The 72,089-nt window shown below is 39.2% G+C and overlaps 2 long non-coding RNA genes across 3 annotated transcripts; one reads left to right on the top strand and one right to left on the bottom strand.

Annotated features, from left to right (window-relative positions):
- Positions 1–19,095: 19,095 nt before the first annotated feature.
- LOC122237749 lies at positions 19,096–46,672 on the bottom strand. The gene is made up of 3 exons (XR_006216373.1): positions 46,429–46,672; positions 40,721–40,785; positions 19,096–19,419 (listed from the first exon to the last, which is right to left on the bottom strand). It is a non-coding gene; the product is annotated as an uncharacterized LOC122237749 (long non-coding RNA).
- LOC122237750 lies at positions 32,145–53,414 on the top strand. 2 transcript variants are annotated; one of them, XR_006216375.1, is made up of 3 exons: positions 32,145–32,222; positions 33,651–33,739; positions 53,257–53,414. It is a non-coding gene; the product is annotated as an uncharacterized LOC122237750 (long non-coding RNA). The 2 variants fall into 2 exon arrangements; XR_006216374.1 differs by having other exon boundaries at positions 32,159–32,318.
- Positions 53,415–72,089: the final 18,675 nt, after the last annotated feature.

Below are 72,089 nucleotides of genomic sequence, written 5' to 3'. Positions count from 1 at the left end.
GTTCTCCGTTTCCCAGCTATCGTACAAAATTTCCGTTCTAAATAAAATCAAGAACGTTGTAAAAGCAAAATCCTAAGCAAGTAACAATGTGGTATATTCACCATGAGAAAAATCATTACAGGGGTAGTTATAGGTGTGCAAATATAGCAAAACTCAGGGAGGCGTTGAACCAACAGCTAAGGATTCAGAAATGTGCTGATATATAACCTCCATATACAACTGGAGGGAGAATGCCAGGTAATTAAATATATCACTCTAGCCCTGAGGGTAGTGAATTAGACTAATAAGCATTTCATTCCACTATTTCTTCTTTGTCTGCCTAACCTTCTTAAGGGCTTCATTTTCTTTTTAATAATCTGGTCTCTGTTTTTAAGTCCCATGAGTGTACTTTGTTAAAATTCAGAAATTGGGGGTGCCTGGGTGGCTCAGTCAGTTAAGTGTCTGACTCTTGATTTCATCCCAAGGTTATGAGATGGGGCCCTGCATTGGTCTCTGCACTGAGCACGGAGCCTGCTTGGGATTCTCTCTCTTCCTCTCCCTTTGCCTCTCTCCAACTTGCATGTGCTCTCCTTCTCAAAAATAAAAATTCAAATTAAAAAAAAATTTTTTTAAAGAATTCAGGTATTGTTTTGGAATTTTTACTTAATTCACATTGGACTAGAATATTGTCAAGTACCCTGGTGCTTATGATGCATTTGGTTTTTTGTTCGTTTGTTTGTTATGGGTTTTTTTCCTAGTATACCCTTTGCAGTACAACTTAATAGTAAGTCCATTAGGAAAAAAAAAATTATTTGCAGATAACATTTTAGCAATTCCTTATGTGAAACTATCAGGGCTTTTTATTTGTTTCTGCTTCCATTGTTAGTAAAATGAGTTGGAGATAACTTTCTAGGCAAAATGTTTGTCCATGACTAATCATGAAATTATTTTACAAATAGAATGAATGTCATTAATGATACTAATGAGGGAGAGCATCTACATGAATTGATTGAAATGTTAAAGTGTTATCAAAATATTATGATCATAGCTATTCGTACTTAGTGCGTGAGTTACCTAGAAGAGTAAGGAAGCTTAGACAAAATTGATCCCAATTATCACTAACCTATCCACATGAACTGATCACATTATTCTACTGCTGGATTATAACAGTGAGTGAAACACTATTGAGCAAGATCACTGGTTAGCCTCTCTGGTTGATTGGATCCTCCAGCTGTACCCCACAGTTGTATGGGGCTAGAGACTATGTTCTGAGTTGGGGTGGGATGGTCACTGTCTGGGATACCAGGTCCGGTAGGGCTTCAAGCTATATTCTGTGACTGGGCTTAGTCATTGACTCAGCTCCCTGCCTGGGCATATCTACAGTCTCTGTTCACCAACTGGGCATGACTATATGCTGGGCTCTGCTGGTGGGTAGGGTAGTTGGTCTCTGAGACTGCTCAGGGTCACTGGTCAACATCCTGGTTATCTGGGGCCAGAAGCTATGCTGAACAGTTGGGTGGGACTGTTGACTTGGCTCTCTTCCCAGGTGGGACATAGGATATGATCCTCAGCTGCTGGGCATCTGTGGCCATGCCTTCCAGTGGGGCAGAACTAAAGGCCATGCTGAACAGTTGTGTTGGACTATAAGTTTGCTTCCCTACTTGGGTAGGCCATAGGATATGCTCCACAGCCAGCAGGGCTCATTGGGTAGGGATCCAAATCAGGCAGAACTACTGAGTCCCTGGCCAGACAAGGCCACCAGCTCAGCTCTATAGAATGGCTGCTGTCTGAGATCTCTGCTTGGGCACTGCTATAAATAGGAACATAGTCCACCAAGATCTCAGCACTGGTTGCTCTAAGCCCTGCTCCCCTTCTCCATCTCTATCTGGTCTGCAACATTGGAGCTCTGAAGTTTCCCCCAGTGATCCCATAAAGTGAGAGCTTAATAAGCTTAATAAGCCTCCCAGGAAGCATCACCCAGCGCTGGGGATGCTGGATGACCACCCTGGGTTCTCTTTTACCAACTGGAGAAACTGTGGGCCCATGAAGGGCATCTTACTTTGGCTTCTTACTGCTCTGTGGCAAGGGTAATGCAGTCAAAGTGGTTGTTACCCTTCTAATACAGTCCTTTTTAGTCTCTGTGGTCCAGGGGATGCCTCAGTTCCACTCTCACATTCTGGGATTAACACAATAGTGTCTTGGCTCTGGATCATTGCTAGTTGATCTTCTTGTGGTGGGGACTGAGTCATGAACAGCCTATGTCACCCGCTTGATAATGTCAACCCACTCAAATTTGATTTTTTTTAAAATATTAATACATACATTAAAGAAACTTAATGAACGCCATGAAGGATAAACTTAAAGAGATCCACACCTAGACAAATCATAATCAAACTTTCAAAAGACAAGAATCTTACAAGCAGCAAGAGAGAAGTGACTCATCCTATACAAGGAATTCTCGCTAAGATTAACAGCTAGTTTGTCATCAGAAACTATGGAGACAAAAGTTGGTAGGATGACTTATTTAAAATGCTGAAAGAAACAAATTCTCCATCGATAATTCTGTATCCAGCAAAATTAATTTTTTTCATGAAGAAGAAATTAAGGCCTTCCTAGATAAACAAAAACTGAGATAATTTTTCTCTAGCAGGTCAGCCCTGTAAAAATATTAAAGTCTCTCAAGTGGAGTTGAAAAGATACTAGAATAAAGAAAAAATAAAATAAAGAAAAAATAAAGAGCATTGGTAAAGGGAAATTACAGGTAAATGTGAGACAGGTTAAATGTATGTTTTTGTCAGCTCTTCTTTTTTTCCCCTCCATAAGATTTATTATTTGTTGGTTGGTTGCTTGGTTTACTGAGAGTGAGAGTACTTGAGCAGGGAAGAGAGGCAGAGGGAGAGAGAGAGAGAGAGAGAGAGAGAGAGAGAGAGAGAGAGAATCTCAAGCAGGCTCCAAAATGCTCTACGCTCAGCATGGAGCTCAACACAGGGCTTGATCTCACAACCACAAGATCATGACTTGAGTTGAAGTTCAGAGTTGGCCATTTAACCGACTGAGCCACCCAGGTGCTCCTCCCTCCATATAATTTAAAAGACAACAGCATACAGCAATAATTATATATTGTGTTGCTAGGCATTTGATGTATAAAGATGTAATATGTACACCAGCAATAACACAAAGGAGGGGGAAAGGTTGGAGCTATATAGGAGCAAAGTTTTTATACACTGTTAAATTAAGTTGTTGAAAATCTGAACGATGGTTCAGAATTGAAACTGACAGTTTCAATTATAATCATCAGGGAAGGGCTAAGAAAATGATTTTTAAAATATAGTAAAAGAAATGACAAAAGAATTAAAATGACACAATAGAAAATATCTATTTAACACAAAAGAACTCAGTAATAGAGCAACAGAGGTTGGGGAAAGGCATGACATAGAAAACAAATGATTAGAATTAGACAGATATGGGTTACATGTCACCTCTGCATCAGCTAGAAATTTCCTTGGAAAAATTTCCTTATACTATGTTCCTCAGTTCCCCATGTCCTATATATAGCATGGAAACAAGAACGTCTACATTACTGCCTTGCTGTGAGAAATAAAGCAAGTGAAATACATAAAATACTGAATTTGACATTTGGTAGATTCTCAGTGATTATTAACAATAATCATTGTAATAGATACCATATAAATTCTGAGAGGTCTTAACTTTCGAAAAGTAAAATGTATGCTCAAATATATTTAAAAAGCAATGGACGCAATATATAGAATATACACAGAAGTACTCTTTACGTTTTAAGTATCAAAATACTAACTTAATCTTGGAAGATTTTATTTTAATAAAGCAGCATAAAAGACCATGCAAAGAAGCATTACCTATATTTCTAAGGTGTCACTTTATTAGAAGTGGACTTTTGTTAGATAAGAATATATTGAGACTAAATGTGTAAAGGTGTGTACCACGTGCATTCAATATTTTTAGAAAACAAGCACGATATGCTTCAAACGATTTTGAGTTGAGTGAAAAACAATACTGAAAAAATCACTCTGCTATTTAAAGCATATGAAACAAAACAACCATTTTTTTGGGACTTGATCTTGCTGGTTTACATGCTAAAAAGAAGTACTTCTCATGGTTCTTTCACGTGAGATAAAGTTAGCAAAAAATCTGGCGAAGCAAGGATACGCATAAGTTGAGATATTTGAACAGTTTTGCTGGCATATGTCAGAATCTTAAAAAAAAATGTTGGGGAGGCTAGAGTTGTCTTGGAATTAAAGGCAACCATGAAATAGGAAAAGAGTATTGGGTTGGGCATCAAGGAACAAACAGGGACCACATCCTGGACCCTGTACACTCTCAAGCCAGAAGATCTTGACAAGTTAACTCTTCTGTTTCTTAATTTCTTCCTTTCTAAAGAGTGAGGGTTTTTTTTTGGTGGGCTGTGTGATCCTTCTCCATTCTAATATTGTATGGTTCTGTGTAATATTTCCTCTTCTGGAAGAAAAATGCCAAGGCTCTACACAGGCTTTTTCTCTTTGAGTATTATTAACAAGGAAGACATGAATTCCAGAGTTTGGGTCAATTTTTCCTTAATGAGTGACTAGCAATTCTATGCTGCTTCTCTCTCCAGCTTGTTTTTTTCTTCTTTGCTGTTACGATTCTTCCTATTATTTAAAAAAATGCAACTAGAATTCATGCTATGATCCTCTTATTATACCTAAAGTCAGAGGGGTATTCCAAACATATGGCAACTAGCATAGCACAGGCATGAAACAATCAACAGCTACGGATGCTGGCCATACAGACATGTATTAGCCCTGCATAAAACTAGGAGAGGAACTTGATCGATTTATTTTTTTGCTCTTCTCAAATTTTTATTTAAATTCTAGTTAGTAAACATACAGTGCAATATTGGCTTCAGGAGTAGAATTCAGTGATTTATCACTTAAAAACTCTACCCAGTGCTCATCATAAAAAGTGCCCTCCTTAGTACCCATCACCCATCTAACCTATCTCCCACCCACCTCTCTCCATCAACCCTTAAAACTTGATCAATTTAGATAAGGTTTACAAATATTTGTGTTCTTCAATCTGTGTGTATATATACACATGTATTAATGTGGGATCATATTGACTTCAAAATGCATTTAGTTTATAAATTGAATTATCCTTAGTTATGTCTAAGACGCTTAAAGAGATAAATAAAGGAATAATATTCACTAACACTGAACAAAAAGGTATTCACTAGAAAAGGAGATAGATGAAATAAAAAGAAGTAGATATGGGAAAATTAGAAAATTTGGGAATTGAAAAATCATCATTGAAAAAAATTTAAATATGTATTAGAGAAGATAAACTCGAAACGGGAAACAAAAAGTGAATTGGTGAATTGGCGTTCATAAGAATTTCACCTATAATGCATCAAAAAGAGATGACAGGTGCAAAAGGTGCAAAAAGGTGCACCTATAATGCGTGCAAAAAATATGACAGGAGTTAGGAGTGAAGGAGGATAGGCAAGAAACTCTAACCTAAACCTAATGGCAGATCCAGAAGAGAATGTAGAGAGTAGAAAAAAACCACAATGTTTAACAAGACAAAAGACATTTTCACAGCTAAAGGGAGACATGAGTCCCCCAATCAAAAGTACTGTAGGATTACAGAGCAAGAATAATAATTTAAAAAAAAAGACAAATAAAAATATATCTAGTCTTAGATTTTTCTTACCAAAGCTACAGAACATCAAGGGAACAGGGGTAGAGGAAGGGAAGACAGAGATTTTAAAAAGTGCCAGAGGGGAAAGCAAGATTAATTACAAAAATTTGACAGGCAGATTGACAACAGACTTTTCATGAACAACTATAGATCCTGGAAGGCAAAGAAGAAATATCTTCAACATGATGAAGAGAAAATTACTCTCAATATTGAATTTTATATCTAACCTCATAGTATTCAACAGCAAGAGCAAAATAAGGACATATTCAGACATGCAAAGAGAATTTACCTGCCAAGTACCTTTATAAAAGGAAATAATGAAGGAGACGATCTATTAAAAAAAATAAATCTGACCCAGAACAGGGATCAAAATTGAACCAGGGAAGACTGAGTTCATAAAATAGGCCAGTGAATTTAATTTTTGAATTCTCACTTTTTGTATTAAAAAGAAAAACAATAGAAAACAATATCACATGTTAGCAAGTGTTAAACGAACAGTTAAAGTGTCCTCATAGATATACAAAAATGCAAAATTATTTTTAGTATGCGTTTTTGAAATGGAAGGTATTCACCAAAAGAATAGAAATGCAATCTATGATTTACAAACCATAAAAGGGAAAGACAAATATATAAAAGTATTTATTATGCAACAGAAAACAATAAAGGAAATGAAAAAGAAGAGAAGGGATGATCAACAGAAAATTTGAAGATGGTAGAAAATATTCCAATAGAAACATTTTTCTCCTAAAGTCAGTATCAGTCCTTAAAAGCAGATATTCCATGTAAAACACTAACCAGAAGCCTATCCTCCTTTGTTTTAAGGGCTAAAAAAATATGAATAGTACAGTTCAATTAAAAATTCTCAGTGGCGCCTGGGTGGCTCAGTCGGTTAAGCGTCCGACTTCAGCTCAGGTCATCATCTCGCTGTTTGTGGGTTTGAGCCCCACGTCGGGCTCTGTGCTGACAGCTCAGAGCCTGGAGCCTGTTTCGGATTCTGTGTCTCCCTCTCCCTCTGCTCCTCCCCCACTCGTGCTCTGTCACTCTCTCTCTCAAAAATAAATAAACATTAAAAAAAGTTTAAAAAAAAATTCTCACCCAGTTTCAATTTTCTAAAATGAAACTATGACAAAGTAAAAAAAGCTTATTTGTATAAGTAACAAATTATAATGATAGGTGATGAAATGCTTAAAACATTGCTTCCTGATGATCAGTTAATATGATTGTTAGCACACAGTTGCTTTATATCCAATGGCATGATCTCCCTCATTGCCAGGAACTCTGAGTCACATTTCCTCTTTGTGGACATTGGTGCACTTATCAAAATGTCCCCAAATAATTCTGAAATTCTATTCATTGCATTTAGAATATAACACAAGAGTTTTCTCATACGTCAATTTGTTGAAAATGTTAGTATTGGACTGGATGTAAACATAATTTCTTCATACATAAACAGCAGCCAGAAGGCATAGTATTGCAAAATAGGAATGGTTTAAGAAGGCATTGTTAAGGAAATTGTTCTAGAAAAACATTGATACGAAAGATGTTCTGTGGAGTATAATTAAAACAAATTATAATCATTAAACATACCAATTAAAAGACAGAGACTATCAGAATGGATAAATAAAACAAAATCTAGTTATATAACGCAGAAAAGACACACCTAAAACAACCACACAGATGGTTGGAAATAACAGGATAGAGAAGACTTACGTATTAGATAGGATTCTGCTATGAGTGACAGAAAAGCCAAAACGATAGTGACCAACCAAGTTCGAAGTTTGTCTCTCCCATAAATGGAGTCTGGAAGCCAGTTTTTAGGGCTGGCAAGACAGCTTCACTCCATGGAATTTCAGCAACCCAAACTCCTTGGTCTTCACAACTCTACCATTCTTAGGCTGGAGCCCTTGATTTTTGGTTCAATATGGTAGGAACTACATTCTAGGTGGCAGGACTGAATTAGGGATGAAAAAATAAAAGGAATGTGCCAGCCATCTTGAAGAATGCTCTTCGTTCATTTCACCTTCAAACTGAAAATTACCGCCATCATCACAGTGCAGAAGAGGCAACTGAGGCACAGAAAGATGAAATGAGTTGCCCAAGTCATCACATGACCAGTAAGTGGTGCAGGCAGAACTGGACCCTAGAGGGTCTGTTCTTATACACCACACCATATTGATAAATAGCTTAACTTCTCTAGACCTGTATTTCTCCATCTGTAATATCAAAAAGATGGTCTGGATCTTTGTGGGCCAAATAAGGTCTACAAGTGGGTTTTGTTTGATGTAATTGCTTTTTTATTGTTGGTGGTGGTTTTTTGTTTTTGTCTTTTGTTTTTTGGGTCTTTTTGCAATTAGAATGTCTTTAGGTAGATTACACATCACCCAGTCATCCAAGACCCTACCACCTCCCCCTTGTTTTTCTCTTATATTAGCTTTTCACTTTATTTCCCTTCTGGCACCAGAAGACGTTTAGGCTGGGAACCCCTAGATAAGATGCTTCTCCTTTCAGCTCTGCAGGGCTACTGTCAAGGAAGGAAAACAATCTTCTGAGGGATGTTCACCAAAATTATCCAGGGTTCATTTGATTCAGGAGTACGTCATCGAAATAACTCAAATAACCAGAAACTTCATTAAAATGGAACGAGATAAGCAAGGTGTAAGCAGTTTGAATATCCTTTGCTAAATTTATGTATACTAAATATGTGTGGCAAACTCCAAACTCGAGAGATTAATGCAACACGCTAATCCTAGTTTTCAAGTCCTACTCATCACAATATAGGAGATCCAGGACAGAACTATTTAGTAAATAGTCCATCTAGTTGGGGGTTCTTTTTTCAAATTTTTATTGAAAGTCAATAAATTTTTAAAAGCAGTTTTAGGTTCACAGCAACATTGAGGGGAAGGTAGAGATTTCCAATATACCCTCTGCCCCCACACAAGTAAAGCTTCCCCATTACCCACATTCCCCACCAGAGCGGTACATTTGTGACAACTGATGAACTCACATTGACATCATTATCACCCGAAGTCCATACTTGACATTACGGTTCACTCTTGACTCCACTTAGTTCTATATCCATCTCCTGTTTCATCGCCTCAATTTCCTGTCCCTGACCTAACCCATCTGAATCTGTTCCCCAGTCAAGGTTACGCTGGCCCAGTTGGTTACCTGTTTCAATATCAATAGGCTAATGGAGGGGAATTCTCAACATCTCTAGCTGCGATAGTTGTGGTTGAGTGGGGCTTTAAAATCTAAACCCACTGCTTCATGTACCAGATCATGGTTCATGTTTCATTGTTTTAATACTGGCTGCTTTTCTCTTTTCCAGTGGCTATGGCACTCTGCTTCAGGAGCTGTTTGAGTGTCGCTTTTGTGTGTCTGTGTGGTGGCTTAGCTATCAAGTGTGACAAAAGGAAAAAGGAGCAAAGGAGTGAGAGCATCTTTATAGTGACAAATGTTAAGTCTACACTGGCAAAGGGGGAAGTGAAAATGAAAGAAGGCCGCTGGAAAAGAACATATTGGGAACACATGCTCTGGGAAGTACATGTTACTTCCCAAAAAACCATTCAAATATTTGTGTTCTGTGTCTTGGAAATTCAGTTATGGGTGAGAGCATTGGAAGCTAAGCTCCCACAAGAAAAAATTATTTTAATTGATGCTACATTTGCTTTCAATAGGAATGTTGCAGTTGATTAATCCATGAATCAATAAAATGCTAAGGATGAAACTCACGTTGGAAAGAAATTAATTAGCAGACTTCAGATAGTTTAAAAATTAAACCATGATAAGGAAGGAGGTTGTCACTTCTCATTAAGCCTTTTCACAATTAAAAAAAAAAAGCCTCTGTTTTTGGAGACAAGAATGTGCTGCTAGAATTCAATGCTTCATCAAGAGATGGGACATGAAAGAAAGCAGGCAAAAAGATAAAAGAAATGAAAAGAAATGAATGTTTTGTCTTGTTTAATCTTCCCCAAGTAGAGTCATATAATGATGGATGGTTCAATTTATTTAGCATGCTGCAAAACAGCAGAAGGCAGGTGACCTCGATGGATATTTGCATATTTAGAAACCTTTGGTCCATTACATAAATAACTCATCATCAAATATTTATTTCTTGTGAGAAAATGTGAATTGTGTATATGATATGAAAGAGAGAATACCAACATAGAAGGAAGTATAACATGTTCTAAGACTTTTCCATGATAAAAACTTCTATATATAAGGTACATGTGTAATCAAAGCACATGTATCTGGATAATAGTCTACGATATGAATAAGTGTTTCTCATACATCCCCAATCTGTTCTTAAGGCACCGTCTTGGGGTACCTGATCCTTCCCCATTCAAACTAGATTGATATTTCCCTCGCCACAGGGTAGATTCTACCAGCTGAACAAAGATCACAAGGGAGTCATTTCTGTGATTTTTGAATAATCTACAGTCTCTTGAAATTTACGGCAGAGGCACTAGTTTGAAAGAAAAGATGTTTTGAGAATCAAAGTGAAGCCCTGAAGGATTCAAGACATAAAGTTTATGTCATAAAAAAATGCATCTGGGAGAATAGATAAAGGCCAGGGTAACCTTGTCCTCTGAATTCTATAAACTAGTGGGGGAGGAGTTGCCAGGGGAAAGAGGAAAGCTACTTCAGTGTGTCCCTGTTAAGGATCTTGTGTCTTACCTCTCACCTGAGGTCCAGAAGCAAGTGAGCCTCTCAAAAATTTATGCAAATCGCAGGTCTGTCATTCCAATTACACATAATATGCACTGGGAGTCTCAGATTCATTAAATCCTCATTTTTATGAGGATGCAGCTTTGGAGAATTGAAAGCAAAGGTTTGGAATCTGTACCTGGCCTTGCAGGTAAAGAAAAGACACCTTTGCTCCCCATCACTGGGGAACAGGCCAATGAAAATGGCCACAAAACACAGTCGGGCAGAGACACCTAAAGCAGTCTGATAGAGTCCTTCTGCTTTCCACTGTGGCACAGGAAGACACAGAAGTTTTCCTCGTGTAGTCAAGAGCGATAAGGGCATGGCCTTGGCTGCTGAAGGCCCTGAACCCCTGGAGATGTGACAGGTGAGACAGCAAGGGTACTGAAGTAATCCACAGAGACCGCCAACCATAAGCTGCTCAGGGCATCACCTATGAACTTGGGTTCTCTTTCCCAAGGTGTAATAGGTGTCTGCAAAGAAAGGTTCCATAATCATCTCATTCCTTTGGGTCACAAATGGGGTTAGAGGAGGGGTATGGAACAGAATAGAATGTGGCATGTAAGAGGATTTCTTTTTCCCATAATTCTAGGCATGCAAGCTTACAACATTCATTCAGGACACCTACGACCTCCAGAAAGTACAGGACAACAAAACAAGCAATTCAAGGTACCTGCTAGTTTGGTGAGGGGAAAAATACATTTATACGTGTAGTTGATTCTTTTTTTTTTTAATTTTTTTTAACGTTTATTTATTTTTGAGACAGAGAGAGACAGAGCATGAACGGCGGAGGGTCAGAGAGAGGGAGACACAGAATCTGAAACAGGCTTCAGGCTCTGAGCTGTCAGCACAGAGCCCGACGCGGGGCTCGAACTCACAGACCGCGAGATCATGACCTGAGCCAAAGTTGGCCGCTTAACCGACTGAGCCACCCAGGCGCCCTTGATTCTTATTATTCAGGGTGATTATGTTCTATAAAGTCACCATGAACACTGAATTAGCAAATACTGAACCATTACTTCTTGGGGAAATACGGGCTAAGTTCCTATATGCCTCTGGTCATAACACTTTCATCAGTCGATTAACACATAAACTTGCTTTATGTATGTTTCTGTTTAAAGACATTATTCAATATACGTTGTTACTTCAATAATCACAGCCAATAGCACTATAACTCTGCCTGAGGGAAGCTCATCTAACACAAGTATTTTCTCCAAGAGGCACATCACAGGCTTCTCCCTAGCATAGGAACACTAGACAGTATTTCAGCACTGTGCTTGGGGGCCACTTTAAACAGCAAAATCACCAACAAAAAGAAAAGACAAAATGTGCAAAAAAACAAAACAAAACAAGAAAAAAACAACTAAACTAAATACACCATGAAAAGGACATTTGTTTTCAGTGCGAGAGCTGGAACACGAAGGCAGAATGTCACCTTGTTCAACCTCAGCTGGGAACGTCTGTGTCAGGCAACTCAAAGTTTTCATCACTCTGCACATATCTGGAAAGCCTGAAAGTGCTGGGAGCCCTGGCTTGGAGGTTACAACAAATTTCAGGGAGAAGACAAGTGTGCAAGCAGGGTTTCTGCAAATAATGAGGACTGACCGCATTTAAGACGCATGGGTATTAAGATGTTAGTGGGTGCAAACCTGGGAGGCAATCTTCGCTTCATTGATGAGAGTGCACTGTTGAAAGCTCTTTTCATTCCTATTTGTACTCAGAATTAGGAAAGCTCCAAATGCTTGCAGGAATCCACACATCTTCTATCAGGGTATATTGCAGATGGTTCCCAGGAAACCAGCTCTGAACGGGTGATTTGCAGCCGGTTTACTGGGAAGTGTTCCTGGGATCAACCCCTGTAGGGAAATGAAGGCAGTGGATTTGAGTACAAGGGGACACTGAAGTGACTGAAATGAAGTCACAGTGAATCACGGCAGGGGTGGGGCTGAAGCTCAAATGACCTCAGAGTTGCCCCCACATTAAGGCCGAGGAGCTGGGCTTTCGTAACTCCCCCAATGGCAAGTCACTAGACGCAGGCTGTCCCTCAGAAGGCACAGTGACTTTACGTGCGATGATGATCTTCAACAGATGACAATTCCCAAAAAAGACCAAGCTGCATGAAGTCACCATGATCATTCCCAGGAGCTGGAGGGATGGGTTCCCCGTCATGGAAAGAGAATATAGGCAGCGCGTACCTCCCTATCACCCCCTAAACTGTGCCAAGCACAAGAGGGTGTTTCCAATGATGTATCTGGGGACAGCCTCAATGAGGTTTTAAAAAGGCATGGAACTAACTGTAGTGGCAGAATGACGGACCCCAAAGATGTCCACTCCCCATCCTCAGAACTTGGGACTGTGTTGCTTTACATGGCAAAAGAAGCTGTGCACACAGGATTACAGTTAAGGACCTTGAGGTGAAGTGGTTTTCTTGAATTATGCAGGTATATCCAATGCATCCATATGAATTCTTAAGAGCAGAGAAACTTCACAGGCTGCACATATGCAGAGATATAACAATATGAGAAGCACTCCATCTGTTCTTGCTGACATTGAGGATGGAAGAAGGGGGCCACGAGCCAAGGAACGTGGGCAGGCTTCTAGAAGGTGGAAAAGCCAAAGAAATGGATTTCCATCTAGAGCCTCTAGACACGACTCAGCCCCGAATTTTAGCCTAGAAGACGCACGTTGGACTTTTGACCTATAGAACTATGAGAGAGTGTATGTGCATTGTTTAAGCCACCAAGTGTGCGGTGATTTGTTACAGCAGCAATAGAGAGCTAATTCACTACCTATCAATATAGTGACAGTGGCTCCACATACGGAGAGAAAAGGGAGGCATCTGAGTGTTCCAAGCGACTGACTGAATCTGCAAGGATTTCCCAGCCAGCGGCGGAAGCCATTACAACAGCTTCAACTACTGTTGATCACTTTCCAGGTGATGTCTTCTTTTTTTCTTCACTGTTTTATCTCAGTGTATGCCTCTGGAGCCATTTGTTTCCTTTATGTTTTCACTCCTTGAATTGCTCACTACTGAACCTCACAACTGCACAATTGTACACAATTATAAATTAATCCTGTAGCCCCGAAATTCTGTGTGATTCACAACCAGGCAGCTTGGCCCAGCCTAACAGCTGTGCCTTCAGGAAGGCGAGAAAACCAAAACATCTTTTCTGTCACTCTTCATGCCCGTTCATCTCCCCTGAGAGGGAACATTTCCCCAAGTCCACTGGTAAAATACAAGCAAGCGTGCAATTCCATTACTTACCCAGGAACATGCCTACCTACTCTGGGTCTGACCTTGAACTTGGTGAAGGAGGGAAAATGGTGAACAAGAAAGATTCAGTCCTCACCTCAGAGAACTTGGAGTTTGGTGAGGAGTATAGCAAGAGTTCATTTTAATGCAGTGTATTTATGTTCATTGATAGAGAAATACAGGCTCCTGTATGACTATATGGAAGAAACAGTGTTAGACGGTCAGGGAACGCTTCTCTGGAGAATTGGCTCTGAAACTGAGACCTGAAGAATGTATAGAAATTAGCTAGACAGATGGATTTAAGAACAAAGCATGCTCCAGATCAACAGAACGTGGACACTGCAGAGGCAACGGCGAAAATCACTGCCATTTACTGTACGTTTGCAATATGTGTGGTCTTACGCTGAAGTGCTTTACATACATGATTTCATTTCATCATCAGAACAACCCAGTGAGGTATTATCAATCGCATTTTCCAGATAGAAAAACTAAGGAACATTGAGTTTATAGATCTTGCCCGAAACAATGTTGGTAGTAAGTAGTTGAAAATAGACTTGCATCCAAAAAGTCTGGCCCTAGAATTCCTACAATTCCCTTAGAACCCTGCACCGTCTCTTGCTCAGTCCCAAGCAAGCGATCCAGTGACTCATTCCAGGAACTGAAAGAAGTTCCAGATGCTTGGAGCTAAGGTGACAGGGGCAGGCATTTAGATTTAGGAGCAGCAGAAAATGAAGTTGAACTTAGTATTTACCACCAGATCATAACGTATATGCCCAATATGCAAGATTTCATCAGTTTTGGATAAGGGTTCGGAAGCTGTGGGATTCCGTGAAAAGGGCATAGTCTTTGGTGTCAAACAGACCAAGTCCCAATTCTCCCACTTCTACTTCTACGCTGAGCAATTTAGGTTCCTTAAACTCCCTGTACATTTCCCCCTATGCTCCCATCTGTGACTTGGAGCTTATAATAGATACATGAAGGAGTTGTGAGGACTGCATGGTGTAAAGTACATAAGTGTCTGGCATATAGTGAGGAGGTACTTAAATGTTCAGTATTTCCCCTTCCTCATCCCTACGGGAAGGAGCAGAGCAGACTGTCTAAATACCTCTGAACGGTTCAGCCAACAAAGAGCGAGAAGTTGAACAAAAATGGATCCTGACCCACAAATTTTAAATTGCACTTGATTTGGGTCCAAACCTCATATTTTGTTGAACCAAACTGTAAACACCAAGGACAGTGTGGTATGGAGGCAGGCCAGTGGAGCAGAAATCAGAAATGTCAGTGTTTGTGTTCTCTCCACCACAAGTGACTATGGTGCCCCCTTCTCTGAGCCTCAGCCTCCTCCGCTGAAACAAGAGCAGGTGGCTCTTGGTGGCCTCTGTGTACCATTCGGCCTGAGCTTCGAGCTCCCTCAGTGCTTCGAGCATCTGAGCAGGAACAGGACTAGAAAGTCAAATTGATCTCTGAAGTAGGCCAGGATTCCCAGGTTAAACAAACAAACAAAAGTTGTGTATGGATGGATGGATGGATGGATGGATAGATGATAGATAGAAAGATAGATAGATAGATGATGATAGATAGATAGATAGATAGATAGATGATAGATAGATAGATGATAGAGATAGAGATCTTAAATACCTTAACAAAAAAGGGGTATATAACAAATATCTTCTTGGGAGATGCAGAGAAGCAATGTAGGAAGGATATAAAATGCTGGGGTTCTGATGTAAGACAGACACACATTCTAATTTTCTCTCTGTTGTTTGCTGAATCTGTCACCCAAAGTAAATAATTACCTCTTTAACTTTGTCTCTTCATCTGTAAAATGGAAATGATAACCTTCTTTCATAGACTTGTATTCAAATTAAAGGGTGTTTACAGCTTCAGTTCACTTTTCATCCTCCATGAGAAAAATAAAAATCGACTCAGCCCATCGCTCCACGGAAAGTTAAATACCCCTTCGTTTTTGCTCCCACTACACGGGGTGTACACAATGCCTCATCAAAGCATTTATTTTTCGAGCCACCTCCTATGTGAGCGCTGTCCTCTGTATTGGGCTTCTTGAGGACAGAGACTGTCATATTCACATGTATGTCTAAAGAGGAGCACTCAGATTGGCACTCAGCATGTGGTGATTTTTCAATGAATGTTGGTTATTCAAATAAATAAAATGAAAATTAAAACAATGAAATTGCACGTTTTGTCCACACTAGATGCTGAAGATTTTTAAGAGATATATACACTTAATGCAGGCAAGTGCACATGAGCTGAATCAACCTTTCTTGAAATCAACTAAGTAATACATCTCAAGAGTCTTAAACCTCTGTACCCTTTGATCCAGTAATTCTACCCTGAGGGCTCCAACCAGTGGAGATACTAGGCTATTGGCCAGGTAGAAGGCAATGGATGGGGAAAAGAGACTAAGTAAATAACCAAAGTATGAATAGCACCATTTCTGAGTGGTAGAGGGATTAAAAGTGATTTTAATTCTCCATTTGATACATTGCTGTATTTTCCAACGCTTAATGGTCATGTAAAACTCTTATAGGAGGATTATAATGTACTTTTATAGTTCTAAGAGACATTTTTACAAATTTAAATATATAACCCTAAATATATTAAAAAGATGTTCATCTTCCTCAAATACATAAGCTGCTTTTATTTACCCTGATACTCAACATAGCGCCTTGCATCTTGTAGATACCCTACAAGTTCATTACACATATATATGATTTTACATGAGTGTATCTACTTGGGGCCTTAATTAATCTATCTTCACTCTCTAAATTTAGAAGTGTCACTTGTATTTTTCTTCTGGTCACTTAATTGCCAGAGACATGCAAGTGTCAGCAGATCTATCGTTCTCCAAAACAGGTTAATGCTCCAGTTAAATGCTGTCCAGATAGTTTTTATTAAAAAGTAGCACAGTTCTCCCCATGAGGTTTCAGCATCACATGCCAGGAGGAACAGAAAAGCTAACTAGGTTGCAAGGATTTGTTGGAGGTTCTGATCATTGCTGTGTTATTGCTGAGGTAGACACAAATGAAGTGCTTAAGTAAAACGTCATTATTGTGGCCCTTCTCTCTTAATGGAGTTCTTTGAGACCAAAACATCTGGCTATAGTTCTTTTCTTTGTTTAAAAAAAAAAAGGCCAGCGTTGGGGTGCCTGGGTGGCTCATTCGGTTGAGGGGCCAACTCTTGTTTTCAGCTCAGGTCATGATCTCACAGTTTGTGAGTTTAAGCCCCACGTTGAGCTCCACGCTGACAACGCAAAGCCTGTTTAGGATTCTCTCCCTCTCTCTCTGTCCCTCCCCCACTCATACTCTCTTTCTCCCTCTCTCTCAAAATAAATAAACTTAAAAAAAAAGACCAGTGTTTACTTGGCCAAAATTTTTACTGGGTAAAGATGCCAGTCTCTCAATAGAATTGGCCATCATTGCATATTTTTCAATAGTCATGTTGTAAAACTTTTCCTGTGTCATCTCAAGACCTCCTCCTGGAGTTTATTACATCAAATACCCAAATTCTTATATTTCCATAAGACTTTGACTATATTCTTATCCCCCTCAGACCCCAATATGATAAAAATCATTCCTGCTCCATTATTCTTTTGGGCTGATTCTGCTTCTCTCATTTCCTAAAGTGTCAATGTCTTAAAACAGGTAGCTCACACTTGGCTGGAAAAATTTCGCACACTTCCTCCAGTCCCCCAGCTTACTCCAACTTCTGATTTCTACTCTTGCTTTCTACTCTGATGAAATTATGTTCTTGAAAATCTCCCATGAATTCTTGCTACCAAAGCCGCGGCTCCTTTCCATTCTTCAACTTCCTCACCTTCTCTGTTTTCTGTTGTTTGTTCTATCTTATTAAAAATCACTTCTTTTCACTTCAATGCTTGGCAGGGTAGGATGTCAATGACCAAGGAACTGGGATTTTGCCCATGCCCCCAGTTCTTTATCAGTATCAAGCAATAGTTTGAAAGTGCATTTAACTTTGTAAAATGTTCACACAAGTTAAACGTAAGTATGTTTTTACTGAAATATGGAAAATGAAACACGTGCAGGAAAGTCTGTCTTTATACCCTGTCCTCCACACCAACTCATCCCATTCCTCCTCATGTAAATAACCTGGTGAATCTCTTCCAGTGCTTTTTCTGTGTATCCAAATCGATATATGGGTATGTAAACAGAAATAGACATCGTATAAACATAAACGATACACACATAGTTTTTGCCAACAAATGAGCTCATGTGTGTATTTTTTCTGAAACCCGTCTGTTGCTTTAAAAGTAAAAGGAAGAGATACTAAGGGTGGGAAGGAGAGTAGCATAAAGAGTAGGGAGACACAAAGGTGGACAGATGGCTTGCCTTTAGGCTTAAAATATCTCATGAATACACAGGCATATTTCATGTCCATGACACATAAAGCTTCTTAAATTTAGCAACGCAAGATTAAGAGCAGAATCTTGGATTTTGATTTCGTTTTTAACAGTCGTTTTGTTGCTAATGTTGAGAATGAAACCACAGAGAGCTTAATTTGAGGGCCATCAATAAAATTCAATTTCAGTTTTTATTAGGAACTTGGGAAAGAAGGAATTATTTCTACATGACTTAATTTTAATAGTTGGTTTTGGTTTTCAAAAGGTATGAGGTTGAAAGTAGTTACAGTCAAGGAATAGAAAGAGAGCAGCTTAATTTGAGTGTTGTTTTGTTTTTTTGTTTTTTTTTTTTTCACATTCTGGCTACACTGAGCAAGGTGATTGGATTACACGGTCTAGTCAGATGCTGTAAATATCTTTACATGAGGTAAGCCTTTCCCTAGCACAGTGGTAACATGCCTTAAACAAAGTATTAAAAGCTTTGAACAAGATGGCATCTGAGTATAATGAGGTTTACTAGTTTTCTAGAAAAATGAAACACCTTTTGAAGTGACTTTTAGAAGATGAAGAAAGATTTGTACTACACAGAAGAGGCTTTCAGTGTTTGGGTTAAAAAGAACTCCGGTTCAAAAGACTTCAGGGGATTTTTCTATGAACTAAATGGTTAGAGATTGGTATCTCGTCACGCACCCTGTTGAAAAAGGAAAAGGTTATAGAAGGGCAGATATTAGAAAGGGCAAGGGAATTTCAAACAAGAATAAGCAACATTCTATTATTGCAGATATAGTCATTGCCAAAGAACTGGAGGTATCATTAATCATGTTACATTGAAAGAAATGAGCAATTGATTTGGAGATGATTGGTAGCTATCACCTGTAAAGACTAGAAAAGAGAGATTTAAATAAAACACTTTACGATAAAGATCCAAAAGTGAAAAATACCTTAGAATTGAGGGACACTCAAGGAAGAGATAAAGAATGCATTAATACATGTTTATTGAGAGGTTGAGGACTTTGGTAAGGGCTTGAAGACTTTCGACAGCCTAACCTTCAGATGCATGCAGTGAAAAGATTACTTAAGCAAGATAGCATTGATTGATATTTTTCTCACACTTATTCCTATTAATGGGGCTAAAAGACAGTAGTAATTAATAACCTCAAGATTGATAATTCTCATTTTAATCATTGATGTTGGTCATCACACATACTGGGAGCATTAAAGAAACGTGGCAAACATTTACTTTGAGTTTTAATGATGGGCTGTTTGCAAGGTTTTACAAGGCAAATGCTTGGGGGCTATTTATCTCTTCTCAGGTAAGGCCCCAGCTGCTGCATGAATACTAACACGAATTCTCAAAATGAACCGGTGGACTTTCCACAGGTGTGGTTACCTAAAGAAGAAATATGACACATACTCATTTTCTTTGAAATAAAAAGACAACATTTTTAAAACCAAGAAGCCTTACACTACCTAATCACTTATCACTGTCCAATTAAAATGCAATTCAGAAAACATTTTGAATAAATTAAAATACCTAAGTGCAAACAGACACCTCTTGAAACCTGGGATCCTACACGTATATTGTCCCATCCACTCTCATCCAAGATTCTTACTATATCAGTCTAGGGCTTCATGCTGGTGAGCGTGTGCTTACATATTCTTCCAGGAGATTTCAATATGGATGCATCTCATCACCACAACCAAATGAAAACTACTCTTTCAATGCTTCAGTAAAGGGTAATTGAAAAGAAATCAAAAGGCCTCAGTGTATGATCATGGTGCAGTTCACACACTTACCATCTATACTGATTTTTGTTTAGCCTTCTACAACCAGAAGCTCTCTTTCCAGGGGCAACCTCTTCCTCCCACTTTGTTCGCCCTGAATCCTATTATTTCTTTATTCCTCTCCTCTTGGCCACAGGAGTGGTCACATGACCCAGCCCTGTCCAAGCGTTTATCCTATTCCTCTGGCCAAAGTGACTCAAAATGGGGCAGAGAAAGTACTCTCCAGGATTTTCTGCCCCATCCGCTAAGACAGGCAAGTGTTCCTTTTTCCACTGCGGATGTTAAGCTGGTAGAATGTGTCCAACCTGCTATGTGATTGCTTAAATTCTTTGGCTTATTTTCTTCACCTATAGAATTGAAACAATGGCATCCACCATGTCTGTACACGAAAGCATTGAGACATAACATTTAAGCTCACATACATCCCTCCAAAATAAATATTTAATTCAGACAGTAAGTCATCCGAACTAATTATTTAGTATTATATAAAAATGTCTTAATTTCTTAATCCTTAAGGAGTTATTCCATTGTCATGTAAATAGTGCTCATCAGCAAACAAAGCAAAAACCTCAATCTATTTATAAACCAATAATTAATAACAATGAATAATTCATTCTTCAGCCACTGAATAGTTTAATCACGTTATTAGTTATATCTTAATAGCCCTTTCCTCCAATATTAAAATTATATTTTAAAACTTCTAATTTCCTGGTACAATGTGTATCAGTCACTCTCAAATTTATAAATCACCTGGTAATCATATAAAATGCAGATTAGGATTCAACAGGTCAGGGTGGGGCCTGAGATATGGTATCTCTTTTTTTTTCTGGCTTTATTGAGCTATAATTCATATATAACATTGTGTAACTTTAAGGTGAACAATGTAATATGATACACGTATATACTGTGGAATGATTACCACGACAGGGTTAGTTAACATCTTCATCACATAATTCACATAATTACCTTTGTGTGTAATTGTGTGTATGTGTGTGCATGTGTGTGGTGGTTAGAACACCCAGGGCACCTGGGTGGCTCAGTCAGTTAAGCTTCCAGCTTCGGCTCAGGTCATGATCTCGCAGTCCACGAGTTCAAACTCCTGCATCGGGCTCCCTGCTGTCAGTGTGGAGCCTGCTTCAAATCCTCGGTCCCCCTCTCTCTCTGCCCCTTCTCCACATGTGCTCTCTTTTTCCCTCTCTCAAAAAATAAATAGACATTAAAAAAATAAGATTTACTCTTTTCAAGGGAGGCAACCCATAAAAGACTCTTAAATACAGAGAACAAACTGAGGGTTGCTGGAGGGGAGGCGGCAGGGGGGATGGGCTAGATGGGCGATGGCCATCAAGAAGGGTATTTGTTGGGATGAACACTGGGTGTTACATGTAAGTGATGAATCACTAAGTTGTAGTCCTGAAACTGATACTACATATATGTTAACTAACTTGAATTTAAATAAATAAATTAAATAAATAAATAATTGATTTACTGTCAACACTTTTTTTTTTTTTTTTTTTGGTTAATATACAGTGTAGTATTAGTTTCAGGTGTATAATATAGTGATTCAGCACGTCCATGCAACACCTGGTGCTCATCACAAGTGCCCTCCTTAACCCACATCACTGATTTCACCCATCCCCCCACCCACTTCCCCTCTGATAACCATCAGTTTGTTCCCTCTAGTTAAGAGTCTGTTTCTTAGTTTGCACCCCCCTCTCTTTTCTTCCCCTTTGCTCATTTGTTTCGTTTCTTAAATTCCACATCTGAGTGAAATCAGATGGTATTTGTCTTGTCATTAGTTTTGAGCAATTTGGTTATGATGGGCTTTGATGTGGTTTTCTTTGTTTCTTCTGCTTGGAGTTTTTGAGATTCTTGGATCTGTGCTTCTATAATTTTCATCAAATATGGGAAGTTTTCATCCACAGTTTATTCAAATGATTTTTTTCTGATTTTTTTCTGTTTTCTTTTTTTTTAATTTAAATCCAAGTTAGTTAACAATACTTTTTGAGTATATAATAGCATTTTTAACTGTTGTCACCATGCAGTACATTAGATTCCCAGAACTTATTCATCTTCTAATTGGAAGTCTGTGCCCTTTGATCAACATCTCCCCATTACCCCTACCCCCCAGCCCCAGCAATCAGTGTTCCGCTCTCTCTCCCCTTCTATGAATTTGACATTTTTAGGTTCTACATGAAAGCGAGATCACACAGTACTTGTCCTTCTCTGTCTGACTTATTTCATATATGCATATAACACAACATCTTTATCCATTCACCCATTGATAGACACGTAGGTCGTTTCCGTGTCTTGGCTATTGTGAGTGACGCTGCAGTGACTATGGGGTTGCAGACATCTCTTCAAGATAGTGATTTCATTTCCTTCAGGTATATTCTCAGATGTGCAATTGCTAGATCATGTGGTGGGCCTCTTTTTACATTTTTGAGGAACCTCCATACTAATTTCCATAGTAGCTATAGCAATTTACACTCTCATCAACAGTGCACAAGGGCTCCCTATTCTCCACATTCTCCCCCAGTTCTTGTTATCTCTTGTCTTTTTGATAATAGATATCCAAACAGGTAGGAGGGGGATGTCTCAGTTTGATTTGCACTTCCCTCATGATTAGTGATGTCAAGCACCTTTTCATGTACCCGTTGGTGATTTTCATGCCTCCTTTGGAAAAAATGTCTATTCAGGCCCTCTGCCCATTTTTCAATCAGATTATTTTGGGTTTTTGCTATTGAGTTGTATAAGCTCATTATATATTTTGTACATTAACTCCTCATCAGATAGGTGGTTTACAAGTATTTCCAACAAACTCTAGATGACAGGTGTATATCTGGGCTGCAGACCAGCTTCGAGCATCAAGGAGCTAGAACAAAACCCTCAGATCAATATAAATACAAATTAAATTAGTTTAGTTGGGAGTTGAAGATTGAAGACATAGCCTTATTTTTCTTATTAAAAAAAATGTGATTATGACAAATGGTTCTCTGGGCTTTTGTCTCCTCATCTTAGATGAAAATATTGAAATTTGTTATACAAAAAAACATAAGCATACAGTGGGTACTTAAGAAATTATTGATTGACTGACATTGGAAAATACCATAGAATCACATCTTGGGATTTTTAAGGACTTACTATTCTAAGTGAAAAGGTTGGGCATTATTTATTAGGTAATTATTGTAGAGCTTCCAGATTTATATTCAGTCTTCATTTTCACATAATAGTCAATTTGACAAATATATATATATATATATAAGATCCTGTCATTTTCTTTCTTTTTTTTTTTTTAATTTTTTTTTTTAACATTTATTTATTTTTGAGACAGAGAGAGACAGAGAATGAACAGGGGAGGGGCAGAGAGAGAGGGAGACACAGAATCTGAAACAGGCTCCAGGCTCTGAGCTGTCAGCACAGAGCCCAACGCGGGGCTCGAACTCACGGACCATGAGATCATGACCTGAGCCGAAGTCGGATGCTTAACCAACCAAGCCACCCAGGTGCCCCAATCCTGTCATTTTCAATGAAGAATTGAGCCTATAATTAAATGTTGTTCACAGTTCAGTGACCTAGGGTTCATACTGAAAAGACAAGTTAAAATGGTAGGTAAACAATGAAACACATTTCTGACCAAGCGACTTCATGAAAATATACACTGGAATATGATTGTCAGTTAAGGTGGCTTTTTAAAGGCAGCCTGCATTAGAATAGGGTGTGCATTTCCTTCCCATGCCTTGCAGTGCTGGTGCAGAATAGTAAACATATCATTTTAATATAAAATAGACATCCTGGTTCAAAAGTTGCAGCATAGAGTTGACTCTTTAAGCCAGAAGACATTGAAATATACTGAGAGGCAACATTTCACCAAGAAATGCACAAAGTTCATCAAATTTCAGTCATGAAATTTCAGCTAAGAATATTCCTTCTTAGCATAAAAGATTTTGACATTCTCTGTTTAACAGATTTTAAAGTGAGAGTAATTTAGTGTATCTCAGATAATATTAGAGTAATCGATGGATCGGGTTTCCTTGTTCCAAGGTAGAATACCAAGTATTCAGTTGAGTTGTTGATGATGGATTGATTTGACCCAGACTTAAGGATATCCCTAAAAAAACAAAATAATAAGATCAACGTTTCCCAGGGTGGTTTCTTTTTTGTTGTTTTTTGTTGTTGGTTTTTTTTTGGTCGTTCCTTGATCAACTAAGTCGATTTTGGCTTTTAGTTACTAATCAATATTCCACTAATGCCTGTTATAACAATTCAAAAAGACTTAACAGAACCTCATAAGAGTCAATTTGGTTAATTCCCACCCACCCCCCCCCCAACATAGGTAAATGTGACAAATGTATTTTTATTTAGTGACACCTGAGGTGGGTTAGGATTTTTTAAGTTTATGGGCAGGCTTTTTTAAGAGACCTGAGTGAGAATTTCAAGCTAATGGCAACATTTCCATGAAGTATATCTCTAAACAAAAGAAAAATCTGACAGTTGTTTTGAAATCAGCATACCATGTTAAGTTTAACACACATTCCAGCACAAAGCTGGTCATTCCATGACCAGTCTAGAAAGAATTACCCACATGGTATAGATGAACATTTGTCCACTCAGCTTCAAGATAGCTCTTAACGTCTGTAGAAATCATTTTTTTTTTCACTGAAAAAAAAAAAAACCATCAGGTGTTACATGGCACAATTATTTGTGACATTGTCGGGGATCCTTTTATTTTTGCTATATATTGCCTCATAATTGCAATTTTGAAAGTGGATTACTGAGTTGAAAGGGCAGAAAAGTTGAAGGAGTGAGTTTATGAGTTGAGCTCTGTGTGGAAACCTCCCTTGGGTAGCTCAGCATCCAGCAGTATATAGCATACATAGATTAATGATTTGAGTTAGAATAATATGACTTGTTATTTAAGTACAAGGATAAATAATGAACACTACCACGTTTCCCAATCCATAAAAAACCTAACCCTTTAAATTTTTTAAAGTAGCCTTATAGCAGATAAAAACTTTTTTTTTTTTTCTGTTCTTTTCTCAATCCTTTCACTGTTACGTTGTTGTCTAAAGGTTGGAAGTAGATTTCTGAATCTTTTGGAAGTTTCTTGGTTGAGGTTATCCCATGTAGAGTTTCATTATCTTGGCAGGAAAACAAACATAAGGCAGATAACATTTGAGGCATTTAGCACTACACCTGGCACATAGCATCCATTTAGCATTTGTAAAATTATGTATGGTATGCTACATAATTTCTTCATTTGATATTATACTAATCAGAGACATTTTTCATGTAAAATAAAATGTTTTTAATCACCAACACAGAAAAATGGGTCTTTAGGCCAAACTTCATGGTGATTGCAAAATATTTAGATTATTTAAAATACTGATGAAGAAGCTCAATCTTTTCCCCTTTTAGCAGATGTGAGATTTTCAAGATAGCTCTAGTGGTAAGAACTGGGGGCCTACTTCAACGCACATGTGCTGAAATGTTCTGTTTCCCAGCTTTATAATTAGAGATTATTTCACAGTGATTTTCAGCATAGATAAAATTTAGCTCACTTAAGATATGACAGCCATCATCTCTTATTTTCATTAAACATGCTCTAGAGCGGGTGGTTATAGAAATAAGATAGGAATTAGCATCTGAAAGTTTAAAGATGATTGCAAAATCTCTTCCTTAGAAAATTATGGGTTTCCCTTGGCTTAGCTTTCCTAAAATAAATCACGATTGCTCCAAGTGGCAGCCTCTGCTGCCTGATGTATCACATTCAAGCGTTCATCCACATCCACAAAATAGAAGTCTGACTTCAGTTGTTCCAAAATATAAGCTGTGTCTCGCTCTTGAGATGTAGAGACAATTGGCTGAGTGTGTCACCAAAGCCCATATGCCCCTGCATAATTTGCCCACTTTTCCTCTTCGAATGTGTCTTGGCATAAATGCATCTGCTCCACCATACATGCTCTTCAATGACATGCAATTTTCCTATGCCTGGGAGCAAACCTTTAAAGTGAAATTAAAAAAAAATAATAATTAAGAAACTATTTCTAGTTCTGTTTAAAAAACGAATAAAACTTTGTCTATGGAGGGCCATCAAACAAATCAACTTAGCTCTTCCACTGATGATCATTTCCTGTGGTGTCCATTTATCAAGGGGAAGAGTTCATGTTGGCTGGCTTCCACATTCAATGGTGGTTCTGTCAGCATTCAGGGACTATGAGAGTTGTTGCTCTATTTTTTTGGAACCAAACTCCGATGCTCTGGGAAAGACAGTCTGTGAAATGCTTAGGATAGGAAAATTTTCTAAGTCCTCTGTCTCCCACTTTCTACGTGAATTATTTTCATCTCTTCATTGCTGTGATATTCAAGGACATTCTTATTAGGAAGATGTTACTGATGGGAGTGATCCTCAAAGGGACCTTAAGACAAAAACGACCTTGGATATTTCATCTGAGTGTCCCAGGTCCTTCAAATGCTTCTGAAAAAAACCTCAGGAGGAGTCATAGAAATAAGGGCATACATCTCACTGTTCTTCTTCACTACTTTCAGAATACAGGGCCACCAATTTATCCACTAATGTTTCTTTCTCACTACAGAAAACATAGGATTTAGTAAGTACTTATTACTTGGTATTGGACCAATCAGTATGGAGGTCTTGTGGACTTAGGGCTTATTTGACACAGGTAAGACGAGAGAGTAAAGGGCAAAGAAAAACACATAAAGCAAGTGTGCAAAAGCAGACAGAAGACCATTTGGCCGCCACAAATGAAAGATGTGACCTGGGTTCTTGACTTTATAGTTTCTACTTCTGGTAGTGAGCGAGACTTTCTGTATTTCCTATGTAGATAGTCTGTGAGATACCACGGCTTTCTTCCAATAGATTCTCCAAAGCATTCAATCAACAAATATATATTGACTTTGTACTATGTGCCCAGGATTGTAGAAAGTTCTAATTAAACAACAGAGTATGAGATAGACATGGAAACTATCTTCAGAGATTGTATGGTTTGACAGGAAAATGAAACACTGAATAGATAATTCCACCAAAAAAACATATTGTGAGAGGGGAAATACAATCTGATATGAAAGCATGTAGTTTGGGTAGCATGAGTCATTATGCAGCATTAGTCTACCAGTCATTAGTCGGGTAGAGAGGGATACTGACACTGGTTAAACAGGGCCTCTTTGAGGAAGTAGCATGTCAAAAGAGACCTAAAGGATTATGGACAATTGACTAGGTGAATGGAGAGGGAAAAGTGAAAACATTCCAAGCAAAAGAAAAAGGTAAGAGCTCTGTGAAGCCTCAAGATAGATAATTGGTATTCTGGGAAATGCCAGTATGAAGAAATCCAATACAGCCCCCAAAAATTGAAGAGGTAAGTAAAGGTTAAAACTTAGGAATGCTTTTATAATTAGTGTAGATTTATAATATATTTTAAAGTCAGAAAATTTAATGCCTCTAGCTTTGTTCTTCTTTCTCAAGATAGTTTGGGCTATTTGAGGTCTTTTGTAATTCCAATGAATTTTAGGATAATAAAATTTTTATGTTAAAAAATGCCTTTGTATTTTGATGGGCATAGCATTAAACCTTTGTATCTCTTTAGCTAATTAAAACAAAGTGGTATTAACATAAAGACAGACATATAAACAGTGGAACAGAATAGAGAGCCCAGAAATAGATTCACATGTATACACTCAATTGATCTTCAACAAAAGTGCCAAGAATATAAAATGGGGAAAGGATAGTCTCTTCAATAACGGGTGTTGAGAAAACTGGATATCCACATACAAAAGAATTTAAATTGGACTCATACTATACAAAAATCAATTCAATATACATTAAAAACTTAAAGGTAAGACCTGAAAATATAAAACTTCTAGAAGGAAACATATGAGAAAATCTTTTTTTTTATGTTTATTTATTTTTGAGAAAGAGAGAGACAGAACATGAGCAGGGGAGTGGCAGAGAGAGAGGGAGACACAGAATCCAAATCAGGCTTCAGGCTCTAAGCCGTCAGCACAGAGCCCGACACAGGGCTCAAACTCACGGACCATGAGGTCATGACCTGAGCTGAAGTTGGATGCCTAACTGACTGAGCCACCCAGGTGCCCCAATAAAATTCTTGACAGGAATGTTTGCAATGATTTCTTAGATATGACACCAAAAGAAAAAACAACAAAAGCAAAAATAAACAGGTGAGACTCTATCAAACTAAAACTCTTCTGCACAGCAAAGAAAACAAGCACCAGAATGAAAATGCAGCCTATGGAATGGGAGAAAATATTTGCAAGGAGTTAATATTCAAAGTATATAAGGAACTCCTACAACTCAATAGCAAAAACTAAAAAAACCAACAACCATAAGAAACATGTGACTCAACTTAAAAATGGGCAAAGGGCTTGAACAGACATTTCTCCAAGGACACAAATGGCCAACAGATACATGGAAAGCTGCTAAACATCTCTAATCATGAGGAAAATGAAAATCGGAACTACAATGAGATATCACCTCACACCAGGTTATTCTCAAAAAAAAACAAAACCAAAAAAAAAAAATGTAAACAGGTTGTGGAAAAATGGGAATCCTTGTACACTACCAATGAGAATGAAAATGGTGCAGCCAAGATGTAAAACAGTATGGAGTTTCCTCGAGAAATTAAAAGTAGATCTACCATATGATCCACTAACCTACTTCTGGGTATTTATCCAAAGGAAATAAAAATCACTATCTCTAGGTGCTATCTGTATTCCCATGTTCATTGCAGCATTATTCACAATAGCCAAAATACGGAAACAACCTAAATGTCCATCAACAGATGAATAGATAAAGAAAATGTGATATTATTCAACCTTAAAAGAAAGGAATAAATCCCATCATATGGGACTACGTGGATAAACGTGAAGGACATTATGCTAAGTAAAATACCAGTTGCTGAAGGATAACCACTGCATAACTCCACATATGTAAGGTACCTAAAATAGTCAAACTAACAAAAGCAGAGACTAGAATGGTGGTTGTCAGAGGCTAGCAGGGGAGCTGTTGTTCAACGGATGTAAAGTTCCAGTCATGCAAGGTGAAGAAGTTCTAGAGATCTACTGTACAACATAGTGCCTATATTGCGCACTCTTAAAAAAATTTAGTAAATCTCATGTTAAGTGTTCTTATCACAAAAGAAGAAAAAAGGGGGAGGCATAAGGAACTTTTGGAACTGATAGATAGGTTTATTATCTTGATTATGGTAATGGTTTCACAGGTATGCCTGTCGTACTCATCAAATTGTATATATTACATATGTGCAGTCTTTTGTATATAAATTATGCCTCAATAAATCTGTTAAAAAAGCACTTGAGAATGCTTTTAAGAACTCTGAATTTTATTCTAAAGTCATGGAAAAGCAAAATAAAGTTTTTTAAGAAGTTATGATAACATAATCAGATTTGCATCTTTCACCATTTCGGGCTGTTGCATTAAATAAGGAGGGAAATGATATTAACTGGGACTAAAGTCATGGTTCTCAACTGGAAGCATTATTGCTTCCAAGTGAACATTTTATAATGCATGGAGACATTTCTTATCATCAGGACCCAGGGGGAAGGAGGAAGAGTGGCTATTGGCATCTAGTTGGTAGAGGACAGGGATGCTGTTAAACTTCCTACAATGCACAAGATGATCTAACACAACAAAGAATGATCTGGTCCAAGATGACAATGGTGTTGAGGTTGAGAATCCCTGGAGTAGGCTAAAGGCAATGGAAATGAAGAGAAGTTATGTATTAGATACTTAAGAGGTAAAATTAATACAATTTAGTGATTAGACAGAGGGGTCAGGCAGAAAGAGCAAAAAAGTTTAACCCTCTGGTCAACCGCATCATATGCTGCTTTGACTTCAAGTAGATCAACAATCAACTTTTTTTCCAGATAAGTTGGGAGATGAGAAAGTCACCGGTGACTTGGGAAACGCTGGCTTGGTAAAGCAGTGGGGAGAGTTCAGAGTGGGTTGGGGAGTGAAGAGAAGAAATACAACCTTTTAACAATTCTTTTGAAAAGCTTGACTGCAAAGAGCAAGAGAAAAGAGCCATAGCTAAACCAATATACGGTTGATTTATTATTATTACCCATTACTGCTTAAGAAGGGAGAGATTTGGTATGTTTAAATATTAATATCAGGGTTAAATGTCAGTAGAAGAATACTAAAGATACAGGATACAAAGAGAATAATTGTTGGGGCAAGACCTCCAAGAAGGAAGAAAGGGAGCATGACAAATAAATAAGACGACTGATGGAGCCCACATAACAAACAACAGCTTACTGATGTAGTCATTTTCTTTCCATAGGTGGAGATAGTTGATGCAAACTACGGAGTGAAATCCCTAGGAAACTGAAGCAAGGGCATTGCCAAAGGAGTTCTTGTTTGTTTGCTTTTCTCACTTTGGTGGTATTTTGAATATTAAGGGAAAATAAAAGTCTCCTTTTAGGACTCTCTTCACAGGCAATGTTTATTTAAATTCACTTTATGAGCTGAAGGGATAATAATGTGTTCTAAATCAGTATCTTGTCTGTGGCCGTCAGAAAGAGAAATGACTCCTGCTCATAATTGCTAATATATTCCCAAATGTATTTGGACATGAAGAGAAGCATCACTTTGAAACTTTTCTTAGTGTACCAAAGGGCTTTACAAGGTATATGAGAAGGAGTTAGTGGAGAGGATCGAGAAATCATGGATAAATACCTTCACAGTCCCTTGTAACCTGTAGATTAGCTGTCGGGGAGGGAGAAGGTAGGGTAAAGGACAGGAAGTATGCCACCGACCAGCTACGTGATCCTGAGCAAGTTGTATAATACCTCTTTGTCTCAATTTCCTCATCTGAATAAGGGGAATTATAATACCACTTTCATATGGGTTACTTGGAGGATTAAATGAGATAATGCCTGTAATAATCGTCAAGAAATATTATCATCATTAGAGCGGACAATTTGCCCTTGCCAGTTCAGTGATGTAACCATTGGGTCAGTTTTATATTCACAACGGCATGGAGCTTTACTTCATTCTCTTAAACATCTAACGTTAATTCAAAATCCTGACAATGGGCTTTGATACCTAGAATAACTGAGCAATAGAGCATTCTCACTTTTGCTCCATAGGGCATTGTCTATCTAAAAGCATCTGCTTAAATCCTAAAGATGAGAGAGAAATCATGCAGAAAGAGATAGAAACTGCCTTTGCCTGTTTGGAGGCCTTCCATTGACTGCCTGATGCTCTGACCTCTCATTTATTATCTCTCTTTCAAGAAGACAGCATGGAGAGGGAAAAACAAAATGCTCTCGATGAAAATATCTGACAAAATGAAAACCTTAGCTTGGAAGTCATCGTCATACACTGAATAGCCACTGTCTTTTGATTACTCAGCTTGGCATTTTATGCCTTTGGGGGGAAAAATGGAGAAAAAGGCTCAGAAGCAGTAATGACAGAATTGGGGTGATCTCTGTTCAGAAGGACACGGACAGGGCAAATGCCATGATCCTTCATTGCTCCAGAACCAAAAACTAATGAGTCTGATTCACCTCTTTGCCTCAAGCATGCCTTGGCTGAAGGTTAATCACATTAATTCCTGTGAGTCAACATTCTGCCATGTCATAGGGAAAAAAAAAACAAAAACAAAAACCTGTCAACCATTCCAATAGTTAAAGCCCCATGTGATGATTTTCAAACTTTCCTGAACCATAAGAATCCTGCCATCTTTATATGTCCTTTAGGTTAACTCTTTTCTATCAACAAATATTTGGCTGCTGAGAGTCTAGAAACTAGTGTTTTTGCAAATCATGGGTTTTTAAATGGAGGGGCACGAGCATTGTAAAAGGAAAGAGGAGAGCCAGAGGGGAGAAAGACTGGAGAAAAGGGATATCAGAATTGTGAATGGATGCTTTTGCAGACCAGTCATATCAAGTCTAGAATAAAATAAAGCCCACATCTTCCTCCCTGTTTTCCTCTCAAACTAGCCTTTTACCTAAAAAACATCAGGGCTTACAGGTGATGAGCTCATCTTTAGACCAAAACCATAAAAACCAAATGGGTGTTTATGGGAGTTAGCATCGCAAGCCATGACAATACTTAATTACTACAATGCTGACCTAGACCAGTGCTTTCTCAAATTGCGGTGTGCATACAAATTCCCTGAAGTTCCTATCAAAATGCAGATTCTGATTCAGTCACTTTGGAATGGGGCACAAGATTCTGTATCTCTAACAACGAATTCTATTGCATTCTATTGACTTTGAATGCCTACAAATTGCATTGATAGGTTCAAAATAAAATCACTTCTAATGGTCCACCTCATTATTGCTTAACCTATGCCAGATTTTTGTGATTCAGAATCCATTCCACTATTTCAGGGCATCAGAATCATCCTAAAAGTAAGTTTTTCACAGTGTATTGATGACCAGCTTATGTCCAACCAACCATGAAGATTATTCAGCGCTCTCCAATAACCCAAGTCTTAATTATGAAAGGTTTGTTGAAATGGGTCATTATGATGTATACAGAATTTTTTTTTTAATTGGACTCTTGATTTTTTTTTTCTCAGATGTGAATCTTAAGTTCTTAAATTATACAATAAAATTTAAGGTGTAAATTTAGGGTCTATTCACGTGAGTATAACATTAACATTTTTTAGTATGGAGTGACATAAGTGACATAAAAGAAATCTGAAAGTAATCAATGATGTGCCCTTGTGACCAAAATGGAATAAATGGGTAGGCTAGAGCAAAGGCATTTAAGTATCTTATGCACTGCTTTTAGACAAAATCTCTGGCACCAACAGCATTAATAGTATATAAACAGCAAAGTCCTAGTTTAAAATACCTAGCACACATCAGAGAGGCTAACAGATACTGAAGTTGCTGTAACAGTGTGTTGAATTTAACTGAATTGCAAGGCTATGATCTATTCACCAAAGTCTTTGCCAGAAAAGACCAGTGAGAGGAAAAATACTACCATAGTAGAAAGACTTTTGAATGAGAGGGATGTATTCCCAAAAGCCTCTTTCCTTATAGAATATTGCAGCCACCCTCACTCTCCATTGTCTTTTTGTCACTCTGCCACACCCGGTTAAGTCCTAACCTTAGGTAAACCGGACTATCTGTCTTCCCAGTACCTGCATTCAAATAGCTGAAATGTTCTGGAACAAATCACATCACCAGGTTGATTGATGGCACTTTCAATTTGTAATTCCCAGTCTCAATGTAGCTCTCAACATCCCTTATGATCTTATCACATTATTCCAATCAGTTTCTGCAGATTCTTTTTGCCCTTCACACTCCTTAGATGACCAACCCCTCCCGTATCCCCTTCACCATCTCTGGATGGCCTTAACAAAACATGGCTTGTTGTTCGGCCAGCTGTCTAAAAGCGAACTGTCCAGGCTTTTATTCAGCTTCCGGCAATTTATCTAAATGTAACTTTAGATATTAACTCCTTATCTGATGCATCATTTGCAAATACCTTCTCCCATTCAGTAGGCTGTCTTCTTGTTTTGCTGATGGTTTCCTTTGCTGTGCAAAAAGCTTTTCATCTTAGGGTAGTCTCAATAGCTTAATTTTATATGTTAATTATACTTGAGCAAATAAATAAATAAATAAATAAATGTTAAAAATTTATGTAACTTTAGGCATATATGTCCTAACAGTTCTGGGCTTCAGGTTTGTAGTAGTAAAATAGAGATAGTAATAGTTCCTCCCTCATAAGTAGTAAGTGAGTCAGTACATGTAAATGTTTTACACAGTATCGGCTGTCAATAAACCATCAGTAAAAGTTTTCCTATGATTCTAATTATATTTTCACAGGAAAGATGAAGCCACTGGATAGAAATTCCCTTAACTTCCCAACCTCATATCAACAAATCCATCTGCACTTTCATGGCCTCATCTAAACCGTATGTCTTCCAAAAGGCCCCACCTTCTGATGCCATCGCATTGGGGTTAGGATTTCAACATAGGTATTTGGGGGAGAACATAAGAATTTAGTCTGTAACAGTAACCTACAACTAAATGACTCCTATTCCCTCCACCAAAAGCCCTCTAGGTAAAAGTTACAATAATTCCTATATTCCTAATTTCTTTTTTTTAATGTTTATTTATGTTTGAGAGAGAGAGAGAGAGAGAGAACGGAGGAGGGTCAGAGAGAGGGGAGGACAGAGGACCTGAAGCAGGCTCTGTGCTGACAGCAGCACAGAATAGTGAGATCATGACGCTCAGCCGACTGAGCCACCCAGGTGCCCCTGTGTTCCTAATTTCAATGATCATTTCGCTTGCGATCTTCTCGGCATTCAAACATTGACTACCTTTCTCTTTGACTTCCATGACGTTATACCCTCCTGATTTTGTTCCTCTTATACCGTAGCTCATGCCAGAAATGTCACAATATCCAATCACCAAGTCTGATGATTCTCCGCCCTAAATATTTTTAAATGCATCCACTTTTGCTCGTGGTTATTGAATAGACAAAATAATATTCCTCTACCTAACCATCTGAACTATCCTTTTTATTCTCCACATAGCATCTTAAAAACCGTATAGCTCTCCTTAAAGTCTTTCAATCACTATTCATTGTTTTTAGGTTGAAAAGAATACTTATTACATTTATTTTAACTGTATCATAAAAAAACTCAAATATACTTCAAGGTAGGGAAAATACTATGATACATTCCCATATATCCATCACCTAGCCTTAATAATTGAAATTTTATCATATTTCCTTCCTCTATTTTCTCATTCGTTCAGTTGTTTTTTGATTGTGGTAAAAGACACATAACATGAAATTTACCATTTTAACTATTTTTAAGTGTATAATTCTATGGCATTGAGTACCATCAGCACTACCCGTCTCCTAAAGATTATATTTTTACTACACAACAAGGTTGACAAGCATGAACTGCTCTCCATCCTAGGTCACTAGAGCCAAGTCACTTTGGCCTTTATATAGTTTCTTGTAAGTGCCAAACTTGTTCCTTACTCAACACCTTCACACATGCTTTTCACCTTGCTTAAAATGCTTTTTCCCACCCATGTTGCTGGCCAAATCCTACTCACTATTGAATATTCAGTTTATTTTTTTTTTAATTTTTTTTCAATGTTTTTTATTTATTTTTGGGACAGAGAGAGACAGAGCATGAACGGGGGAGGGGCAGAGAGAGAGGGAGACACAGAATCGGAAACAGGCTCCAGGCTCCGAGCCATTAGCCCAGAGCCTGACGCGGGGCTCGAACTCACGGACTGCAAGGTCGTGACCTGGCTGAAGTCGGACGCTTAACCGACTGCGCCACCCAGGCGCCCCCAGTTTATTTTTTTTTAATGTTTATTTATTTTTGAGAGAGAGGGACACAGAGTGTGAGTGGGGGAGGGGCAGAGAGAGAGAGAGGGGGGGAACACAGAATCTGAAGCAGACTCCAGGCTCTGAGCTGTCAGCACAGAGCCTGATGTGAAGCTCGAACTCGCAAACCATGAGATCATAACCTGAACCGAACTCGGATGCTCACCCAACTGAGCCACCCAGGAGCCCCTGGAATATGCAGTTTAAACATTAGCTCTTTCCATGAAAATGCACACTAGGCAAGGTCTCCAGCCACATGATCTTGCTATACTCCCTTACTTCTATAGATGGAGGTAATACAACATAGGTCAAGCTCTAGAGCCAGACTGCCTCAGTTTTAATCTTGGCTCTGTATGACCTTGGGCAAGTCACTGTGTCTCTGTGTCTCAATTTCTATCTGCAGAATGGAGATAATAGGACCTTGTCTCTAGGTCATTTTGAGAATTATTTAAGTGTTTAGAAAATGGCTTGGACTTAGGGTTGCATAAGCATTAGCAATTACTACTCTTCTTCAAAATACTTAAGGATTTTGGGAAAGTTTCGTTAAATGTCTGTCTGCCGCTATGAAGTCTCTCTTGGTTACCTCTGTATTTGAGAACCTAGTTCAGTGCCTGTTACATATTCCTCAACCAATACTGGTTGAATATTGGTCTTCTCAAATATTTTTGGCTCAGAATATTGTTGTTAAGATCAAATTAAAGGATTAAGAAAGAAAAGAAAAGAAAAGAAAAGAGAAAAGAAAAGAAAGGAAGAAAGAAAGAAAGAAAGAAAGAAAGAACGAAAGAAAGAAACTCATGAAAACTTTCTAAGCTTTAAGCCCCAATGTGCATCACGATGCTGCTATTGGGAAGTTTAGGCATAAACAAATGATAGTAAAGTGTATTTGAGATGTTAAGGATGCACATATTAAATTGCCATGGTTCATAATATATATTAGTGTATCCCAAAATGAGTTCTTTGAAATGCTAGTTTATGAAGTAGTTAAAAGAAAAAAATAGGAACTTTTTACCCTGATTGATAAATTTGGGAAATGCTGCAAATAATTGTCCCCTCCCCCTTTGTAGTTTCACAATATACATTTCCCTGTGAAGCACTGGAAAATAAAATAATTCAACTTCTTTAACTCAGAATTTCACCAGCTTACTTTTTTTCTGTCATAGAACTTTTTTTTTTCAAGAAAACCTATTAATTAGCCATAGGAACCAAATTTCATTCATAGAATCCAGCTTGATAGAAACTGGGGAAGACGTGATATGATTGAAGCGAGAGCAAGGTGATTGCAGACTCAAGCGATCTAACAATGTTTCAGACACAAGTTGGAATATGAGCCTGGCAATACGGAAAATAGAATTTAGAAAGATAAAGAGAGGATAAAAGCATTTCACAGATAACAAAATGTTAGCCATAGAAATGGAATTAATCTGGTAAATATGGAGCTGAACTATGTCTTGGTATCAAATCTCAACGATCTTGCCAATTTTTCTTTAGGATGTTTAGTAAGAACTGCAGAAGTATCTTTCTTTAAAGTTTCACAGAGAAGTTGAGAATTTAACTAGCATTTGAGGAGGAGTTGGTTGGGTAGGTGGTGTGGAAAAGAGAAGGAAAAATGTAAAGGTTTCCGAGCCTTAGTGGGGGTGAGGGCGGGAGGGGTGGGGGATTGGACAGGCAGATTTGCATTCATTGAGAGTTCTCCACTCAGGCTTTTCTGTATATTTATTGTTAAATTCTAAATTCAGCAATCCTCTAAAGTGGTTATTACTATATCTCTTTTGCAAATAAGTAATCTGGGGTTCACAGAGCTTATGTAATGTGTCCAATAACACACAGCAGAGTTTCAACTGTAATCTAAATTACACACACTCTTCCCATTATACCACACTGCCTCTTAAATTCAATTGGAAATTAAGCACACACACACTTCTCTCTCTTTTGTTGTTTCCAGTCCTATCACCTCATTACATTCTCAATAAAGTCTCTCTCTCTCTCTCTCTCTCTCTCTCTCTCTCACACACACACACACACACACACACACACACACACACACACACCACTCCTCTCCCATGCCTCATCTCCACACAGACACACAGAAAATGTGCTCTTAATTTATCTGAATGTAATCATGCTGTCCTGTATGGTAGCCACAAGCCACATGCGGCTGTTGAGCACTTGAAAGGTGGCTATAGTCCAAACTGAGATGTGAGTGTAAAATACACATCAGATCTCAAAACCTTAGAACAAAAATAAGGTAATAATAATAATTAATAAATTTTATACAGATTATATTTTTAAGGACAATATTTTGAATATATTGGGTTAAATATATGATTCTTAAAGTTAACTTCACTTGTTCCTCTTTCCTTTCTCGAGAAACTGCTAGAAAATTTTGAATTACATGTGCAGGTTATATTTGTGGCTCAAGTTATATTTCCGTTGTACAGTCTGGTATATAATATCAACATTTTTTTTTTTGTCCTTTTGAAATTCTCAAGATTCCTCCCACGATTGGGATTAATCCCCTGAAATGCAAGTCCTCGTAAATGTGTGACACATTAAGCCATTATCTTTTCTGAATGAATTTATCGGAAATTAGCCCAATCATCCGGAAAGGCCCTGAATGAATGGGGCTGAGGCAGGAGGGAAAAAAAAAAAAAAAAAAAAAAAGATTCAGATAAAATCAAGTCCAGGTAGAGAAGGTGGGGAAATGAATGGCCTGCTGCATTTGGTGATACAGGAAGCTGGGCAGGTTACCAGAGAAGAAGGGGCTCAGGAAGTTGGAAAGACACTGCAAAATAAAAGAACTGCCAATGTGACAGTGTACCCAGGATGGGCCCTAAACATCCATCTTCATGAGTTCTCTTTTAAAAACTAAAGTTTGGAGGGGCGCTTGGGTGGCTCAATTGAGCATCCAACTCTTGGCTTCGGCTCAGGTCATGATCCCAGGGTCTTGGGATTGAGCCCTGCGTCCAATTCTCTCTCTCTCCCTTTGTCCCTCTGCCCAACTCTTGCTCTCTCTCTGAAACCTACATTTTGCTCTGTAAAAATTATGATCTTTTTTTAAAAGAAACTTTCTTTTTTAATGTTTATTTACTAATTTTGAGAGAACGACATTCCCAAGCAGGCTCCGCACTGTCAGCACAGAGCCCCGTGCAGGGCTCAAACTCACGAACCATGAGATCATGACCTGAGCTGAAATCGAATGGGATGCTTAACCGTCTCAGCCACCCAGGCACCCCTCTAAAACTTATGATCTTAATGCCAAAGATAGACTCTGATCCCATAATTCCAAGGAAGATCTCAGTGCTGCAATCCAGCCAGGGCTTTCTGATGCCCCTCAGACTCATCAAGTGCCATTGATGTTGTTGGGGTTGGACTGGAAGGAGAGGTGTCATGCTTGTGCCCTTAACAAATTACCGGCCCAGTGAGGCTGGCTCAGAGTCTCAGGGCTTGGAAGAGAAAGGATGAATAACGAACAGCAAATAGTGGGGTTTTATTTACCTCAGTTATTTTGAAGAAAATGATCACTATTTCTGATAATAGAGCCTCCCTTGCCATCAGTTTTCAATTAGTTGTTTCATTATACCTATACATTTATCCCTGATGTGGAAATAGTCTCTGAGGACATATTACAAGCACATACTTATTTAGGCAATTTGAATACTCTTCTGACTGGAGGTGAGAAATCGTGTGTGTGCTTCAATCACAGTTTTAAAATGTTAAAATGTGTAGCAAGTAGTGAAGAAAATGGCACTATTTTGGATTCTTTTGTTTTATGTAACTTAGCATTTAGATGTCACTGTACATGACCTCTCAAGTCAGGACGATTTAGAAGACAAAATGCGATTTTTAAAAGCAGGTGAGGGTGGAATCTTATCTTTTGAAATACTGTGTTTATGTAAGTGACCGTATGTTTTGTATGTTGTAAAAATACAAAACTCCATTAAGTGGTGGGAAAATACTGGGAAAAGGGTCTCAGCCCAGTAATGATTAACTGTGTCACCTTGGGTCAATTACTTCATGAAATTTGTTTCTCTCCTCTAAATCGAGGATAATTAAATCTCCCTCTGGAGGTTGGGGTGAAAAAAGCAAATTCAATGGACTATAAGTTACAACTACCACCCTGGAACAGAACAGATGTTAACACCCTCAGTGTACTGCTGCCATTTTTTTTAAATGTTTATCTATTTATTTTGAGAAAGAGGGAAGAGAAAGAGAGAGAGAGAGAGAGAGAGAGCAGGGGAGGGACAGAGAGAAAGAGAGAGAGAGAATACCAACCAGCCTCCATGCTGTCAGTGCAGAGCCCGACATGGGGCTCGATCTCACAAATTGTGAGATCATGACCGGAACTGAAATCAAGTCAGATGCTTAACCAACGGAGCCACTCAGGCACTCTGTACTCCTTCCATTTTTAAAGGAAAGGCACTATCTCCTTCACTCAAGGAGCTTCAATCATGAATCAGAACATCTTAGAATGATTCAAGCTTTCTTAGTAAATTCCTAAGTCTATTGTCACAGACACAGAGCACCTGTCTCTGGGAGGCCACTCCATCCCTGTTGCCCAGAGGTACTCCTTTCACCTCTCTTGCTTGTGTAGTAAGAAAACAACAATGTTCTCTATCTCAGACGAGTGATCAGTTTGACTCTTACAACATTTCTATCTCTATCCAGTAGCCCTTCCTTAAAAATGCCATCTTCATTTTGCACTGGAATCTTAACTAGAGAGCCTTTCCAAGACCGTAAGATGATGACAGGACTCGAGATTTTATCTCGGCCTCCAACACTGTGGAAACTTTCCAGCTCTCCTGGAAAGTTATAGGACCACTGATTTCTATTCATTCATCGGGAAAAGCTTTCAAACGGGCAGATCCTTCCAAAAATGGATCCAGTAGCCTCAGGGGATAATAAGTTTCCCATCATTGGAAGTGCTCTGGCAGGTGTTAAAAGACAACATGTTTATTCACTGAGTAATTATTTAATGAGTCTCTACCTTGTGCCTGTGATGGGGTCCTGTGGGTAGAAAGTGAGTAAGAAAGGTAAGCTCCCTGAGTCAGGGTGCTTTTGACCTAGTAGAGGAGACAAATACAAAGGCAAATAATGCTATATTTTGCTAAATGTGTCATAGCAATAATTGTTAGGTTTTAGAAACATGGAGGAGGGCAACTAATACCTAATGAAGACTTCCCATAGGAAAGAACATCCAAGTAAGATCTACAGGAAATATGAAGGTAGAAAGAACAGAAGAAAACATGCTTAGACAAAGAAATAGCATTAGAAAATCCCAGAGTGGAGAAAAAAATAAGGCTCCAATAAACAAACTGTAAGTATGAAGAGGACCAAGGAGGTGGGGGGGGGGGGCGAGTGGCTGCGGAGGCACCTGTAAAGATAAACAGGAACCAGAACAAGGACATTTAAAGGGTCATATACACACATGGAAGAGCTTGGGCTTTATTTCTAGGGAAGCCAGGATGCACAGGTGTTTTTCCACAGATCCTGTGCCTGGGGGGTCTGGCTGCAGCCCTGACGTCAGAGGGCTGGAATGGAGACCTACCTGGCTCATGTCCTTATACCTCCAGTCCAGGGGAGGGCTCTCTCTGAGGTGTGGGCATCTCTGACCTGGGAGTGTGAAGGGAAAAAGGAAGTTGTTCCAAACTTTCTGAGTTTTGCTTCTTCCATTATCATTTCTCTTAAAAAGCCAGAGGAAAGGAAATTTTCCAAGGAGCCCTGACAGGACCCATAGGAAAATGAATGACTCATCAACCAGAGATCTATTTAGTGATTATCAATATGCAAGGAATTCCTTTACAAAGAATCCATTGGCACTCCAATAAATAAATTTTATTTATTTAAATACTGGCAAAAGAAAAATAAGAAAAGAAAAATAAAAAAGAACATTTGAAATAAGTACTACAGAAGAAAAAACTCCTATATTATGCACCTTTCCAGGAACAGGTACATTCCTCCCCAGCCCCCCATCTTCATAGGCACAAAGACATAAAAAATTTCTAGTGGAAAGAATGACTCAATCTTTTTTCTGTAAATGACTAACTTCTCATTAGTATAAAAATAGCTAACATTAGTTGAACATTTACTTTGTACCAGAAAGACATTAACTGTTTTTACACACATTGCTTTATTTAATCCTCCCATGACTGACAGGTAGGTAGGTATCATCATTATTCCCACTTCATAGATAGTAAAACTGAGGCTAAGAGGTTAAATGACTCACTCACCATCACAGAGCTCACAGTGATGGTACCAGGGATCCAGACTCAGAATCTCAACCACTACACAAGGGTTTCAACAGGCAGAATTCACACCTGCATCAACAACATCTAGGGTACTTGTTAAAAATACAAATTTCTTCAGGTCCACTCCAGGCCTATGGAATCAGAAATTCTCCATAGGGGTCAGGTCTAGGGACCATATTTTAATCAGGCACCCAGGGCGATTCTTAGGGACACTGAAGTTTGGAGAAACACTCCACTCTCTACGCCATTCAGAAGGACTTTAACTGATAAAAGTAACTGTCCCAACCTTCCAGGGGGGAAAAATGATCTAAGGGAGGAACATTAGCTTTTGATATCTTTGAGTATGAATGCTCCCAGTAGTAAAACTGTCAGATTGGTAAAGTGAAATCTAGCTACCATCTGCCTCAGGGCTCTTGCTCTAATAAAAGTTGGGGCTGCTCCCCACAGTCGGCACCCTCTGGTACCCCTGCTCTTGAGCCTGGGGCAGCCTTTCCTGACTGCCATAACTGATGGCACTCAGATGAAGTAGAAGGAGAGGCATCCATTGGCCTCCACTCCCAGCTCTGTCCCTTACTAACTGTAAAAACGGAAGAGTTCCTTAAATTCTCTGGACCTGTTTTGTTATCTGTGAAATGGGAATAATAACTCTTGGGAAACAGCTTTGCAACAAAGAGTAGGTTAAATTTTATCCGATACTTTATGTAAGATTTATCTAGTCTAAAGACCTGATGTCTAAGAGGTCCTCAATAAATGGTGGTGGTGATTTCTATAAATAGCCACTCTGGGATGGTCCTTCAATCTTGTGTCCAATTTCAGGACAATGGGCAAAGAGCCTTGGTTTTTTAATTGGACAGATGTGGGCTACGTCCGGGCTTGGTCAGTCCCTGGGAGACCCTGGGCAAGTTCATTAAACTCTCCAATGTTCATCTTCTCACTCCTTACACAGGAAGAGAGGTCTGCTTCTTAGTTCTTTAAAGAATTAAAAGAAAGTATGCAAAGTTCTCATACAAAGCAAGCCCTCAACATCTATTGTTTTCCCTCCCACTTCATAGCCAATGCACCTTGGTTTCTCAACAACCTCAAAACACGGTTTATTATCATTTTAGCTTTGCGTATTTTATTGAATTCTAATTCCTTTTAAGTCAGCAAGATAGAACTTCCGTAATTTCTCATTAGTTTATTGACTGGGACCCAAACATTATCCGAATATTAGATATGGACCATTTCCTAGCCCTTCCTTATCAGCCCAAAGGATTTGGCCAGACTTTGCTCCCTTAGAGACCAGGTAGCTCAAGCTGTGTCTCTTCCAGGCAAGATATTGGCAGCCAACAGAGGGGAAGGGACAGAAAATCCAGGTCAGCTGCAAAGATGTTCAAATAGTTGGAAAAAGGATTCGTGAAAAAATTGATTTTAAAAAATAGAAATTGTTTCTTCTGGAGATATTGAGGACAATTCAGTGTGGGTCGTCAGCACACCAATGTTTATGCTCCAAGGAAAGGTGCTACTTGGTTACCTCCCATTGCCACAAAAGACAAGGGGCTCTGGGCTGAATCACAGCAGGAGAGATTTAGAGTAAATGTGAGAAAGATGATGGCAACAACAAAGCTGACAGTTCCTCTGATTTGTCTTCTATTATCCTTTGTAAATCTCCCAGAATCATGATTCAAACGTCAGGCTTTGGCCACAGATGATTACTTCTCTAAGCCTCATTCATTCACTCAACACACAACTGGGGAGATACACAACACTGTATCTGCAGCAAGCACTGTACTAGCCTCATGTTCCCCGACTGTGTGGCATTACAGTCCGGCTGGAGTACATGTTACATACAGGGTCTGTAGAAAGGCATCTCTAGGGTGTAATGATCATTTATTTCCTTGTTCAGGAACTTTGGAAATTCCTACGCCACCCTATCGGTAAAGATACTAAGTTGCAAATTCCTTGGTATGCCATTCAAGTCCTTTCAAGGATCTCACCCTCCTTTCTAGTCTCATCTCTCAAGATTCCTATAAGATGTCTCAACTACACACAGTTCCCTAAATCTACTTTGGTGAAGACACGCTCTTCTACCTTAGGGTTTTGCCCATGCTATTTCTTCTGTTTGGCATGCTCTGCTTCCCACCATCACTGAACCTCTGGAAGTAGAGCGGCCCAAGTAATTGACACATTGTGAGTTCTGTGTATCAGCACCCCTGATAGACTGGGAGCCTCCAGAAACCAGGAATCATGGAACATCATTATGGTCTACTGGTTAGCTAGGTAACTCACATTATGTCATCAATATGTGGATGATTGGTATAGTAAGGAAGGAAGGGATAGAGAGAGGGAGGTAGAAGGAAGGAAGGAAGGAAGGAAGGAAGGAAGGAAGGAAGGAAGGAAGGAAGGAAGGGAGGAACTTGATCCATATAATGGGATAATACTTCTGAATCTTAATTATAGTTCTCTCCAAAGGCCTCTTTTCACTTCCTCCACCATCCCTCCACCCCCACCTCTGCCTTGAACTTGTAACCCACTACAGAAACTGAAGCAAAAACAAAATCAGCTTGAGTCAGAACTCAGGCACATATCTACAGAGTGAGTTTTTATGCTAGCAGGTATTAGCTAGATGACCCTGACTGAGAAAGAAGGGGAAAAGAAGGAGTAGCTCTCAGATCAGAGAGGAAGACACAGAATAATCTCAAGGTCAGTAGGACTAAGGTTTAGACCGGGAGGGTGAGGAAAGACCTTCCTTTGAGAGCACCTGGGAGTTACGTCAAGACAGACTTAGTTCTAAGTTGTCATGCTTCCTCCCATCCAAGGAGGACTAATTGCCCGGAAGCTACCTCCTGCCCAGGGAGCATCCCTCTGGAGATAACTGGTCAGGGCACTGGAGATGCTGCCCTAGCTTCTGCCCACCATGAGAACCCTGGACTTCTACAACCCAGAGATCTTGTATGAGAGACATGGATGCTTGTGGCCTGAGAGTGGTATGAAACAATCCAACATGGTCCCTCCTGGGTTGAACTCAAGACACAATGAACAGGAACACGATTACTGAGACTGTCTGAAGGGCCACCACGGTCCCCTTCAGTGATTTCCTGCAACAGATTTTATGAAAAGTGGGAGTTCCAACCTATGGCCACCAGCACGGGCATCCGGAAAGTTCATTTGGAACCTGTGTTAGTTTCTTAGGGCTGCTCTAACAAATTAACACAAACTGGGTGGCTTAAAACAACAGTAAGAACTGGTATCAAATCTACTATCGCACCATTCCAGAGGGCAGAAATCTGAAACCAAGGTGCCAGCAGGGCCACGCTCTAGAGGCTCCAGGAAGAATGCTTCCTTGCCTCTTTGAGCTTTTTATCGTTGCTGGCAATTTTTAGGGTTTCATGATAGAGGCAACATAACTCCCATCTCAGCCTCCCTGTTACATGTGCCTTCCCTCTCCGTGTTGGCCTGTGTCTCCCTACACTAGTGATTGGATTTAGGGTCAATCCTAATCGATTATGACCTCAGCTTAATTTGCATCTTAATTACACGTGCAAAACCCTATATCCAAGGTCACATTCACAGGTACCAGGAGTTCAGACTAGACTATAACTTTGGGGGAACATAATTCAACCTACAACAGAATCTTGTTATTTCTTACCATAGCCTTCAGTGAAGTGGCAAATTAGATGCTATGTGATAACTTGCTCTATACATGTTTTTACTCAACTATTGGAAAATCACATCCAAAAAATGACCCAACTACATTAGAATTTCCTAATTAGTGGGGGTGCCTGGGTGGCTCAGTCGGTTAAGCGGCCGACTTCGGCTCAGGTCATGATCTCGCAGTCCGTGAGTTTGAGCCCCGCGTTGGGCTCTGTGCTGACAGCTCAGAGCCTGGAGCCTGTTTCAGATTCTGTGTCTCCCTCTCTCTGACCCTCCCCTGTTCATGCTCTGTCTCTCCCTGTCTCAAAAATAAATAAACGTTAAAAAAAAATTTTTTTAAAAGAAAAGAATTTCCTAATTAGTGTTTTGCAGAATACCGTATCTGAAGATGTAATTAACTGTGCCAGGACTCAAGGGTTATGTATCTATTAGGGCCCCAATCAGAAGCAAAACCAAAAAATGATATACATTATATGTTATGTATCATAGACAAGGTATCTACGATATATAGCATATATAATATCATATATATATTGTCAAAAATTAAGAGATGGCTAAAGTAAAGTGCAATTAGTTAGAGTTTATTGTGCACACATCTAAAAGGCACTTTGCAAACTGGGAGCATTCAAACTAAAACATGGAGTGAGGCTCAAGGGTACATTGTTATGGAGCAGCTACAATAGTGAGAAAGTAGTGACTGTTTTTTCTTCCCAGTGATCGGTTATAATAGTAAATTTTCTTAAATGATAGGGAATCAGTCGGTGGTTATTTCATATCAACCTTGGGAAACAGTTCAAGTTTTCCTCATGATTTCCAGAGGCATAAACAAGAAATGACCCTGGTTGAGTTAGACTTGCAAAATAAGCTAAATTAAGCTTTGTTTGTATGAATAAACTGGTTTTGTCTGCTCAGGGAATTTTCAAGATTAGTCTCCATTTGTTTCCGCTTTTAAAAAATATCACATATCATATGGGGCGCCTGGGTGGCTCTGTCCGTTGAGCGACCGACTTCAGCTCAGGTCATGCTCTCACAGCTTGTGAGTTCGAGCCCCACGTCAGCTCAGAGCCTGGAGCCTGCTTCAGATTCTGTGTCTCCCTCTCTCTCTGCCCCTAACCCACTCGCATTCTGTCTCTGTCTCTCTCAAAAATAAACATTTAAAAAAATTATTTTAATTTAAAAATATCATATAAATACACAAATTTTATATTATATAACTTGGGAACTTTTAAAGAAATCTCAGTAAAGCCGTTGTCTTTCTGTCTGTTGTTGGAGCTTGAAGTCCAATGAAGAAGGAAAGATGAATGTAAAGTGGGGGGGAATAAAGATACGCTAAAATCCAAGGCACAGCTAGAACCCAGATCTCACTGCCTCTTACCACACTGGCATGGGCATCCTCCTGTAGGAGAAGCTGGTGCTCTGCACGTGGGAGTTAAACGTACGCCTGGCTTCAGGGTTGGAGAAGCTGAGAGAGGATTCTTGGAAAGGTAGAGAAGTTGCCGGGGCAGCTGCTGCCCCACATCAGTAAGGTGGGTCAGCAGATAAGCAACCACGTGAGAGCTACAAACCGCTGTGCTCCATTTCCTCCATTTCCGCCTTGTAACTTGCGGCCTGCCCTAACTGGAAACACAGAGAGAAGGGAATTCTGGGAAATGTAGTTCAGCCTAGCCAAGCTGACACATTACAAAGCTACCATATATCCCATAGCCAACCGTTGAAAACCACAACATGCCCTATCTCTCGGAAAGACTCACAAGCACATTACTGTGTTAAAGGCTCAGCCAAGTCCTCAAGTTTAAAAATAAATATTTAACTCTGATCTAGGATTTCCCACACTTAGAATCACTGCTTTTGGAGATTATTAACTCATTGTAGAAACTCAATGATTACTTATTATTGTGATGTCTGTTTGGGGGGAGGGGGGATAGTTCTACGAGTGAATTTCAGAAAAAAACTTTGTACTGAGGTGCTGTGTCTTTCAGAATGTCAGTATAAGTGCAGGGTACTAAGTGGAGAAGAGCTTCCTCAATTTACTCCTCAACGAAGTTAGCCATTCCCAATTTCAAAGACAAATATATTGAATTTAGGCAGCAGTCTGAAGAAATGTAGAACTTTTCAAATAATACTAAGTAACCTATTTTAAATGTGGTAGCTCTATTTTATTTTCATTAAAGGCCTGATAAGGAAAGCTCAGTTGATTTCCTATTTGCAAGTAATATAACTTCCTACAGAAGCAACATGTACACACACATCTGGTAACTTATAGTCATTGTATTAAACATCTTAAAAGTAGATTGAAGAAATGGGCAGAAAACATGAATAGACACTTCTCTAAAGAAGACATCCAGATGGCCAACAGGCACATGAAAAGATGTTCAACGTCGCTCCTCATCAGGGAAATACAAATCAAAACCACACTCAGATATCACCTCACGCCAGTCAGAGTGGCCAAAATGAACAAATCAGGAGACCATAGATGCTGGAGAGGATGTGGAGAAACGGGAACCCTCTTGCACTGTTGCTGGGAATGCAAATTGGTGCAGCCACTCTGGAAAGCAGTATGGAGGTTCCTCAGAAAATTAAAAATAGACCTACCCTATGACCCAGCAATAGCACTGCTAGGAATTTATCCAAGGGATACAGGAGTACTGATGCATAGGGGCACTTGTACCCCAATGTTTATAGCAGCACTCTCAACAATAGCCAAATTATGGAAAGACCCTAAATGTCCATCAACTGATGAATGGATAAAGAAATTGTGGTTTATATACACAATGGAATACTACGTGGCAATGAGAAAAAATGAAATATGGCCTTTTGTAGCAACGTGGATGGAACTGGAGAGTGTGATGCTAAGTGAAATAAGCCATACAGAGAAAGACAGATACCATATGGTTTCACTCTTATGTGGATCCTGAGAAACTTAACAGAAACCCATGGGGGAGGGGAAGGAACAAAAAAAAAAGAGGTTAGAGTGGGAGAGAGCCAAAGCATAAGAGACTGTTAAAACCTGAGAACAAACTGAGGGTTGATGGGGGGTGGGAGGGAGGGCAGGGTGGGTGATGGGTATTGAGGAGGGCACCTTTTGGGATGAGCACTGGGTGTTGTATGGAAACCAATTTGACAGTAAATTTCATATATTAAAAAATAAAAAAATAAAAATAAATAAATAAATAAAAGTAGATTGAAAAATTGTTACCATTTGAGGCAGCATACTAACAGTAAAGAACACAGACTCCAAAACCAGACTGCTTAAACTTGTAACTCAGGTCTGCCACTTATTAGCTGTGTGACATTGGCTAAGTTACTCAACTACCCTGAGCCTGTTTTCCTATATGTAAAACGGGGATAGTAGTAATATTTCCCCCTCCATAAGTTATAACGAGTATTAAAGTAGGTAATATTTGCAAAGTGCAAACATTACAATGTGCTTGGCACGTTGTGAATGGTGTGTGTGTGTGTGTGTGTGTGTGTGTGTGTGTACAGTTCCTCACAGCAATCCCTGCAGGGTTTATACTATTATACCAATTTGATAGTTGAGGAAATCAAGTCCTCTTGAGGTGAAGCCATTCTCTCTCAGGTCACATGGCATGAGTCAGAGCCAGGACAAAACCTGAAATGACTGACTCTAAAACATGGTCTCATTCCACAAGGCCATGGCACCTCCCAAGCAAAGCTTAATGGCTCTCTGAGACTTCTTCCTGAAAGTCTCAAAAGACAAAATCAAATTGACTAGGTCCAGAAATGGAATTAGTCCCTCTCCCCAGGGGTACTAAAGTTGTTGCTGTCACTCATTCTTGACCTAGACTAGATATGAATGCAGAGCTTAGAATGCAAGGTTCCATGGGTTTATTTTGCCCTGAGCTTACACGGTCCCTAGAAAGTTCTCTAAATACTTTCAATCAAGGGCTCAGAAAAATTTTTAAAAATAACCTTGCACATACAATTAGAAACTGGCATGTGGGGAATTAAATATAAGCTGAAATTGTCTGTGATTTTCAGGGACTACTTGAAGGGAGGTGCTTTGAAGAAAATACCTCAGACTCTCAAAACCCACACAAGGGGTCCGACATGACTGCCCACAGCAGGGCTCACGTGAGCTCGAGGGCAGAGACTCTGAGCCAAGCGAGACCCTCCTCTCGCTGCCAGTCAGAGACGGAGAGAGACCAGGCTGGAAGGGTCTGAGGCAGGTGTAGCTGTGTTATCATGATTTTAATGACTATTACAGGAATGTGAGTCAGGAGAATATTTTAAAAGCAAGTCTGAAATAATCCCTTTCACATAAAAATCATGTACCTGTATGAGCATGGTTGAGAAACAGATCAAAAATAAATTTCCACACATGTCTATAATTGTTCAAGTAATTTGAAGGATGGATGCCTTCCGGACACCAGATCACGGTTTCTCTACAGGCTGTGAAATAGTGAAAAGGAGAAAAGAGGTTTGTTCGCAGTTCTCCAGGAAGCTTCTCTGATGCCTGCCGCCCGCACTGATTTCGCACATCCCTGGACCCCTCCTGCCAATATGGTCAGCACAACATGTTTTGAGTCTGTGATTTTTCTACTTATTCCCTGACTGACCTAAAGTAAACTTCCTAACTTCTCTCACCCTGTTTCCTCAATGTCAAAATGAGAAAACTAATCCCAGTCTCACAGGTTGCAATGAGAATGAACTTAGCCAACTACAAGGGCAGTTTCAGCAGTGTTTGGCACAGAGTAAGTGCTCAATAAATGGTAGTGTTTCTTGGGCTCTCCACGTCGCTGCCTCCTGCCTCGCAGGTCCTGGTCCTGGATATTAGCCATGGGAACTATCGTGAGACTCACGAGAACTTGAAAATATCTGTTTCTGAGATTTCAGCTCTAAAATCATCACAACGTTGGATCCAATCACGGAGTTAGCTTAAAGTTTTAAAATGACCCTCAAGGCAGAATAAGGCCTGATTTAGATATTAATTTTGTAAAAGAATGAATGTGTGAGTATCTGTGAAAGGCACATTGGTGGCTTCCTCAGAACTCCTTTGGACACAAGTGACAGAAGCCCAATTCAAATAACAGTGATAATAATAATGGTAATTTATCACATCATTTAGCCGGAAATTCAGGAGAGCTCTTATTCCCAGTGCTAAAAAAAAAAAAGACAAGGGCTCAAACAGTGTCATCAAAAGTGTTTCTCCATTTCTCAGGGTGCCTGGGTAGCTCAGTTGGTTAAGCGTCTGACTTCAGCTCAGGTCGTGATCTCACAGTTTGTGAGTTTGAGCCCCCTATGGGGCTCCAGGCCGATGGTTCAGAGCCTGCTTGGGATATACTCTCTCTTCCCTCTCTCTTTCTGCTCCTCCCCCACTCACACTTTCTCTCTTTCTCAAATTAAAAAAAACAAAACTTTTTAAAGGAGCATTTCTCCATTTCTCTGTTTTGTTCTCCTCTGTGTTGGCTTCATTCTTAGGCAACCCCTCAAGTGAGGTGGATGTAGCTAACACTATTACTAGCCAAGGACTCTCAAAGTATTCGATTTGCTGATATGGAATCCCATACAATATGTCCAAGGAACCCATTTAACAGTCAAGCAGGCAATGCTGTGGGCACATAATAATGGGACACACTGGTCCTAGCACATACCACTGATAATTAGCAGCAGGGGTCCAATAAGCAGTGATATGGCCATTTGAAGGCACTGCTGGGGCACTGGCTTGAGATGATACCTTGCAAAGACAAGAGGCCACCTTATGTACACTCCAAGACATCTCATATACATGATATTGGTGACCATTATGGGTGCTGGTGCAATATTCCTTGTCGGTAGAATACACGTACATGGGAACCAGAGGGTGAAACTAGAAATGACCTCACTGACCATCGCTCTCAAGGATCCATGAGAACACCTGAAGGATCTGGTTCCCAGGGACTTCCATGCTTCCCATTTCCATACCTTTGTGCTGCATGAGCCTAAATGTCCTGGTTTCTAGAAGGCACAGAGCAAGGGTCCCATTAAACTTTAAGCTATAGCTTCTGCCAAGTTATTTCAAGGTGTTCATGCCAAGAGAACAGTGGAAAGGAGTCACCATTTTGGCAGAGCTGGGATTGTGATCACCCGGAGAAAGCTGTCACACACAGGAGGCAGAGAAAAACAGATTTAGCACCCCGATGACCACAGGGGTGCTTCTTGGCACTCCCCTGCACCATTTTGATGGCTAACGGAAAAAGACAACAGCCTCGGCATGAGATGGGCATGGAGACTAGGAATGAAGACCCGGGTTGCCCACCAGCTATGCCACCTAGACCAAGTATGAGAGGGCTCTGGACATGTGGTAGAGGAGGGAGATGAGGAGTATGGCTCTGGCCTTGAGACAGCCACAGCAATGAGCACTGGAGTTTATTCCACCAATGTTCCTCTCATATCTTTACTATCGGAAGACTCCTGGATGAATCCTGGAGGCATTCATCCCAGACGGGACACATCCTCTGTGTGAAGTGGACCCAAGTGCTACATGGATGAGGTGGGGGTGGGGGAGCACTGTGGTGTGCTGCCTGACCCCGCGGGACTGAAACATGCCCACTTTCACAGATACTGGGAACGTGGGCGGACAATTTCTCCCCACCAAATCGCTTTCAGGGGTTTTCTCTCAACAAAAGGACTTACCTTAACTCCACTCACCTCTGTTTTATGGAAGGGTAAAAGAGGTCCAATATCCTCACCTCAATCCAGGACCATCTGAATGGTCATCCCGGCACCAGATAACCCATGGGCCTCTGTGGCAACCCCACTTTCGACGTCCTCCTCTGCCCAGCTGTGCCTTCCTCATTTGTTTGTAGTGATGTTCCTGAGATCAAGCCTCAGAGCAGCTCCTGCACAAAAATCTTCACCTAGAGTCTGTTTCTCTAGGCCCCTTACCTGGGACAATAGCTGACATCTATGGAATGTTTACTGCGTGCCAAATACTTTGCAGATGTTGACTCATTCAATGCTCACTGAAAATAATATTATCCCCATATGACAGGTGAAAACTTTAGGTTTAAAAGAGGCTAAATGACATACGTGAAGCCTGATAGGATGATTTGAATATTAAACTTGGGACAACTATGTACTTTGATCGGGTCGGTCTCATTGAAATTTGGAATGCCACCAATGTCTTCATTATCGGCAAATGGCTCTGATGATCCATGACATGTAGTACTCTGTACCCACAAAGGTTCCATTTACATCACACATATTCTGAGACAGCTAGTGACAGTGCTTTGGAGTCTACCCAGTGGCCACGTCTCAATGGGGTTTTATTGTACCCTCACCAATTCCAAAGATCAATTTTATTTATTATGACCAAATCCCAGTATACAAGGCTGGCAAAAAGTAAAATAAAAAAGGAAAAGAAAGGAGCGCCTGGGTGGCTCAGTCAGTTGAGCAGCCAACTTCAACTCAGGTCATGATCTCGCGGTCCGTGGGTTCAAGCCCCACGTCGGGCTCTGTGCTGACAGCTCAGAGCCTAGAGCCTGCTTCAGATTCTGTGTCTCCCTCTTTCTCTGCCCCTCCTCTGCTCATGCTCTGTCTCTTTCTCAAAAATAAATAAACATTTAAAAAATTTAATAAAAAAAGGAAAGAAAGATGTTAATATTTATTGACTGTCTGCTTTGCCCTGTACTAGTGCTTTTCAAACTTCTTTTACCTCAACTTGTAGTAAGAAATACAGTTTTCATGGTAACTTGGTGTGTGTGTGTGTGTGTGTGTGTGTGTGTATGCACGAAACTGAAGCAAGAAAATGTCACTATCCAATACATACCTTCATTAATGTCACACACTCTGATATTTTCTATTCTACTTGAATGTTTTTAAGCCGGTCACTGTACACTATATTGATTTCATACTTAATGATCATGAAGTACACTTTAAAAAACACCACCCAATGCTAAGACTCTTCACATGTATTTACGAATTTAGCACCTCCCAAAGAAATTATTGTCATCCCCTTTTTTAATCAAGTACATGATTTAACAACTCTCCATTCTACAATTCATAAATGACAGAGCTGGACTTTAAACTGATTAAACAACTAAATTATTGTTTTTCAACTTCTTGGTTGAAATAAATGCCAAATGTAAAAGGAGAGAGAGAGACACAGAGAGAGAGAGAGAACAGAAGAGAAAATAAAGAAATAGAGGTGTTCTCTGCATTCATTTTCTTTTGCCTCTTACAGCAGTTCCCTCTCTGTTCTCAGGAGGAGGTCAGTGCTAGCAAGATTCCCGGACCCCATGCAGATGGAGTAACTGAAGGCAAATGGTGACCACCTTGCCATTCCTCATGAGATTTCATGGAATTGAGCGTGTAGCTCAAGAAAACGTGTCTTCCTATCGAGGCGATGTGCTCTCCCACTCCCTGTACAGCAAGACATCCAAGTAAGGATGATGTTGTTTCTCATCATCCTAGTTTTAAGCACCATTTTTTTTTTTTTTTTGCTTCTTGAGGAGTAAAGGAACTGTCAAGTCAATCAATGCTCCTATGGACTTCTTTCTGGAAGTCAAAAAGTGAGAAAATTTGCCCTGTTGCAGCTTAAGCACGTTATTCACTCTGGACTCTTATGGGTAAATGAAAGTGAACTGTGATATATTTCCTGAGCTGCCCAAGTTTTAGTGTTTGTTAGCATTTGGGGAAAAGATGAATTTGAGGGATGAAATTCTCTTAATCTCTCCCCAGCTTCTTTAGCAGCACTGTCCTCACAACCAATACATTGATGTGAGGTACACAGAGCATCTTCCTCTCCATGCAATTTATTTTTGGTTTTCTACTGTTCCTCAAATACGTGTATACTACAATGAGAAATGTAGACCCTGGTGGTCAACAAGAGCTATAAATTTATGTCTTTTCTAGTGAAGTGGCGGGTCAGAAACCTATTTACGTGGATCATGTGAGGAAGAAGAAAGAGCAATTTCAGACAAGTGTTTACAAAACGATCTTCAGATTTAATGTTTTCCTCGTCTAAATCCCAACAGAAATCATATAAAACTGGCAAACAGACTTTAAAAATTAATTAAAAGTGAGAAGGGCAAAAATAGCTAAATCATTTCCCAAAAAAGAAAACATGTCTGCATGTTTTTAGTGAGTGGACAATTGTTCTTGAACATTTGGTGTGTATTTGATTATAAAGAACATAGAGGCCTTGGTGTGTTGAAGCAAGACCCAGGCCTCAGTATTTTTACCAAGATTCCCAGGTGATTTTGATATCCCCCAAGGTGTGATAACCACTTTCCCAGTAGGCAACAAGACAAATTACAAGACTCTAGCAATTAAACAGAGTGGTACTCATGTAGGAAAAGATAAAGAGACCAATGGAACAGAAGAGAGAGCCTAGAAACTCATAGGGCTACATGCATGAGTGATATATAACGGTGGCGGCTTACAGACACTGGAAAAGAAGAATACTCAAAAATAATGGTAACAAAGTGGTTTCCATAGTAAAATAAGGTTAGATTCCGAAGGTCAACAAAATCAAAGGTAATTAAAGACAAATATTAAAAAGCCAAAACTTTAGAACTTTTAAAGAAAAGCAAAGGAGAATAACTTTACCACCTATAGGACATAATGAAAAGGATTTTATTTAGAATAAAAAGGATTTCTCAAGGAAAGCTTTATAAAGCACAAATGATAAGGAAAACATTGGTAAAATGTTTTCTTAAACGTCTTCCATTTAACTGTTTATCTATAAGAAATCACAAGTTTCTAGATTATTGCTTAACAAAAAACAAAAATATTGGAGGCTAAGGAATATAGTTGTCATTCCTAACAAGGGTTTAAAATGTTTATTTTTTAATTGTATAAATAAATGTCCCAAAGTTCAATATATATGATACATTTATACTAATATGACACTGGTTGAATTTCTTTTCCATGGTTATGTTTCATATTAGATTTTATTTAAACAAAATGTCTTCCCTTAATTTAAGCCTCATGCTTAACAGACAGCAAACCCAAGTCCAAAGAGGTTACTTAGCTTGCCCAACATGATGGATTTAATTAGTCAAAATCAACTTTTCAGATGGAATGAAAACACTAAATAACTTTCTAGGATATTAGTTTTCCTTAAAGCCTTCTCTTTTATCATCTTAAAGTTGTTATTAATAACCTCAGCACTAAAAGCTTGAAAGTAAAATGACAAAGTCCTAAGTGGCAAATTTGGATTGTGAACATAGGTTTCATGGATAGGTACAGCCATTTAATTGCCAACGAAATAGATTAGTAGAAGTCATTAAGGTTTTGTGGCAAGAAATAAACCACCAATGTCTCCTTCCTTATTTATTTTCCTGTATAAAATTTGATTATTATCATTTAAAATGAGTCAAATCAATTACCTTTTCTTTCCCTCTAGATTCTGAACAAATTGATAACTATACACAGGCAACACGAGCTCAAAATATCAACCTGATTGCTAGTAAAGCTGGACCAAAAAAGGCAACTTGGATATAAACTCCAAAACTGTGCCCCCCAAAGTTGACCTTTCCCCAGTCACAGGCATCAGTAGGTCATAAAAACACTATTCCAGGGAGCTTCTCCAAGGAAGGAAGAAGAGAGAACACACAGATTGCTGGAAGGCAGGCTGATCCCAGAGCAAAGGCAAGATGCAAAACTATGATCCTGCACTGATATTTTCCCCACTCTTCCTTTTGTGGGGAGATAGAATACACATGGGCCCCCAAATATTTATCCACCACTTCTTTTGAGGAATAAAATTGAAGACCCTTCATGGAAGCACAAGGCTGATAAAATAAGGTGCCTTTTTATCAGTTGGGGCCATAGCAGAAATCCAATGACATAATTCAAATGGAGGATTGATTGTTTGAATCGATGGGCTGCTCACAACACTGTGGGTAGTGCTTCAGGAAAATGACAAAGGAGAGTGACGCTCTCCAAAGCTAGAAGCTCCTTGTGGCATACTCTTCTTTAAGACCTGAAGGGCAAAGGGAAGAGGGAAAAGAAGTGTCCAACAGAATATGGCAAAAGGTATGGCTATAGGAGAGAGGAATAAAGCAACTGCCAGGCCATGGCCAAGCAGAGAGGGAACCAGAAAAACAAATACCCCAACCTCCCCTTCTCTACTCACCCTCAGGTCTCCTCCAGATGCCACTCCTTCTCCCTAGGAAAGCATGGTTGATGCAGTCCAGAGAAGTCAGTCTTCCAGGATACAGGGAAGAGTGGACAGGGGTGGAAGGTACATCTGGAGTGTCAGAGAATATCAGCTCAGCCCCTAACATGTGCAACTACTACCCACTACAGGGGACTGAAGCTGTAATACCTACATAACATTATAGCAGCCTGTCTTCAGTACCTCAGTACTTGACCTGTCTTAAGTACTTCGGTGCTTCAGTGCTTTAGTACTCGACCTGTCTTCAGTGTTTCAGTGCTCAACCTGTCTGCAGCACTTATTAAGGGAAAATGTTTATGGATTCTTTAGTCTCCAATGAGGAGAGTGATCAGATTAATCACAAAAAAGCACTTTATTAAAAGGGTTCTTTAATTCTCAAAATACAAATATGATCAAGATTTCTGATAAATTTTTAACTTCATCATACATAAGATATCTTCTTGTATATATACCTGAGCATTTCTAAAATTCATGATACAGTCATGGAGGTGTTTCAATGCAAATGAAACTAAATAAAAGTAGTACAGGAAACACTTTGTATCACACATATAAGTGTGTAAAACAGAGCTTCTTCCTGCAGAAGAAGATGATGGGGGTAGTGGTCAGGGATAACCCTCAAACCATGGCATTGCCTTCCAAAGTTGAGGTCACTTTGACCCAGCTCAGTTTTCTTCTCAAAGAATGTCAAGATCACTTAGAAATACCACTACTGAGGCTTGGATTCCACCTTTTCATTCCACCACTTCAGAACTATTTAGCTAAAAGCTACACCTCTGCCAATATTTTACCAGCATTTCTCAATAGTTAAAATTTCCCTTTTAGGTGATTCACCCTTTAGAAAATATCAACTGAAGAAAACAAAATTTCCCCTAACATATCAGGAATAATAAAGGATCCAATTTTTCTCTCTTTTACGTGAAGTCTACACAAACCTAAATTCCCAAGGAAGCACAGATCATTCCCATCATTTGCCCTAGCAGCCATAGTCTATCTCATGAATCGCCAAAATGTCAACTGAAGCAGCAGCCGAATGGTCCACTATCCTTCTTTCTGTGATTCCCCAGCTGTTTCACCCTGTGGGCCATTTGTTCTCTTTGTGGCCCTGTCTAAAAGAACAATGCAGAATGTATTCGTTTTGGAACAATGTCTGAGTTGTGCTTCTGAAAGTTCCTACTTCAGTGATCATATAATTTTTTCAGGCACTGTGCATTTTTTTCAGTCTCCAAAAGGACATCAAGTATTGTAGAAAGTGATTTCCAGGTAAATTTGAGCTGAGAATTTCAAAACCCAGCTTGAGATAAAAACAACAATAAATGCCTACGGTCTTAAAGCCAAAGGCAAGAATCACTGTGGTTCATTCATTAAATGTTTGCTGTTTCTGCAATATGCCAGGCGGAGTTCTGGTCACAGTGTGTCAGGAGGAAGGATGGACAGGTAGGAAAAGACCCAATCTACCCAGGAAAGACAAACTTTTATAAATAATTAGAATGCACTGAGTTGAACTCCATGTGTAGACCTACCTATTTAAAATACCTCTTTTCTTTTTTAATAAGAGACTCTTGATTTTCATTGCAATAGTAATGTGACCAACTAAAAAGGTTTGATTTCCTGGACTCCCCTGCACACAATATAGTTCTGCCAATGAGATTAAGGCAGAAGTCCATGAAGAGGTTATTGCTTCCTGAATAAGAAGTCAAAAATCTCTCAAAAAATACAACTTAGCTCCTTTCCCCTTGGTTCATCCCTCTTCTTCTCAAGAACAGAAGATACCAGAAAGTGCAGCAGTCACCGTGCAACTGTGAGGCAACAAGCATGAGGAGAAAATCCTACATCTAAGGATAGTAGAGTAGAAATATGGCAAATCCTTGAGTAACCCTGTGAGGCCTTCCCCTAGAATGTCTGTCACATAAGACAAACTAAACCTGTTTAAATCATGTGGGTTTTTTAAATGTTTATTTGTGTTGGAAAGAGAAAGGGGGCACAAGCAGGGAAGGGCAGAGAGAGAGAGGGAGACAGAGAATCCCAAGCAGGCTCTATGCTGTCGTGCAGAGCCGACTTCTGGCTCCATCTCATGAACTGTGAGATCATGACCTGAGCCAAAATCAAGAGTCAGACTCTTAACCAACTGAGCCCTGCAGGTGCCCCTAAACCATGTTTAACTGTGGTAGATGACGATAGAAGAATGCCTCATCCTATAAAATACAAAAGAAGGAGCAAAGAAAAGTTTTCACAAGACACACTGGCATTTGAAACGTGAGGTGTAAGGGAGGCAGAGGCAGTAAAGTCCAGGGGTTAAGGGGAACTGGACTCAGAATGCTTGAGTTTATAACAAGTTTCTGCAACATACCTACACTTGTGTATATTTCATCTCTCTGTACCTCAGTTTCCTCATTTGTGGGAGAAGGGGTAATTTACTTCTTAGCACAGTTTTAAGTATAAAACAGTTATCACTGGTGACGCTGCTAAACAATACTGGGCACACTGGCAGCAGACACATGAAAAGATGCTCAACATCACTCATCATCAGGGAAATGCAAATCAAAATTTCAATGAGATATTACCTCGCACCTGTCAGAATGGCTGAAACCAAAAACGCAATTAATAAGTGTTGGTGCAGATGTGGAGAGAAAGGAACCCTCTTGCACTATTGGTGGGAATGCAAACTGGTGCGGCCACTGTGGAAAACAGTATGGAGGTTTCCCGAAAAAGTTAAAAATAGAACTACCCTGTGATCCAGTAATGACCGTACTGGGTATTTACCCAAAAAATACAAAAACACTAATTCAAAGGGATACATGCACCCTTATGTTTATTCCAGCATTATTTACAACAGCCAAATTATGGAAGCAGCCCAGGTGCCTACTGGTTGATGAATGGATAAAGAAGATATATATATAGCGGAATATTATTCAGCCATAGAAAGAATGAAATCTTGCCATTTGCAACAACACGGGTGGAGCTAGAGAAAAACAAATACCATACACTTTTGCTACTGTGTGGAATTTGAGAAATGAAACAAACAAGCAAAGAAAAAAAGAGAAAGAGAGGCAAACCAAGAAACACTCTTAACTATAGAGAACAAACTGATAGTCGCCAAGGGGGAGGTGGGTGGGGAGATGGGTCAAATAGGTGATGGGGATTAAAGAGTACACTTATCATGATGAGCATTGGGTAATGTACAGAATTGCTGAAACACTATATTGTACACCTGACACTAACATACCTCTGTATGTTAACTCTACTGGAATTAAAATTAAAAACTTAATTAAAAAAAATACTGAACACATCATATGGCAGGTGCATGTAGAGGTACAGGGGACTGAGCTGCTATCCTAATAGCTGAACACCCAAAAGCAGTTGTGCATTCTGCACACTGGCTGTCTGTTATCAAATATTTCCTAGATAGATCTGTATTATCAGTTAATTCACTTGGATTAAGAAAGGCTGATCAAAATATGTCCCTTTCTTGGGATGGGACTGAGCAATATGCAGGTTGAAAATTTTTACAGCTATCAGATATGGGCCCTAGATGGGTGCCTGAATAGACCTGCTTTTCAGTTTGACGATTATTTATCATCTACATGGAGCGTTCCTCTCTGTCACCTCTATTTTGCCATCAGACTGTTCCTATTAGATTGTTCACTCCATATTCAATTATGTCCTCCACCTAACCAAAGGCGGTTCTAACTCACCCTAACTTCTGATTTCCTCCTGAAAATACTCCCAAGTTCCTATGACTTTGTTTTGCGCAGGATTTTGTTTTTATTCAGATATAGTGAAGCCAACAGATCAGGAGATGACTGCCATTGAAAAGTGTTTTTCACAATTTCTAACAGAAAGGGACACACCACACCATGCAGGGCTGCTTGGGGAAGCACCAGGGTCACTCAGGAAGTGGAAGGAGTGAGGCAAAAACATGGGCAAAAGCCTTTATTGTGGTTTTGTGGGAAGGAGTGGGTGAGGCAGAGTAAACAGTTTAGGATTGCATCGTTTAAATATTTTCTATGGGTTCTGGGCTCTAGAGGTTGTCCCTAATGGTCTGGTACTGGGCCTTGGGATGAAAACGGCATGGGAATATTGCCTCCTGGAGTATAGAAGGTAGAGAAGCTTGTTCAGAGTGTGGGCTCTGGGATTGGTTGGTTTGCATATCAAGGGTGTGCTCATAGACAAGTCATTTCCTATCTCTAGGAGTTAGCTAGACCTGAGAGGGGCATCCTTTTCCTGGTCTAGCTAATGTATTCATTATCTACATTAATTTGGTCAGCGAGGCCCCCAAGACATCAAGGTCTCATAAGATACAGAAAATAAAAACATGACTGATACAGTCTTGGGCTCCAGTTTTGTGTTTTTGATTTACAGTATTTCCATTGTATGTTAAATTTTCTTCCGTGCCATGTAAATGTTAAATTCTGGTAATCTCACAAATAAGTAAGCTACTCACGGTTAAAAACATATTTTTTTTTTCAAAATGAAATTATACAAGTATTCAGATTGTTTTGGCTGGACCGTTCTGGTGTCTTTATTTTCCAGGTCATTGCTATGACTTTGGACTGTGAAGAGGTAGGCACAGTCAGTTAAGTCTCTGAATGAAGAGATACTTTCCAGTTTGCACTCAAACAAGATTAAACGTAGTGCCTCCACAATTACTACAATTAGTCTAATATATGTAATTATTCTGTATCATACACATACCCAAATAGCTACCATCTCAACATCTTGCTCCAAATAATTGCATCTTCTTTTAGAAACCATATTTGATTTTTGGAGGTTGGGGGAAGAGTACAGCAAATGCTAATAGGCAATACAAGGTTTTTTTGCAATAAAATGTCATAATTTTTTTTTCAAATGTCCTTTTGTCTTCATGTTCTCTAGACCTGTAAACACCCTGTGTATAGGAATATGTCTGACTTATGCTCGTCCATAGTATATAACCCAAGGCTGGCACACAACAGAAGCTCAATAAATATTTGTCATAACAATGAATAGTGAAGAAATTAATGTAGACAGTGAATACATTAGTGTACTGTAAAGTAATGTAAATTACAAACATGAGCGTATTTTCAGTCTGTGTGAAGAAATCTCTCTGGAAGTCTACTGAACTAAATTGTTAAAGTTCACTTCTCCATTTCCTGAAGGCACAGGAAGATATGTCAAGAACAGTCACATTAACCAATATAGTACTATACAAATCACTGCCCTTAAAGTTTTCATACCCAAACTCAAAAAACTCCCAAATCACAAACTCTTATTGATTTGACCTTGCATTTGAATAACTCAGTAGAGTTTGCAAAGCTCTGTTAATACATGATCTCATTTACCCTTCATAACCACCTTGAGAGGAAATTAGGACGGGCCCATACTCCCATCAGCCCAGGTACTTACACAATCATGAGCTCCAGAGATTTTGAACCTTAAAAAAAAAAAAAAAAAAAAAAAAAAAAATCATCTTAGAGTGCGTGGGAATTGGGTACTTCATTAGGCTACTGCACTCAGAAATCTCAAAAACAGAAGAGGCAGATCAAATTATTGTGCCCACCACGTCTTATATAAAAAAGAAGATGTCAGCTTTAAAGTTTAAATTATATACCCAAACAGCCAGTGACCAGACCAGTGACTGGAGTTCAAATTATCTTTTTGTTCAACCTGCCTGGTTGAAAGTGATCTGCTAGAATTATTTAATCCAGTAATGAAATTGCTGACCTTCAGTTCTTTGAAGTCATTGATATAAGTTTTTGCCTACTTTGTGTCCTCTCTCTATTTATCTCTCTCACATTAGGGGATTCCTTACAGGCCCATGCCCTCAGTTTTTCTCTACTTCCCATAACTTTGGAAAAGCAATCTAATAAACTCACTCACTGGCTCTCCAGTGATAAAAGCCTTCTTTTGTAGTATTTGCCAGTTTCTGTGACGTAAACACTCCCTCCATTGTCAATTTCAAGGATGGCGGTTTTTAACAAGAAGATTACAAAATTCCTGAAAATTTAACAGTTAGTGATGAAATCAAGGATGAAGATTATTTACTGCCCTTCTGAAAGTCATTCGCAAAGCAATGCTACTTCCCAAAGTATACCCCAGCTCCCCAAAGTATGGAGTATCACCTCACCTGGAAGATGGTTGGAAATGTAAATTCTTGGGCCCCCCTCAAACCCAGATTGTAAACTCTGATTGTGGGGCTCCAGAATCTCTATTTTAATAAACACTGTGCATACTAAAGTTTGAGAAGCACTTTATTAGTTTGTTAGGCTGCCATAACAAGGTATACCATAGATTAGGCAGCTTAAAATATGGAAATTTATGTCCTCACAGATCTGGAAGCTAGAAGGCCATGATGAGGGTATCAGCCGGTTTGGTTCCATTCTGATGTCTCTTTCCTTGGCTTGCACGTGGCTGCCTTCTCCCTTTGTCTTCACAGTGTCTTTTCTCAGATTATGTCTGTGTCCTCATCTCTTCTTATAAGGACAATAGTTGTTTTGTATTAAGGCTTACACCAATGAACTCATTTAACTTTAATTACTTCCCACGTTCAGAGGCACTGGGGCTTAGAAATTCACCATACAAAACTGGAGGACAAAATTCAAATGTTAAGAGTGTCCAATAAATATTCGTTAAAATATTTGTTTCCATTAATGAATGAATGAATAACAATAATTCAGGAGGGAGATACAGAACCAATTTATTGAAAGGCTAGGATCTACAATGCTAATCTAATTACTCCCGAATATTGACTCCATCTATTTAGTTAGCAGGCAGAGAATGGTAGTTATTAGCAAAAGCACTCAGTAGTTACATGAAAAAAGTTGCTTCATCAAGTGGCCTTGGTTTTTATTAACTAGTCTGTTGGCTATTCTTACAAAGTCTAGAGTGGGATATACCGCTTAGGACGCTTGGGCTGGGCAGGTCTAACTGACACTTGTCATTATTTTAGCGCTCAAATTCAGTAAGACAAGGTAATCTGGCTCCATTACAAAATGGAGGCTAAAAAGGGTCTCTTTCTGTTGCTGTCCTTCCTTTTATACAATCAGGCATTAACCACAGTTTCCCAAGGCCCATATGTACCCACTCACACAAATACATAAAATAAAAGTGGGACAATAATAATTCTTTCTTTTCTGATATAATGGAGTCTGCTATTTAGGGTTACTCAATTATTAAACTCCAATTTTGGAATATTTACTAATTCTACTTTGTCAGATTCATTAAATTGTGTCCATAGGGGCATTTGGGGTACTTTATATTAAAAGAAACGGTGTTGTAACAATGCTTAGACATAGTGTCACATTAGCAATCTCACATTCTAAAATGGTTCATGATAAAATTATAGTCTTAAACTTTTCTAACATATTCTTTAAAATTTTTGTTGTGAACATATATTGAATTCTTGCACATAGAGAATCATTCTGAGTCTTGCTGCCATTAATATCATGAATATTTTCTGTTTTATACGTGAGAAGGGCAAATATAAAAGGAACCATTTATTTTTAAATATTAAGGTGAAAGTAGCAAATATCACTCTCTGCTCCCAAAATTTGTCAGATGGCTTCAAAGAGAAAAAAAATAACACATCATCATTTGCAAACTCCCCAGGCAGAAGCGCTGACATATCGCCTTTGATTAAATCTAAAGTATCACATGTTTTTTGTAACTAGATCTGACAGATAGTTCCCCTGGCATATCAACCCAAAACTATTCAAATACTGCTTGCAGTGCAACTTGCTTTTCTGTATTTAGGGCACCAGTTTTCTCAAACAAGAAAGAAAAAAGGTTTTCTGATTCTTCCTAGGAATTCCTGAAAAAAAGGACCATAGAATCCCAGAGCTAGGAGGGACATTGGTGTTCACATAGTTCAATTTTCCATATAATTGGGAAATCCCTCTACACTAGTCCTAACAAACTGCCGCCAGCATTTGCTTGTACACTTCCCATAACAATGAGCCTGCTTCTTTTGCAGGATCCCACTGGCCCGATTCTGCACTATAGGGTGTCACTAAGTTGTTGACTTTCACAAATTATCAGTCAGATGTTTGAACTTTACTCTCAGAACCTTTTAATTCTTCTCAACTGAGTTAGAAAAGAAATCACCAAATACTCTCCAAATAACTTTTTAATGCCTCTTTACCCTCAATATGGATACATATTTATGATGCAGCAATTAAAACATTAAAATAAAAAATAACCAAAAAAATCCTTGCCTTGAACCTATGCTTTGTCAGACTGTTGCCTTAACTCTCTTCTTCCATAATATTAAGTTTCTAGAAAAGAATATTGTACACACTGTTTTACTTTCCTACTTTCCATGAACTTCAGAGGCAACTGGGCTTTCGCCCTTACTACATCACTAGAATCATTATTCTCAGTCTTTATCAGTGAACATTTCTAAAATATTTGAACACTCCTGATTGCACATTTCTTTGAAAACTTCCCTCTCTCTTGTTTTCTCTGACACAATTCTTTATTTATCCTCACCTATGTCTCCAGTCAATCCATTGTGGTTTTCTTCTTGGACTTATCTTACTTGCTCACTCCTTTATATTTACTTGAGTTTATCTTTTCTGTTTCTTTATTTTTACTCAAAAAAGAAAAAAGACAAATGTCCTTCTGGATATCTATGAATCCCAAAAAATTACATCCAAAATTTTGTATCTACATGTGTGTGCATACTTCTAGGACTTAAGAGTACTTATTGAGAGCTCAAAGGATTCTTTTACTTTTGTTTGTTTTTAATTTTATTTATTTTGAAAGAGAGAGCACACACACAAGTGGGGGAGGGACACAGAGAGAGGGAAAGAGAGACTCCTAAGCAGGCTCCGTGATGTCAGAGCAGAGCCCCATGTGGGGCTGGGTCCCACAAACTGTAAGATTGTGACCTGAGCCAAAATCGAGTTGGACACTTAACTGACTGAGCCACGCATGTGCCCCAAGGGCTCAAAAGATTCTTGAAATGAAGTTCTACAATGTTCCCTGAGTAAGCACATCCACTCCTAAGACATCATCTGCCTCCTGTATACACCACTAGGTAGCTCCCCTGATATTTCACAAATGCCTCAAACACAACAGTACAAAAGCAAATCACTAATTTACCACCGCCACTAAATTTGTCTTTCATACATTATCTTCTGTCTTTATAAATTCCAACACTTTGGGGCACCTGGGTAGCTCCGTCGGTTAAGCATCCAACTTCGGCTCAGGTCATGATCTCACGGTCCCTGAGTTTGATCCCCGCGTCGGGCTCTGTGCTGCCAGCTCAGAGCCTGGAGCCTGCTTCGGATTCTGTGTCTCCCTCTCTCTCTACCCCTCCCCCACTTAGGCTGTCTCTCTCTGTCTCTCAAAAATAAATAAATAAATGTAAAAAAAAATTATAAATTCCAACACTATTCAGCCAGTTGTCCAAACCATAAATCAATAACGAATTCATAGCACCCCCTCCCACGCTCCAAATCCAGTCGGTGATGAATTCCTCTCAGTGTCACCTCTCTGACATCTTCAGATTCCATCCTCTCTTCTCCACACTGCTGCCTTAGTTCAGGGTGCCATCATTTCTCAACTCAATTAGTCTGACAGATTCCTAACTGGTCTTCCTTTTCCAAAAAGTTCTTCTCCCTAGGACATTTCTATATTTCTGCTAAGTATATGCCAAAGTCCAAATCTGATCCAGGTACTTAACTATTTAAATACCTTTTGTACTTTACAAGTGTCTTCAGAGTAAAGTCCATAGGTCTTAGAATAGTGAGCAATGTTTTTCATTGCTTCTGCCTGAATGTCCAGCTCATCTCTTGACTATCTCATCTTCCTACCTCTTGCATTCCTCCTTCTGGTGCCCCCTTCCCTCCAGCGTTCCCTGCTACCCTCTCCATCCCCACTCATATAGCTAACTGATACCCATTCTTCAAAACTCAGCTCAGACATCATATCATCAAATATTTTATTCATTCATTCAGCAAATGTTTCTTAGGAGCAATCTCTTTGCTCAACACCAGGTAGATGCGGAAGACGTAATATTGGTAAGACAAACATAATCCCTGCCTCCTAGAATTTACCTTCTCTTTATAAAAGAATTCATAACAATGAAGTTAAACCAATAAGTATATAACTAACTGTTTTATTAGAACTACAATAAGTGGTTTTAGAAGTAGATATAAATTATGCTGAGAACATGAATATGGTTCAGACCTAGACTGTGAGATCAAGGGAAACCTCCCATAGAAATCACATTTAAGCCGAAGCCTGGAAGATTTATGGGTGTTCCTGGGTGATGGAGGGGAAAGATTCCAGATGAAGGGAACAGCAGGTGCACTGTGCAGAGGGCTTAAAGCAAAAACGCTTGTGTTGGGGCGCCTGGGTGGCGCAGTCGGTTAAGCGTCCGACTTCAGCCAGGTCACGATCTCGCGGTCTGTGAGTTCGAGCCCCGCGTCAGGCTCTGGGCTGATGGCTCAGAGCCTGGAGCCTGTTTCCGATTCTGTGTCTCCCTCTCTCTCTGCCCCTCCCCTGTTCATGCTCTGTCTCTCTCTGTCCCAAAAATAAAAATTAAAAAAAAAAAAAAAAACCGCTTGTGTTGTATTAGAGGAATTGAAGGAGGACCAGTATGGCTGTAAGCCAGGGTGCAAGACAGAGCAATACAGATTGAACCTAGAGATATAGGAGTGACCAGATCATACTGAGATCTTTGGCATCTTAGTAATGATTTAAGTCTAATTGTAAGAATAACAGGTAGCCCCCAAAGATTTTTTAATAGGCAAGTGATTTGATTAGATATGACTTTTTATCACTCTGACTTCTGTATGCAGAACAAAGGGGCTAAGTGGAAAGAGTAGATGCAAAGGGAGCGTTTACGAAATTAGTACAATAGTTTAGACAAGGTGTGATGGGGCCTTATACTAGTGTAGTGATGCTGCGATTAGAAAATAGAAAAATATGAGCATTTTTAGGAAGGTAAAAGCAATAGGACTTGACGAAGGATTTGTATGGCAGTTAAAGAAGAAAGACATTAAGGGTGACACCTATGTTTCTACCTTGTACAAGTAGGAGGATGATTATGCTATTCATGAATACAAGCCACACTGAAAAAGGAGAAAATTTCAGGGTACAGTCCTTAGTATAATTTCTACTATGTTAAGCTTGGAGGTCACATTAAGTCTGGAGGTGACATTAAGTAAGCAAACCTGGAGGGCAAAAGTAGTAATCTCAAAGTTGAAGACATTAACATGAGTCAGTATATAAGTGGTAATTGAATTTGGAGATGTCATCATCCCAGAATATTAAAATGATAATAATAAAACTAATAATAATAGCTAGCATTTATCAAGATTTTACTCCATGCCTATCACTTTCTTAATGGCTTATCAGATACTAATTCATTAAATCTTCACAAAAGCCTATTGGTAAGTGTGACTATCATCCACATTTTACAGATAAGAAATGTGAGGCTCAGACAGATGAGGTGAATTATTCAAGTCACACAATGAGTCAAGTGACAAACTATGGACTCAAACACAGGCAATGTCAGCTCTTTAGGTCCGCAAGGTGGTGGAATAGAAAATCCAACACCTCCTTCCCTGACAAAAACGTTGACTTGACAATCATATATGGGCCCTCATACCTTTACAAGAAGCCCAAAATCCAGTGAAGTTTCAGTAGCTTAGACAAGATCAAAGCCAAGAACAGCAGCACTGAAACGAGTAAGAAGGGCCATTTCACTTTAGTCGCATTTGTCCCTTCCGCAAGCCAGCACATCTCAGAGCTAAAAGGAATTGCTGCGACTGGCAAGGTTCTGATCAACTGGGAGAAGGTACCGAAGCTCGGGCTTCTCCCCCAGGAGGGAGAGAGAGGAGTGGAGCAGGCTTGCAAAGTCCCAACCTTTTGGTGTACCACCTAGGGGGCCAACTTCTGTTCCACCTCACTCAGAGTGCTGACACGATTGGCAGCAAAGTTGCAGGATACAAAACTCAATGTCCAAAAATCACTTGTTTTTCTGTATATAAACAACAAACTACCTGAGAAGGAAATTAAGAAAACAATACCACTCACAGTAGCACCGAAAAGAATCGAGTACTTAGGAATAGATTTAACTGAAAATGCAAAAGCCTTGCACGCTGAAAACTCTAAAATATTGATGAAAGAAGTTAGAGAAAACATAATAAAAGGGAAGACACACCCTGTTCATGAATTGGAAGACTTAATATTGTTAAAAAGTCCATACTACCCAAAGTAATATAATCCTTATCAAATCCCGAATGCATTTTTCACAGGAATAGAAAAAACAATCCTAAAATTCATATGGAGGCACAAATGACCCAAAATAGCCAAAGCAGTCTTAAGCACGAAGAGCAAAGATGGAGGCATCACGCTTCCTGATTTCAAAATATATTACAAACCTACCGTGATTAAAACAGTATGATATACTGGCATAAAAGTAGAAACGTAGACCAATGGAATCAAAGAGAGTTTAGAAATAAGCCCATACATATACAGCATATACAGTATACTGATCTTCAACAAGGGTACCGAGCACACACAATAGGGAAAAGATAGTCTCTTCATCATATCATGTTGAGAAAGCTAGATATCCATAAACCAAAAGAAGGAAACCAGACTCTTAACCTGACACCATACACCGTAAACTAAAACTGGATTCAAGGGGCACCTGGGTGCCTCAGTCAGTTGAGCATCTGACTCTTGGTTTCAGCTCAGGTCATGATCTCACGGTTCACAGGATTGAGCCCCGCACTGGGCTCTGTGCTGACGGCACAGAGGCTGCTTGGGATTCTCCCCTCTTTCTGTGCGTCCCCCCACCCTCTCAAAATAAATAAATAAACTTTTAAAAAATGGACTCAAGACTCAAACGTAAGAACAGAAAACGGTAAAACTCCTGAAAGAAAATGTAGGGGAAAATCTTCATGCCACTGGTCTTAGCAATGATTTCTTGGATACCTAAAGCCTATGGGAAAAAAAGCAAATGTAGAAAAGCGGGCCTATAGAAAACTAAAAAGCCTCTACACAGCAAAGGAAATAATCGATAGAGTAAAAAGGCAATCTGTGGAATGAAAAAATATTTTAAAACCATATATTTCACAAAGATTTAATATTTTAATGTTGTTTCTTCTTAGAGAGAGAGAGAGAGAGACAGAGACAGAGCATGAGCACGAGCATGAACATGAGCAGGGGAGGGGCAGAGAGAGAGGGAGACACAGATTCTGAAGCAGGCTCCAGGCTCCGAGTTGTCAGCACAGAGCTACCAGCTCAAATTCACAAGCCATGAGATCATGGCCTGGGCCCAAGTCAGACATTTAACCGACTGAGCCACCCAGGCACCCCAAGTGTTAATATTTTAAATACTTAAAGGACTCCTATAACGTAATAGCAAAAATAAGAATGATAACCCGATTAAAAAGTGGACAAAGGACTTTAATAGATATTTCTGCAAAGAAGACATAAAATGGCCAACAAGCGCATGAAAAGACGCTGAACATGACTAGTCATCAGGGAAATGCAAATCATATCCACGATGAGGTATGACCTCACACCTGTAGGGGTGGCTATTATCAGACAAAAAAAAAATAGTAATCACTAGTTAAGTGTTGGCAAGGTTATAAAGAAAGGACCACCCTTGTACCATGTTGGTAGGGATATAAAATATGGTGCGGCTACTATTAAAAGCAGTATGGAAGCTCCTCAAAAAATTAAAAATGCACCTACCATATGATCCAGCAATCCCACCCCTGAGTAGACAGGCAAAAGGATTGAAAGCAAGATCTCAAAGAAGTATCTGCACTCCCCCGTTCATTGCCTTATTACTCACAAGAGCCAAGATATGGCAACAGCCTAAATACCCATATGTCTAGATATGGGTAGATACATACGGCAGAATACTGTTAAGTCATAAAAAAGAAGTAACCCCTGTCATGGGTAGAACACAGATAAACCTGGAGGACATTATGCTAAGTGAAATAAGCCCGTCACCAGGGGACAAGTACTGCATGATTTACTTATATAAGGTATCTAAAATAGTCAGACTCATAGAAAAAGAATAGCATGGTCGTTGTTAGCAACTGGAGGAGAGAGAAATGGGGTGTTGCTGTCCAATGTGTATAGAGTTCCAGTCATGCAAGAGAAATAAGTTTCAGAGAGCTGCTGTATAGCTACTATTTTGTGTAGGAGTTTCCAATCACTGAATTTGTGATAAAATTAAACCTCTAAGTCTTTTTCACACAAAGACTTAGTTTTTGAACACGCCAGCGTTTCACCCTCCTGTATTTATCTAATTACAGATTTAACCCTTGAAGGCAATGTTAGGATTACAACCGTCAAGTTTCTTGGCCCTGCTTCTGCCCCGATGCCACATTACCAAGTTCACTTTGAATCTTTGTGACTGGTGGCATTAAAGGAGACCCAACCCATGCACCCCTATTTACTCTTCCTCCGTTCTGATCCAAAGGAGGAGTTAAATTTGGAAAACTGACGCAGAGGGTAAATTAAGATAGTACTTTGATTTATGAGAAATTATAGTCAATGTGACTTCAGTATAGAGAAACAATGGCATCCTGATATTGTACCCCAGAATGACACAGTCAGCCACCCCATCCTAGGCAGCTCTCTGTAAAGGCGTCTGCCCTTGTAAAACTTCCAACACAGAGAAGCAGAGTTGAATACATCCTTCCAAAGGCATCTGAGTTGCTAACAGCAGAGGGAAGATCAGCAGTCTTCACAGAGAGGAATAAGGGGTGAACAAAAAAGAAAGCACAGAGTGCTACAAAATCTACAAAAAGTCCCTTTACAAAGAAGAGAAGACCTGTAAGTGTAAAAATAGACAATAATTGCCCATAAATGGATAAATGATCATATTGGCTTAGTTTATCTTACAGGTTTGCTGTGACAATTAAATGAGAGAATGAAAGTAAAAATTCTTTGGAAAAGATAGGACATCGTTAGCTCGTAAGATAGATTTATCCTATTTATGCCCAGGCTATCCTGAGTTTGGGTCCCACCTCCACAAGCCATTAACCGTGACCTTGGGCAAGTTGCTTCACTTCTCAAGTCACTCATCTATAAAATAATAGTCATCTCAGAGAGTTTTTGAGACTTAAAAAAGCGGTACGTGTGAAATTTGACACGATGCTCATCACACAGAAAGCCAAAAAATTTTGTAGTAGTAGCAGCCCCCGGTCGTAGTAGTTTCTATTACTATAAAGAAAAGGTATTTATCATATCAGCGTGAAGTCTTCAGATTACAGAAACATTAGCAAAGTTTTCGCGCTCTTTAATGTCCGGCTATTTTCATTCAATACATCAAGGTGAGGATCTGTGCTATCTTTTCTGACCACTGCCTAATATTCTAATCGAGTGATAACATCATAATTTAATTATTATAACCTCATTTAAATGAATATAAATAAAGATATCACGAACCCACATGTACAGACGTCAATTATGTTTTTAATCAATTCCTAGGGAAAAAAAAACATCCATTTTTAAAGAAGTATTAAGGTAAGTGTTACAAGTCTTGTATTTTTGATACTTCCCATTGTTATACATAGATATGAAAAATATCCTGTCTTTTTTCAAAGCCCAAACTGGGATCTCTCCCTTTTCATGAAGCTTTCTCTGATTGTAAGTCTTACAACCCTCCTTCCCTACAGTGTGGCATTCTCTCATTTATTATTCTGTGTTTTGTATCCTAACAGGTATAACATTCCAACTCTTTTACAAACTCCTGGAAGTTATATACATATTTTTCCTTTACATGATTCAAACACACTAAGGATATTAAACCAACATTAGTTTCAATTAGTCTAAAACCATTTCCCCGAACTGGTGCTATTCACCTCCCTGCCCTTTTACCTTGCTTATTCGTGCCTTGTCTAAAAAAGAAAAGGTAAAGAAATTTTAAAACCTCGAAGACAAAAGGTTATTTTAAAGGTTAG

This window comes from Panthera tigris, chromosome B1 (genome assembly GCF_018350195.1).
Source record: "Panthera tigris isolate Pti1 chromosome B1, P.tigris_Pti1_mat1.1, whole genome shotgun sequence".
Lineage (NCBI taxonomy): Eukaryota > Metazoa > Chordata > Mammalia > Carnivora > Felidae > Panthera > Panthera tigris.
This window is presented reverse-complemented; position numbering and strand designations above follow the sequence as displayed.